Source organism: Haliotis cracherodii, unplaced genomic scaffold (genome assembly GCF_022045235.1).
Source record: "Haliotis cracherodii isolate W230 unplaced genomic scaffold, xgHalCrac1.p SCAF_19, whole genome shotgun sequence".
Lineage (NCBI taxonomy): Eukaryota > Metazoa > Mollusca > Gastropoda > Lepetellida > Haliotidae > Haliotis > Haliotis cracherodii.
In genome coordinates this window covers 10,293,381-10,365,469 of record NW_027266274.1, presented here as the reverse complement: position 1 = coordinate 10,365,469, position 72,089 = coordinate 10,293,381, and the positions used below count along the sequence as shown (strand labels likewise).

The following is a 72,089-nucleotide window of genomic DNA, read 5'->3' as shown; positions in this document are numbered from 1 at the left end:
GAATAGCTTGGCATAATTACTGTACATTCTATGACCCTGCTTGACGCTGACGTAAACGTCTGTCTAGCTCACACCACAGATGCTCTATTGGCTTGAGATTCGGTGACCCTGACGGCCACGGCAGTACGTCTGAGCTCTCGGGAAATCAGTACAGACGTGGGCACGAACAATGCCATGTTGGAAATGGAGCCTGGTGCTTGCATTCTTCTGGTGTAGAGTTCTCTACCACTGCGGCGCTGGACACCTTGAAGTCTTGCCAGGGTGATCAACGTAGATGCAAGTTATTTATGCATAAACATACTATCCACTACAGATTGCCCTGCTGTGTACTTCCTTCCTCCGATGGTGTATACCTGTTTATGCCACGTTGACACCACAGTACATCCGGTCCTAGCCTCAAATAAACCCGTCGCCTAAAGGTTGCGGTAGACGCCACCCAATGAAGTATTGTGTTGTTGATAAATGTTTTATGACGATTTAGAACATAAACATTGTTTCGAGGTGTACATGTATGACCAATCAGTCTACAGCTGTGAGGTAAACAAAAACATAGATATGAAGCATCAACGTCAGAGAATAACCTGTTTCAATGGGCGATCTTTTTGTTCCAAAGGGCAATAACTCGCCTTTTGAAATGATATCAGCAGCTGTCCAACCTGTCTCTTCCGGGCTGGTTCTCGGATCAATGCGCGCTGCGACAACCAGTTACAAGTAGAGACGGAGCCAAGCTAAAGCGTCACTATACACCAGCGTGACCGTTGCCGATAGAGGTGATGGCTATACTGGTTAACTGTCTATAGGTGTCATAGTAACATGTACCGATCGTATCACGCACACCACATGCGCCGTCAGTTTAAGGTTGGACCGTCCGGGTCAATGCACCTAGCGGGTTAGTAAAGGGAAGATAAAGTGAAAAAGATCCCCCATTATCCATCGACACAGATTGCAGGGTGAGGGGCGGGGATGCATCGGTCCCTACTAACTCCATCACCATTTCTCAACACTCTTAACATATGCCAATATATCTACCGGGAGGGACAACCATATTCAAATTCAAACACTACGAAGCGAGTAATATTTGGACATGTACATATACTATTGACGTGAGACGAATGTAAACAACAGAACCCTTGTGATGCCTCTTGTTAGAAGAATAGCAAACATAAGCTGTATACATTCGCGTCCTTGCTTGACTACCAGTTAGCAAGGAATAGGCATATCGCCAAACACAGTTACAGTTTAAATATAATATATACAGGAAGATGGTATACCTATTACCTATGCATTTGCGTTAACTGAACGCCAGTCTGACCTGTTAAACGGTTATGACCTGCACCGGCTTTGACTTTCTTTCCAGACTAAACTCTGTGTGTGGTGGCGTGAATATAACGGAAATATTTTTTAAATTTTAGCAAAACACTCATTCATGCAGTCGTTCACGCAAGGGGGGCGGTCGGGTAGTCTAGTGGTGAAACGTTCGTTCGTGACGCCGAAGACCCGAGTTCGATTCCCGACATGGGTACAATGTGTGAAGCCCATTTCTGGTGTCCCCCGCCGTGATATTGCTGGAATATTGCTAAAAGCGGCGTAAAACCACACTCACTCACTAACTCACTCTAGCAAGGGAGAGGGACCACAGGTTCGGGAGTTAAAGTTCTTAAACTCCTCATGACAACATGCTGATTGATGTGGTCATGTAAACAAGGGATGATTCAAACGTCCGATTGTGTACAAAACCAAAGGCGAGGTTTACATAATGATAAGATAATATTCATCGTATACAGTCTACAGATAGTCAGAATCAGGTAGAACATTAGAAGCAGGGTAAGCGTACGATTCAAATCAACAGTTACCTTGACAATATTGACGCAAAGACACTGATAACAGTGTAGATATATTGATTGCGCACTTTGTAATATAGACCCAGTTCACGATAACTCGTTTCACTGAAAATAAGGTCTGATATTTTAAAAACATTTTCCATTCCTTTTGTATTGCTAAAATTGTCATCAAGAAGATATGGCTAGCCTAGAGTCGAAAATTTCAAATATATTTTGTATGCCTTTTGAACTGCTAAAATTGTCATCAAGAAGATATCGCTAGCCTAGAGTCGAAAATTTTACATATATTTTGTATGCCTTTTGAACTGCTAAAACTCTCACCAAGAAGATATAGCTGTCCTAACAATTTTATTAATCATAGCCTCGCCGGGAGATGTTAAGTGTAGATTCGTTCACCCCATTGCGTCAAATGAGAAGCGATTACATTGGACTGGGTATTCAAGTTCTGTAATTTGCCTGTATGGGTGTCACATTGTGTAGTGCTGTCCTTGCAAGACCTGTCGTCACTGGTTCTACTGAACCAGAGTCAATAACTTACAATGAGAATGTGATCTGGGTTTAACGCCGCTTTTGTAGCCTAGTTTATAAGCCTAAACCTTGGTAAATGTGTGGAAAATATGTACATATACTGAAACACTTTGAAAAGTCCTACTAGTATTCGATTTTTTGTATCTTTGGACAGAATGACGACAAAAATTAAATAATGGGTATTTAGGCGTGAGATAATCAAACACAACAATGTTTTTGTATGGGTTCAAAATTTATGTGTTTGGAGATCGACTTGCGCACAAAAACATATCCTTTCTGATTTCGAGATAAATGGATTGTGCATTGTCATTGTGTTTAAGTATACTTGTGTCTTTTGCCGTGATGTGGCTTGACTATTGCTACAAGAGTATCACTCGCTGTATTTCCCACAGTATTTAGCGTATTCGTTCCATCGTACGTGCCAGGGTGGGCAATGTAAAGTCGTCCCAGATAGGAGGTGTTACAGTTACTTATCTCACGTCATGTGACGGTTACAAGGTAGACAACGTATGATGCCTGTCACAGATCAGTCGGCAGACATAGACAGCCAAGACATGTCGACTAAAACCCTTGGAAACTTTGTACAATGCCCTGTGTGCAGAACGAGGTATGACCGGTGATTAATTTAGTCGAATTAATTGTATTTCGGTTCAAACATGTTTAATGATATGTGGCAGATTTCAATTGTTCCCATGGTATCAGTACTATCTGGTCTGATGTATATATGATTGGTAGTCTTTCTACCTGCCAACCATTTGTTTGTAACGGTATTTGTTTATAAAATAAAAAGTACAAAGGTCAATAGGAAAACGTACAACTTTATGGATATCAACTTTTGTTTATTGCATAAGCAATGATTATTAACCGGACGTTCCAGCTCCACAGGAGCGGTCGGGTAGCCATATATGCCATTAACCAGAATTTGTTATTCTTAAAGTTGTGCAGGTTTTATTTTACTCTCCAGCTTCTAGAATGTCAATCAAACAGTTGGCAATGTAAGGTAATCCAGCGTCGGGGATACAGACGCTCTCTTCTTGTTGGATTAATATCAATGATCAAATTCCCTTAATTATACAGACCACCTCCGTGGTCTAGTGGATAGAGCGTCTGCCCTGAAAGCTGAAGTCCGGGGTACGATCACCGGCCGCGTCATACCAAAATACGTTAAAAGATGGTACTTGTTTTTACCCTGCCTGACGCTCGACATTAACGGGATAAAACAAGCACTGCTCGACTCGGAGTCGGTATACAGTGTCTTAGTGGAGTATCCATGTTAAACTGCGTCATGGTATCTCAGTGGACTGCATGCACGTTGCTATAAACCCCATTTCACCTCACCTTGTCTTTATACTTGCGAAAGTTGATTCTTAACGCGCAAAATTCGTACTCGTTCCCCTCCACAGCCACGTCCCCACCAACGGAGCACTGAAGGATGGCGTCTATGCTTCTACCTGTGAAAACTGTGGCCACTTCTTCAAGTTCAAGGCCACAGGTCCTCTCAAGTCCTCGGTCAACTTCACCATTAATGGAACTTCCTACTCAGGTACACACACAGCTGTGACAGGAGGTAGATTTCTGTATCCTGAAAGGAAGCTTCGGTATCTCGGACGATTCGGTCACTGGTATTCCCTTATATTAATGAAGAAAATAGATAAAAAGTGTTGTGAGTGTTATGTCAACCCGTTGATGAATACAGTGACATCTCAACTTCTTCTGTATTCTTGGGGCACCGGGTCATTACGACGCTGGTACTTCTCGTAAAAACACGTCAGGATTACGTGACATTAGCTGATGTGAATAAATACCACAACCACATGGTCTGTAATCACTTTACGTGGGTTCACAATATGATCTGGCTGCACCCTGAAACCATGGATCGTTGCTCGTCCTTTCAATTACAAACTAGCTGATTATGAGATTTGATTGTGGAATAGGGGGCACGGGTGGCCCAGTCATCTAAGGCGCCGCGATTCGCTGTGCAGAGTTGCGTCCCTTGGGCAAACCAGAAACCTATGATTGTGGGTTCGAATCCTGGTTCGCCCCGGTTATGCTTTTAGGTTTGTCAGCACCATGCCCGTTCTCGTGGGTTTCTTCGAAGTGGTAAACGTCTGAGACCTGCATCCCTTCGGGCTTTCCTCCCACATTAGGCTGACACGCCGTGATATAACTGGAATACTGTTAAAAGCGGCGTCAAACCAAACTCACTCACTCACTCATTGATTGTGGAATATTGTGTTATACAGCCAGGATAAAGCCAGCATTGAGAGGCCTTACATAGCGAAAAATACTAACGTATGTTCAGAAACGTGGAAACTTGTCGACTCGTGCTCAATACTTTAGTGTGCAAAATATACAAATAGCAAAGTTTCTATGTTTTAACACACGTAAGTGTTTTTCTTTGGTAAACAAAATATGGATGGCTTTCTGTAACACGTCGGTCACGGATCGGGAAGTCACCTGTCTGTGATTGTGTCACGTACGCTGACGGCGGGACCCTTATTCCTGCAATCAAAGATATTTCTGCATGCTTGACAGTTATTCATATTATCCAGTACTATTTTAAAGAAAGAAAATTTCAATAACACATCGTCAAGTTTCCCATTCTCTCTTTATTAGGTCTTAACTTTCGAGAATGTTTTTCTTATTCCAGTTGGCAACCAGTATGCCGCAGCTCTTTCCCTGAATGAGTTCATGAGGTCCCAGGGTGTGTCCTATGGCACCAAGGTGATGTGTATGGAGGGAGGGTGTGGCGTGTGTCTCGTCACTACCACACTGTATGATCCCATCACAAAGGCCGTGCAGACCTACACAGTCAACTCGGTAGGAACACAATACATATATATTGTCAGTACATTTGTGAAAAAATAAAAGATAACGAGATAAGGTCTGAAATGAAACATGTACTTGCCAGTATGATTGATTGTGTTGTTGTTGTTGTTGTTGTTGTTGTTGTTGTTAGTAATGCCAGTAAAAAAATATACAATAATAATTCGACATCAGTAGTCCTCTAACTGTCACGCCAATAATTGTACCTTTCAATTTGATAAGAGCGGCCCGTTAGGATTAATGGGTAGAATAGTGTAAGGGCTGACATATGACATATGTCCCAATGTAATGTATTTATAATGTAGCATTTAACTTTTCACGGTTCACACATCATCGTATTATTTAATGTTTCAAGCATCGTTCACTCACTCACAAGCTAAATATATGTGTGGCAATATAAAAATAACGAAATAACCATACAAAAACTCAATAACAAATTATCCACGTTTTGTCAGTGCCTGGTACCGCTCTACACGTGTGACGGTATGCAAGTGACAACCATAGAGGGTCTGGGCAACCCCAGGGACGGCCTACATCCGATACAAGACCGCCTGGCACAGTACAATGGCTCCCAATGTGGCTTCTGTAGCCCCGCCCAGGTCATGAATATGTATGGGTAAGGTCTTAAATATGCATTAACGACCCCGCCCATTGCTGTAAGTTTGTTCATTGTCTCATCCAGGTTTTTAGTTTCAGATCACACTTGACAAGTAGAAACAGATAAGTATGTGAATACTTGAATACATGACACTTTTTTATGGAAAGCAGCTTCTTTTTAAAAATAAATTAAAAGAAGTTGCAATTCATAAAAAGTGTCGTGTAATCATATTCTCCCAATCTCTAAATGCCTTTTCAAAGACATTGATCTATTTGGTCATATTGTTCTGTGATGTTGAGAGTAAGTGACGTTGTTCTGTGTTCCAGACTGCTGAAGAGAACTCCCAAACCAACTATGCAACAAGTAGAAAATGCCTATGATGCCTCCATCTGCAGGTGTACTGGTCAGTGTGTCTTCTCTACTGCAATTACTAGTATACCTTACCCGTGCTCGTGGGTTTCACCAAATTAGTAAACGTCACTTCCGCATTCCTCTCATATTAAGCTGACACGCTGTGATATAACTGAAATAATGTTCAAAGCGACGTCAAACCAAACTCACCCACTCAATATTGTAATCGAATTATACAGAAAAAATCATTTTAGGGATCATGAATATTTTGGGTGACATTTATTTTGCGCAGTGAAGATTGCGTTTCTTTGAATGTCTACGGTATATACAAATTCCTTGATCCCTAACCGTTTTTTGTTCAGTATGGAATAAATGTACCATACAATGTACCATTGCTATGTAATTGGATGGTATTGTACCTGCTGAGACCATACTCTGCTTTTCCTCGCACAGTGAAACCCAAAGGCTAACAACCATGACATATTTCTCCTTTTATCACGATTTAAAAAATCGTTGTTTAACGCCGCACTCGGCAATATTCCAGCCATATAACGGCCTGTTAATAATCGAGACTGGCCCAGACAATCCAGTGATTAACATCATGAGCATCGATCTACGCAGCTTTTGATACGATGACATGCAACCAAGTCAGCGAGCTTGACCACTCGATCCCGTTAATCGCCTCTCACGACAAGTATAGGTTGCTGAAAATCAATTTGGATTGATTAACCTGGATCTTCAAGGGTCTTTTTGTATTAAGTAGGTTAGGTAGATGAATGAAATATACAGACTGCGTACAGACCAATAACGAAATCATGGGAGAAAACCTTACTAATTGCTACAGTTCAAGCTGAAATTAATTAGAAGTCATAGATAAAGAAATTGCTATTTTATTTCGTCATATCCTTTCTCACCTTTCTTCTATCTTCCAAAGGAAATGTTTGAGAAATATCAGAAATCTATTCTCCCTAAAGGTACACGTACATTCACCTGAACAGACTGTCGATATGGTATATGTTGATTCCAAAATAAACAGATAACAGAAACAAGCAAATCATTGTTACCAGTCTACTGTTATCATTGTTATCACCAAATACGAGAAATTGTGATACGTTTGCACGCAATATCTTGTAGACAACGATATTCATGTAAGATTCGTTCGTACATATAGATAATACTTGATTGATATTGGTATACCAGTTGGCTGTCAGTTAGTCCTCTATATGAAGTCCCAATAAGATCTTTATTTTAAATATTTTAGTTTTAGATACATACGCTTAAGCGACGCGGTAGTTTTGAGACTGCCCCCTTCGGAAATCGAATTTCAACTGGCTCAAGATTGTGCGAGGCGTCAAAATGGGCCGGTTCGGCGGTCTGGTTGTTTGCGTGCCGTCGCGCCCGACAGTGGGACAATGCTCATCATATCAGTCACTGGTTTGTCTGACAGAGATTAGAGTATTTGCAGACAACCGTTTTATAGCTGAACATTGCTGATTGCGGCCGCAAACAACATACAAACAAACCGATACTGTACATCAAGTTTCACTTGTTATAGTAAAAGATGGCGCCACGACACCGTTATAGGTTCAAGTCCCTCGTCGTATTCATAAAATCACAAACATTGAACTGAAGATATAAATACAATTTATTGCTTTTCGAACAAATTAAATTATTTATTTCTTCCACAGACTAAATAATGAAACGTTAATGTGAACGTAATGCTTGTCCTTGTGCGTCTTAACACTAGCACCTATCGATAAAACAAAAACGCTCTGACCCATTCCTCTATCATCGTGGTGACGTTTTCGTATACAGTCACATGTTCCCTTGTACGACGCTCGATTCACAGCTGTGATATAACATAAACTCTCCACATTTATGGCCTAGCCGTCTAAGGCGCCGCGATTCGCTGTGCAGAGTTGCGTCCCTTGGGCACGCCAGAAACCTATGATTGTGGGTTCGAATCTCAGTTCGTCCCGATTATGTTTCTAGGTTTGTCAGCACCATACCCGTGCTCGTGGGTTTCACCGAAGTGTAAACTAACATCTAGTCTCTGAAATGAACATATCGTACAGAAAAAAACAGTTGTTCAGTTATCTTAATAAAATTATAATAAAAGGGAGCCCAGTGACTCTCTTCATTTTCAGATACTGCAGTAATCTAGACTTGCCAAACATTATAGACTTGCATGGGCTGTATTTGATATATATTTGTATCAGGGCCTGTAAGACAGACTAAACGTCTGAGACCTGCATCACTTCGGGCTTTCCTCCCACAATAAGCTGACACGCCGTGATATAACTGGAATACTGTTAAAGCGGCGTTAAACCCAACCCACTCACTCACTCACTTCTTGTTGCAGCATCCTCATATTCTTTCTGAAATTTTGAAATCAGTCTCTCCATCTTCTTCAATGATGAAATGCGTTTAAATATGAATTTATAGGGTACCGTCCAATCCTGGACGCCATGAAGTCGTTTGCTTCTGATTCTGCACCAAATCTCCCTGGAGGTACCATTGACATAGAGGTAAATATAGTTGTTTAAATGCATATACATATAGGAAAACAACCTTGTTCTTTGTGTAGATGAATGCACTACCAAAGGGCCCGGTTTATCCAGAAGAGCAACAATACCAATGCTAAACCGTTATCTGTGTTTCCCATTCAGGATTCGGGGGCACGGGTGGCCCAGTCGTCTAAGGCGCCGCGTTTCGCTTTTCAGAGTTGCGTCCCTTGGGCACACCAGAAACCTATGATTGTGGGTTCGAATCCCGGTTCGCCCCGATTATGTTTCTAGGTTTGTCAGCACCATACTCGTGCTCGTGGGTTTCACCGAAGTGGTAAACGTCTGAGACCTGCATCACTTCGGGCTTTCCTCCCACATTAAGCTTACACACCGCGATATAACTGTAATATTGTTAAAAGCGGCGTTAAACCCAACACACTCACTCACTCACATTCGGGATTCAAATAAAAACGACAAAACTCTTTCCATTTTCAATAGAAATCAAACCATTTCATCCTTTCAAGGAACTGGACAAGAAGATATGCAGCAATACCGGGAAGACCTGCACAGGACGCTGTTCATCTGAGAGACAGACTGACCCGGAGCACGTCCCCCTCCACATTGTGCTGCAGGGGTCACAGTGGTACAAACCCACCACCAGACAGCAGCTGTACGCCCTCCTCGGCCAACACAAGGGAGACAACTACAGACTCGTGTTCGGAAATTCAGGATATGGTATACTATGATTTCTCATTGTTCATTCGACCCCTTCCGTGATGTAGTTGATAGAACGTTTGTCCGGAGAGCGAAGGTCGTTGGTTCGATCCACGGCCGCTTCATGTCAAAAGACGTTAAAGGATAGTACATGTTGTTACCTATCTTGCGATAGGTATGTGAAGGGTAAAACAAGGACTGGTCAGCCCGGGGTCAAAATAATGTGTCTTAGTAGGGTATTCATGTTAAACTGGTGTTTCAGTGGGTTAGCATCATAAAACCGACATATGTCCGGCCAAGTACAAACAACCACATCGTCATATAAATGAAATAACCTTGAAAGTGAAATTAAACTTAACTTAATCTCCCCACATGATTTATAGCCATGCAACGACATATGTCTGTAATAATTGAAAGGTGGGGCAAAACATCACTCACATTGTCTTTATTCCGACGGGTGCACGGGTGGCCCAGTCGTCTAAGGCGCCACGATTCGCTGTGCAGAGTCGCGTCCCTTGGGCACGACAGAAACCTATGATTATGGGTTCGAATCTGTGACAGGAGGTAGATTTCTGTATCCTGAAAGGAAGCTTCGGTATCCAGGACGATTCGGTCACTGGTATTCCCTTATATTAATAAAGAAAATAGATAAATAGTGTTGTGTGTGGTTTGTCAACCCGTTGATGAATACGGTGACATCTCAACTTCTCCAAGGTCTCCAGTGTCTCTGGTGTATTCGTTGGGCACCGGGTCATTACGACGCTGGTGCTTTTCGTATAAACTCGTCAAGATTACGTGACATTAGCTGATGTGAATAAATACCACAACCACATGGTCTGTAATCACTTTACGTGGGTTCACAATATGATCTGGCTGCACCCTGAAACCATGGATCGTTGCTCGTCCTTTCAATTACAAACTAGCTGATTATGAGATTTGATTGTGGAATAGGGGGCACGAGTGGCCCAGTCATCTAAGGCGCCGCGATTCGCTGTGCAGAGTTGCGTCCCTTGTGCACACCAGAAACCTATGATTGTGGGTTCGAATCCTGGTTCGCCCCAATTATGTTTCTAGGTTTGTCAGCACCATACCCGTGCTCGTTGGTTTCACCGAAGTGGTAAACGTCTGAGACCTTCATCACTTTGGGCTTTCCTCCCACATTAAGCTTACACGCCGCAATTTAACTGGAATACTGTTAAAAGCAGCGTTAAACCCAAATCACCCACTTTATTCTGACATTTGTTGTTGCGTAGGGTACATAATACTTGATGGGTATTTCCTGTGAGTTGTCCTTCTGTCTCTCGGATAGTGTGTGACGATATTTGCCATGAACCATCTGAACTGTTTGGCGAATAGTATGAGTTATTGATGTGCTCACTTACTGTAACATAGTACTGATGATGTCTTCCAGGTGTCTACAAAGAGATCGGTCCTTGGATGTATGACGTACTGATAGATCTGCGTGGCATCCAGGAGTTCTATGACATTTCAGTAAGTTTCTCATAGACGTTATTACTACTCTGTGAACATGCATATCAACATCTTTAATACATTATTCGCATTGTTGGACGCATTGATCCTATGAGGGACCGACCTTCTATTGTTAAGAGGCAGAAATGAACAAGGGTTTTAAAACCTAAGTAAGGCAATGAATATCAAATGGTCTATAATGTATTATCCCTACTTTTCGACATTTACTAGAATTTCAGGATCATGGTTTCGTTTTGACAGATTGACTCCTCCAAAGTGCTTTTTGGTCCCAGCATCACTCTGACCAACATGATGGAGGTGTTCGAGACTAACAGCACCAACCCTGGTTTGTCCTACTTCCGGGATTTCGCCAGCCACGTGGCCGTCATTGCTAACACTGGAGTCAGGAATGTGAGTAGATCCTGATCTCTACATCTCTCTCGGACACAAACATGTAGAGAGGACCCATGATCAGAATCTTATAAGCTGCTCAACTGTTTGAAGAGTGAGTCAGTGAGGAGAGGCTTTAACGCCGCTTTGAGCAGTATTCCAGTTATACGTGTCGGCTTCATGTTGAAGGAAAGCTCAAAGCAGGAGCAAGGGTATGGTGCTGACAAACCTGGACATATAATCTGGGCGAACCGGTATTCGAACCCACAACCACAGGTTTCTTGTGAGCTCAAGGGACGTAACTCGGCCCAGCGAATTGCAGACTGGGCCACCCGTGTCCCTTAATCACGAAATATAAACGTAAGCCTCGAGGTGATTTGGGTTTGAATTGGTTCCCGGGAACCTATGCTTGTCGTAGGTGGCGATTTAATGGATGGATGGTCAGGCTCTCTGACTTGATTGATTGCGTGTCATCTACCCCGACGACGTGGGTCGCTGCTCATAAGATCAATCACTGGTTTGCCTCGTCCATATTCGATTATTTACAGGTCTCCGTCATAAAGCTAGAATATTGCTGGTCGATTCGTTAAATAACAAACATATAAACAAATAAAAAACATGACCAAGAACGATTGAGGGTGTTGTCCTGTTCCCCAAGAGATACCTGAACAGATCCTTTCTGTTTCATCTGGAAAAAAACATTCATGGAAGCTTGGTTGTTGTGTATGTTTAGTTGGGCAGCTGGGCAGGTAACCTGATGCTGAAGAACCTGCACACTGAGTTCCCGTCTGATGTCTTCACCATGTTCGAGACGGTCGGAGCAACTCTGTTTATAGGTGAGAAATGAGTATGTTTGTGAAAGAAGTAGAGCTTATCTATAAGTAAGAAGAAAAAAGGGACCTAGTTTGACCATGACATCTCTATGTCCCAGCAAGATCTTTCTCTGTATGTATTTTATGTTTCTCTTTGATGCCAACACATTCACATGGGGGGAAAAAAAGTGAGACAATATAATCAAATTGACCAGCTTGTGTGCACTGACAACATAAATGATTAGCTGATTTATTTCACCTGACTAGCTGTAGTCATGGCAACTGAAACATGTTCCGGATGTTACGTCATTACTACCATTCGGGTAGTTTTGTCTTTGTGTAACCTTCACCTTAGTAGATACCTCATTCCCACACTAGCACATTTATGCTTGGGCCTCTTTGGCCATTATCTGTTGTAACAAGGACAAGGCATTATCTAAAATACAAATTTACCATGTGAATAACTTTGTTGTGAGGTAAGTTCCGTAGAAACAGTACCCAATGAGGTTCAAGCTCAGGTATTAAAACTCCCACAGACATGGAATCAGCGTAGAAATCATTTTATAACCGAGTGAATTAGTCCTATATCAACTTATGTTACAGGTTCGAGTGATGGCTCAGAGACATCATACAGTCTCATGGACTTTCTGAACTTAGACATGAAGGGCAAGGTCATCCTGTCTGTGATGCTTCCAACATTCCCATCTGGAGACGTGTATGTCAAGACCTTCAAGATTACCCCCAGACATCAGGTAATCTATGACAAACTGTGATGATGGTGAAACGGTTCTAAGGATCTATTGACATTATATACACAATAGTATCGAGAAGGCACGGGATTACAAGTATCTTTTAAAACAAGTAAAATACTCGTATTCCTAGAGAACGTTGAATGTACATTGCATTGCCGACTTTCATAACTTCATGATCCGAAGCCAGAGTACTTTTCACATCTCATACAACCACCTAGTTCAGATGATTTTTATGTCGTTTTACCACTCACCTAGTACCACTAGAACCTACAACCACATTCTCCTACCATCATAATTAAACTGATAAGCAAAACACTGATAAGCAAAATATTCAACACTTCTCAGTTGATTTTATTTTATGTTTGATTTTCAATTGATTTATCTTAAGATTGCGATATTATATCCAAAACTGACCTGTACTGGCACTTAGCACTCAAAGAATACTTAATGGTTTTCAAAATATACTTAGATTTAAAACTACTCGCAATCAGAACAATTTTGCATTATACACAACTGCCGGTGGGTGTCTCATAACATGTTATCTTTGGAAATCAATAAATTTGCTTTTGGGGGCACAATGAACAACATTTCAAACGTGGTAGAAGTCATGTGGTTGCACATTTCTTACCCCAGTTTTCATTGAACCAACTTATTTTTACACAAAACTACCCAGCCACGGTTTTATAAACTGTTCCAGGAATGAGTGATGGTCAATTCCATAAAACAAAACTCGGTATCCTTTCTTTTGCCCCTCAGTTTAGTAACTGGGGATCGCAGAATATTTTGCACCGATGAGGTGAAGAGTCCTTTGTGACGCACAAGGAGACAGTCCTCAGCTTTAAATGGGCAGTTGTGGTTTGTCTGTATTACTCGAGCTCTTAATTCACCGCACACAAAATCCACTCATTTACTTACTCACTTCAGAATGCCCACGCCTATGTGACAGCAGGCTTCAGGTTGCAACTGGACAGGAACAACAACTTCACTGTCAAGACAAAACCATCCCTGGTGTACGGTGGCATCAACAAGACACTAGTAAGTCAAGAATATGCTAAAGTCAGATGGTGGAGTGAGTGGGTGAGTGAGTGAGTGAGTGTGTTGGGTTTAACGCCGCTTTTAACGGTATTCCAGTTATATCGCGGCGTGTCAGCTTAATGTGGGGGAAAGCCCGAAGTGATGCAGGTCTAAGGCGTTTACCACTTCGGTGATACCCACGAGCACGGGTATGGTGTTGACGAACCTAGAAACATAATCGGGGCGAACCGGGATTCGAGCCCACAATCATAGGTTTCTGGCGTGCTCAAGGGACGCAACTCTGCACAGCAGATCGCTGCGCCTTAGACGTCTGGGCCACCCGTTCCCCCTCAAATGGTGGAAATCAATACGATTATAATACCAAGGCAAATACAGGTTATACATATGCAATTATTTACACATTCAGTAATACAGACGTTTTTACAGCATTTTTTGGTTCCATAACTTTGTGAACAAAGGTTGCATATTTCCCTAGGTCCACGCCAGCAACACAGAGGCGTTTCTACAGGGTAAACAGTTGGGAGATTCTGCAGTCCTCCAACGTAAGTGACATGAATTGGTCCATTACATCTAAGCGAAGCACTTTGTGAGTTTTAAAACACAGCCCATTGTAGGTACATAATACCTTCATGAATTGTTTGATCAAGGTGAGCAATTGACTTGCCTTTGCATGTGTTCGTGATGGGTGCCACCGGCGGGGCATAATACGCTCATCTTTTCGCAAATACGTGGTATCATCACAATTTCATAGTGATTCATGAGCACGTGCTAATGATATTGTCCGAATCATACCATCGACTCTGCTTTTTGCAGAGATTTCTATGAACATGGAAAGGGTTTTGTCGCTTTTGTTTAGCATTTATGGAGAACATCCAATACTTCAGGATTCATTCGCTATTGCTGTATCACAGTAAGAGATGAACGGTATCCTTGTTTTGTCCCTCAAAAGATCTGCATGTGTAGTTGTGCTTCATATTATATACCTTTACATGTATCCATGCCTATGGAAAACTGAAGTATTATTGCTTTGAACATTTCCAAGATACATATTTATATCATCGGAAACATTGTCCAATATCCGATTTAAAATAATCACAAACGCAAGTAGTTATGTAACGTCTCGTACCTTGTCTGCAAGATTACAATAATTTCAATGTTTTAAACGCCGTGATTTTGCTGAGGCGTGGATTATTTTCACTATAGCTGGAATATTGCCAATGGACGATAATTGTCAAGTGCACCTTTCTTTTAGAATTTGTTCTTATATTATTATAACACAGTTACCCTGTTATGTCCTTTGTGGTCACAAGTTTCGCTTTAATTGTAATGTATGGTTGGGTAAGTACCACAAATATATTCTTCCTACATTCCAATATATGCATGTTGCATAGCGGGGATACATTGATCCATGTATTATGTACAGGTGCTATAGCGACTCTGTCGGCCGAGCTGGTCCCCGACACCACCCCTGGCTTGTCCAGTACAACCTACAGAAAGAACCTGGCCGTCTCTCTGTTCTACAAGGTCAGTACCCGTCATTGTTGTCTGACTGACGCTCGGGCAAGTCTGTATTACATTGCAACACAATGTCACCATGTCGACTGGCCATCTCTCTGTTCTCAAGGACAGTACCCGTAATTGATGTCTGATTGAACCAGAGCCACTCTTATCTGTTTCTGTTGAGATTCATTAGTTCATTGCATTGTATTTGGACAATGATTAGTTGTCAGGAATGTAGTACTTTTGAATGTAAGCAGTAATGAGGAAGGTATTATATTTAGATGCACGAATTATCTGTAAACTTCCGGAATAGCATGGATGGATGTCAAGCGTTGTATAAACATGTGGAATATTCCGTGATGTTTTTGTGACACTGGACTGGTCAAACTCTGTGTAGAAAGTACAAAACGCTAGTTAGACTACAGAAGTGGAGCGGGTGCGTGCCAGTCTCATATCACATAGCATCTCACATTTCATCTTACATTACATCAAGACCAGGTTTGGTGTGAAGACCCCTTATCACCCCGGATTCCAAGCCTTGGCTTAACCACTCATGCCTATAGGTAAATATTATTCTCACTGAACTGAAGCGTTGTTAAATCCAACTCAATCACCTTTAACTACATTTTAGTGTGTGCTCGGCATGTGTGGTGAGAAGGCAGCAGCAAGATTCCAGAGTGGAGGCACCAACTTGATGCGGCCCGTGTCATCCGGCACTCAGACATATGACAGTCGTAAAGATGAATACCCCCTGACTCAACCTATGACAAAAGTGGACGCGCCCCTACAGGTAATTCCAACACGTCTTAGAATTGTCGAGCACCTGCAAGGATTCCTTTATGGAGGGTTCCAATCGCGAATTCTCCATGTTTATGTTTGTCAGCACCGTGCTTGTAAGTAGCGTTTTCACAAGAATACTATGAAAATACGCTTTCAAGTATTAATGTCTATGCATAAGGAGATATTTGAAAAAAGATACTAGTATATTTTAATGTATGTCTATCACTGCATATTTATATATATATTTAAATCCTGAAAATTACAAATGTTTTCTTTTAGGCCACTTTTGGCCAGGTGTATGGAGTAAGAAAAATATTTGAAACAATGGATCTCTGATCAAACGTACATAAGATACAAACATAAAACTATATCATTAGTATTATTACTTGTATTAGTAGTCGCCGTCGTCGTCGTAGTAGTAGTAGTAGTCGTAGTCGTGGTAGTAGTAGTAATAGTAGTAGTCGTCATCGTAGTAGTCGTAGTAATAGTAGTAGTCGTCGTCGTAGTAGTAGTAGTCGTAGTCGTAGTAGTAGTAGTAGTAGTAGTAGTCGTAGTCGTAGTCGTAGTCGTTGTCGTCGTCGTAGGAGTAGTCATCGTCGTTGTAGTAGTTGTAGTATGATTTTCGAATGTAATCAAAGTACCCCCAAGAACACAGTGCGATGCTAGGATAGAATCATGACAGTATTTACTGTCAACAACATAGTACCGATTCCAGTACTGGCAACTAGAGCAAATATAACTCAGAAACTAACACCACGAGATATGTGAGCTGAGTCCAGAACAATTATTCTCCTTAGAGAAGTTATGCATGAGCCTAGCCTACATTCAGTCACTGACATGTTTCCTTCAGACTTCAGGCACTGCCCAGTACATCAACGACGTCCCTCCCGTACAGCGTGAAGTGTGTGCATCATTCGTCATCAGCAACGTCGGCAACGCTGACATCGACACCGTCGACACTTCTGCAGCTCTGGTAACTTGAACAACTTGATAGATGCCAAATGAGGAATCAGTATGCATACGGGCCTCGTAATACTGCGAAATAAAAAGAAATGTCATGAATATAACGTGGTTTCAGTGCCCGTACGTTTGATTTACAATCGCGACAAAAACGCAAGGATGTCGACTCTCTGCTAACACTCGTAGGAGTCCATATCAGAACGTGTACAGTAGTGACAGATGTCAGAAGAAGTATAACCTCATATAACTGTTAAAATTGTTTCTATGGGATCGGGTGGACCAGTCGTCGAAGGCGCCGCAACTGACAATACAGAGTTGCATCACTTCGTAACCTATGATCGTGGGTTCGGATCCCGGTTCGTCCCAATTTTGTTACTTGGTTTGCCCGCACCATACCGAGCTCGTGGTTTCGCCAAAGTGGTAAACGTCTGAGACCTGCATCACTTCGGGCTATCCTCCCACAATAAGCTGACACGCCGTGATATAACTAGAATACTGTTCAAAGCGGCTTTAAAACTCACTTGCTCAAACTGTTTTTTATCTTCAAATAAAAGTGACATAATTTTGGTAAAAACATGAAAAAAATGGGTTTCCCTATGGTCTGCATATTATAGGAACTGCGAAGTGTCCTGATCGCACTTAAATCCTATAATATCACTGCTTCATGGCTGTCCGATACATCAATACCGAGTACCCGATTGACATTCACGCTTGCCGTAGTAGTTTATACGTTATGTGACTAAGCTCCATCAGGACATACAGATACGAATCTTGAATAGATAGCCAGCAAAGTTATACAAGATCTCAAAGGTCAACTCAACTTGTACACATTCGTACATCAGGACTGATCAAGTTTGATGTGGACCGCCTCCGTGGTTTAGTGGTAGAGCGTCCGCCCGGAGAGCGGAAGGTCCGGGGTTCGATCCCCGACCAAGTCATATCAAAAGACGTTAAAAGATGGTACTTGTTGTTACCCTGTCTGGCGCTCGGCATTAAGGGGCTAAAACAAGGACTGGTCGGCTCGGAATCCGTATACTGTGTCTGAGCGGGATATTCATGTTAACCTGCGGCATGGTATCTCAGTGAGCTAGCACTATAAATCGGCATCAGTCCGGACTAGTACAAGTAGCCACACAAACAAACACACGTACATGCACGTCGCTATATTAGTGCAATAATCTTGGACGCGACATTTCACCTCACCTCACCTCAGGTTGATGTCTATTTAATGTGAGATAATAGGTCACAGGTTAGTTATCTTCCCGGGGCGGGGATTTGACTGACTATAAAATCCAAGTTTCCACCCTTGCTGAAATAGACTGGAATTATGGAGTTTTGACTGGACTGACGTGTCAAAATCGCGTGACGAAATCGAGAATACCTTTAAGTTTCTAAATATGCACTTAGCTCAAGTATTTCACAAATATAAACAATACTGTTCCTGTCAAATCTGTAGCGCTTTATCAGTTCATAATCATCTAATGAATGTAGAACATCTCTTCTCTCATTAAATATTTTTGGATTACGTCTGGCAGCCATTTTGTTTTACATGACTTCAGTCAAAAAATATTATTAAAGTCCAGCAAGGTTAGTCTTAACAGTAAAGTCACAAATTGACAAAACTGAAGTCTTAGTCTTTTGATAAATATGATTTAAGTTTTTCCAATACATCTAAAGCAACACAACAATAAAACAAGTTCTTAACTGACTTTACTTTCATTTATGACTTAAGTTGTTTGATAAATACGGCCCCAGATCTTGATTATTGATCAGATCGTCTTCACTGGGCGACGCCATTTTATTTGATATGAGAGTTGGAATCTCATTGGTCAGTAGGAGGGACACAGAAGGGAGAGAACTCGTAATAGCCACTTCGGCCTCGAGTAGATGATTAGGGGTGGGCATTTTGATATTCCGGATGGTGGAGAACTGCGATCTATTTAGCCTGGGGTTTTACAAGAATATGTCGCTGAACATAATAGTTGTCAAGAAAGAAATGTGTGGAAAAACAATAAAAATGACCGGCCCCTCTTTTCACAAAAAATAATTCGTCTTGAAGCACGGAACGAAATAAAAGTCTTTAACGTGCACCTAAGGCAACCTGTTAGAAAATTAAATGGTCAAACATGCTCCGACCTGACACTAATGGATGTTGGCTTCCATCACATAAAGAAGATTGAATTAAATTCAATATGGACATGTTATACATGAGCTTAAAAACATCAGTATAGACACACACGCGATGTAATATTCTGCATCTACAATTGCTAAAATATGTAGGTTTCGAGAAATAGCAGCATCTTGAATTGAGTGAAGCCAAAGGCGTGCACACGACGTCGTCAATGACGTCACTAAATATTATTATTATTATTACTATTTTCACTATTATAATTATTGAGGTTTCGGAACACGCTTTGTTTGGACCATATGGGTATTAGAGAAATATGAGTTCACTTTGATATTAACGTTATTCTCATGTATGTTTTCTATGCTCAGAGTTACCCTGGAGTTCTGAAGTACATCTCTGCTGCGGACATACCACAAGGAGGCAGGAACAGCTTCAGTGCGACATTCTTCCTTCCCGAGGAGGTACTGACTAAATATCATTCGATTTGCTTGAGCATGTTTACTGTTTGTTTCCTGTTAACCCCGCACTTGGCAATATTCCAGCTACATGACGGCGGTCTGTAAGTAATAGAGTCTAGACCAGACAATCCAGTTATTGATATCATGAGCAACGATCCAGACAATTGAGATACGATGACATGCATGAACTAAGTCAGCGAGCCTGACAACCCGTTAGTCGCCTCTTACGACAAGCAGAGTCGCCTTTTATGTCAAGCCTAATTGTTGAAGACCTATTCGAACCAAGGGTCCTGTTGATACCATTACGCTATGAGTAAGTATCGATGATATTGCTTTGGTTTTTACTCATCAGTGGATATATAAATATGAGTGTATAGTCATTATTTCGCAACATTTCCTCGGTGCTTTTGAGATGCAAAGATTTCGATCATGTTTTGACCCTCCGGTGATACAAAACACAATTTCCAATTTTCCCAGCCAATGTGTGAAACAGTTTCAGACCGACGACCCCTATGTATCTATTTCAATGTGAATACATACGATGATATTACTCAGTGCTTATCTTTGTCCAGATATTCTGCAGTGGTCAAGTCCTCTACAGCGGGCAGCCAATCGGTCTCATCGTTGCAGGTAGGACTACATGGCCACAGTGTGATAATATTTTCTTTCATGGTGGAAGAAAATCAGACTTCAGTTGCATCCCGTAGTAAAGGTTCTAGATTCACCCCGATAATGATACTTGGTCAGCACAAAGTCAAACTGATGGGTTTCATCGACGTGGAAGACATCTGATCTACTGATGATATGAATGTGCTGGCTTCACCAATATTGTTGACGCACCATAATGTCAGAACTACCTATCTGAGCGGCGTTAAACCTAAGCTACAGTTAAAATATGGTGTTTGGGTAAGATAGGTGTTACTGTTTGTCTTAAAGTACTACATGTGCCTATATTGAAAATGGTTGACACCTGTGAAGAGGTTTTCAGCAACCCATGCTTGCCGTAAAAGGCGACTATGCTTGTACGAGGCGAATATCAGGATCGGATGGACAGGCTTGCTTACTTGATTCATGCATGTCATCGTATTCCAATTGCGTAGATCGACGCTCATGATGTCAATCACTGGATATTACAGACTGCCGTCATATAGCTGGAATATTGCTGAGTGAGGCGTCAGACAACAAACAAACAAAACAAACGAAAATGGTTATCTTGTTCCAGTGGACAAACTATCAGCGGACACAGCAGCCAGCATGGTGAAAGTTACCTACAAGAACGTCCAGCCTCCCATCATTACAATGGAAGATGCCATTCAGAAGAAGTCAGTATTTCCAAATGTTGTCAAAGGAATCAAAGTTGGAGATGCTGCAGGTAACCGTTTATTCTGACATAAACAGTACGTCATGTACAAAATGTTATCAAAGAACATCTTATATGTAACTAAACAAACCGATAACACTTGCTATATAAATGTGGCAACGGGGGCTGGACGACAGGGTTCATTCTCAACGAATGCAGAATCCTTAAAGCCAATTCTTGTCCACGCCATGGTGCCAAATCGACATGATATTATCATTCATGAACGTTAATTTGCATATCAGCATTGTTTTAACTTCATTTGAACTCAGCATCAACACATATTGTGTTATAAGCTGTATCTGTTATGTGGACTATGATTTTGCAGCTGCAATAGCTGGCTCGGACCATCAGATCACCGGCCGGATCCAAATGGGGCATCAGTATCATTTCCATATGGAGACACAGGTGAGAAGCTGTTTGCATATAATCCATACGGATGATACAGTGCCTGCACCTTTTGTTCTGGACTACTGGTGCAGCCAGGTATGCTTAATACTTAGACAATAGTAGACGGCAGGGGTTGTCTCAAGACATCAACTTAGTGGAGAAAGTCCTTGACATGTCTGGTAGAGTGTATTTACATACAATATAACCAAAAATTCGCCTCTCTGCCATCAAAACACAATACCAACAACAAAATGTATATTATCCAATACAAATGTACATTTGTGATTTAGAGTCCTATTATCGAAGGTACGGTCGCGGAAGTAGTTGTCACTGGCTGCAAGGTGTCTCAGATTGTCCATGGTGGCAAATATGATCATTTAGTTGTCAGCGTGGAGAATGAAGTTGACACCTTCAGATGTATGTGATTTAGTTTACTGAGAGAACACACTTCAAGTTATTAATGTCAGATTCGTCACCTTTCCCGAGTGGACAAACCGCTTGTATTGTGGTCCTCTGTCATTTGTGGTAGTTCATATGGGCTCCCTGAAACCATAAGGCCTTCTTTCAGAATCTGTAGTATTCAGGGGTAATTATAGAGTGAACCATGATACCATTCGGCTGATAGATTTATAATGATACCACTAGCTTCCTTTTGGGGGAAACATTTAGAGACAAGTAATCAGTGAAAATAGTCCATCGTTGTTTCAAATAGAAAATCATTTTGGTCAGTTTACAGACATTTTACCACCAGATGGTATATTTCATATATGTTTCAAGTCAATCCATGCTCTTACCCCAGTTTATCATGTCAGATGAATACAATGATATATCAATTTTCAGCGCTATTTCCAGTGTGCTAAACCTTATGTTTTGATTAACAGAATGTTTTTGCCGAAAACATCCAAAATAATTATATCAAAAACGTATGGTCATAGGTTTAACAAAGGTACGAAAAATGTGCTGTTTGGCGTTATCTTTTGTGTGTCAAAGAGTTCTCTGTCCATGTTTGGTTAATACGGATATTTAACTCTTTTTTTTCATAAATTGCATTTTTCTTTAAACTCTTAAGTATTCAACAGCTTGAATAGATGATAGTTATCTTTATTTCACAGGTGAGCATCTGCTACCCAGCAGAGGACGGGGTGGGCGTGAGTCTTCTCTCGTCAACACAGTGGTCGGATATGGAACAAATTGTCGTAGCCAAGCTCCTCAACATCCCTGAGAGCCGGTAAATGTTTGTTAAAGGACAACATTCATGAATACACATGTGTTGTAAACAGTGCATAATGAATTTCGAATAAGGGTAAAACATCACAACAAATGTAACAAAATGTTTTATCAAATCAAATGTACATTGTATGAAAATGACACATAACATCTATTAACTGTTTTATAACGTCAGTTATATGATTACGGCTGATTACTATCGAAAACAACAATTAACTGTTTCATGCTGAAACGATATGTCTGTTGTGTGAAATAAAACGAGTTTGAAACTGGATCAAGGCGTTCAAAACACATTAGTAAAAGTAGTGATATTCCAGGCCCTCTATCTCCTTGAATAAAAAAGCGTTGCATGCTTCTAAAATGAAGGTGTATAGGTACCATTGTTTTCTCACTGGAACCGAATGCGAACGTATATAAACACTTTAGGATTTGTACGGAAGCCTTTTAAGGCCAGGTGCTTTTTTGGTTTTTTTCGATACTATCTTGAAATTTCAAGATACTTAGTCGAAATTTCAAGAAACTAAGTTGAAATGTCAAGAAACTAAGTTGAAATTTCAAGATACTATACTTCTATTTCAAGAAGTTGAAATTTTAAGATACAGAAGTTGAAATTTCAAGATACTAAGTTGAAATTTCAAGATACTTTCTTGGAATACAAGATACTATCTTGGAATACAAGATACTATTTTGAAATTTCAACTTAGTATCTTGACATTTTAACTTAGTATCTTGAAATTTCAAGATAGTATCTTGACATATCAACTTAGTATCTTGAAATTTCAACTTAGGATCGAATTATTTTTTTTTAAATGGCCCTAAAATGCTTCCGTAGATTTGACAGCCGTCGGTTGGGGAATACGTACACTGCCGTCATGGGAAAGTCGGTCAACTGCAGCGGAATAACTTCGGCTGTTTCCACCAAAAGCCGTTCGTAGGCAAAAGACAACACCTTATCCGGAAAGAACATCTTGTGAGAAATAGCGACGATAAAGAAATAAGCGACAAGCGAAGAGATTTCTTTTGGTTAGTCTGACTTGAAGTCTTGACAATAAAGCATACAATCCACTGTGTAACCAGTGTTCATATGCATCACAATGTGTTATCTTAAGTGGAATAAGTGCTTTCTGGTATCAGTTATCGCAAATAAATGGGCAGCAGTCATGTATGGTCTCCAAATACTCTGAAGATGTCTGACATATTTTTTTGGACAAATACTAGATCTAGCTCTAAGACGTAAACAGTGAGTGAAATTATGGTAATTTATCTAGCTCTATTACCGATTAGCTCACCCAACTCCCATCAAAATACACCTATAATGCATACAAAATACATTCTGGCTGAAAATGAATAATCTGTATCGAAGGGGAATCATAATTGTCATTGAAAGCGCATTAACTTCTTAGTTATAATTACATTCCCTGGAAACAAGCGTTGGTTAAAACACTTCCACGTTTCTCTTCTCCGCCATGTCAGTCATGTTTCGGGCCCTGGCGACAGTAAGTGTTGTTGTAGTTCGGCGAAATGCGGAATTTACCGGATATGACCGAATGTGTTCGTTTGCCGATGCTTTCGGTTCCAATAGCGGCTGTGTAGTGGTCCCATGCGAAGCGCTATTACGATAGTTACTGCATTTATATCGCATTTAAAACAGTTATTTCGCACAAGGTAGCCATACACACGTTATTGCTTACATTCATTCTGATGATGCTTCTCTTTATTCAAATAGATAGGAGGGCTTGTATTCTAAAAACGCTCGACAATTTGTGGGTTGTAATAGTTTTAAAACACCACACGATCGTTGTCCGAATCGTGGCCATACTTGCTTGAGTAATGCTAACAGGGAGTTAACACCTGTCGCAATTTATGCATCCCTTATTAACTAACTGTCGTCAAATAAACTTTCAACTATATTATACCTTCTTCGTGGGTTCTCGCAAATGAGACATATGTGCCATGGATTCTTCAATAGTAAATTAAATTTGTATCAAAGCCATCACATTATATTGAATAATCCAAGGAGGACGCACCTCCTTATTTTGGTACATGTTTCCACTTTCTTTTGTCGTGTTTCAGTGTCAACGTGACAGTCCCTCGTCTCGGGGGATCTTACGGAGCTAAAATTACCCGCGCCGCCTTACCCGCCTGTGCTGCAGCTCTCGCCACACACATCCTGAGAAGGTAGGTGACATCTGAGTCTACCTAAAATTACAATAGTTCAAAACAAAATTCTTTCTTCCAGACGATTTTCCTAAAAACAATGTCAAATATTTGCCCGATTACACATTCGAAAGATATCAAAGGAAAAGCCCAAGCAATCCAAATAAATCAACTTAAGGTAATATTATCGGCACTAATATAAGTGGAATCATGGTTTCTGTTCACTCCTTTCATGATATGAAAGGAGAGTTTTGTTGTGTAAACACTCACCCAACTGCAACTGGAACTTTGTGTGGAGTTCATTCGTGGGGTATTACTGGTATCCCTCTTGGCGGCATCCTTGCGTAGATGTGTCTCGTTTTATTCTTGACGTCGGTGTCCCAGTGACGGTGGCCTAGTGGTGGTGTCCTAGTGATGGTGTCCCAGTGTTGGTGTCCCAGATGTCCCAGTGACGGTGTCCTAATGGTGGTGCTCTAGTGATGGTGCCCTAGTTGTGGTGCCCCAGATTTCCCAGTGTTGGTGTCCCAGTGATGGTGTCCCAGTGACGGTGTCCGACTGGTGGTGCTCTAGTGATGGTGCCCTAGTTGTGGTGTCCCAGATTTCCCATTGTTGGTGTCCCAGTGACGGTGTCCGACTGGTGGTGCTCTAGTGATGGTGCCCTAGTTGTGGTGTCCCAGATTTCCAATTGTTGGTGTCCCAGTGACGATGTCCTAGTGGTGGTGCTCTTGTGATGGTGTCCTAGTGGTGGTGTGCCAGATGTCCTAGTGACGGTGTCCTGATGGTGGTGCCCAAGTGATGGTGTCCGAGTGGTGGTGTCCCAGATGTCCCAGGTGTCACAGCGCTGGTGTCTCAATGCTGGAGACCCCATTGACGTAGTGATCTGACACCAAATACAAATGTCTTCCTTCCAAACGCTGTTATGAGGTTTACATAAATACATAAATTCTTATCTCAGACCCGTCCGCCTGGCGATGAACTTCCATACCAACATGAAGACCATAGGGAAACGTTTTCCCTATTTGGCGGATTACACAGTAAGACTCCTTCTCAACTTATTTCTTGGACAGAATAATGTAAATATGCCTCTCCCATCTCCCAAATAATATGCATTATCCCAAGTTGGTATAACATATCACGATTATTACATTAGTTGGTGTAGTCAGTCTGAAGCAAGCGAATGCATTGCTCTATTATAGTCAACTTGTAATGATTTAATGTAGTAAATAATTTTGAAAAATGTCTCCTGTATCCTCATCTACTTGATGCTCATTGTGAATATATACTACTCAAAACAAGTTAAGGACTCCAGATTCTTTCATGTTACAATAGTTAATCTGTCATGCCATGTTCTTTCGAGTAGACCATATCATGGTCTCCAGTTTCCAATCTTAAAATGCGCCTGAAGCTGTTCCCAGAAATGATGTGTGCCCAAGTAGAGATTACAGCTGTATACCATCTGTCAATCAGCTGTAAATCTGTCATGTCTTCATGACACTTTGAGATTTTGAGAGATGCACACACAGAATATCATCAGATGTTTTATATATGCTACTGGAATAGTAGTATTAATATTGCCACAATGTGAGAGAGACCAATCAGAGAGCAGAACTACTGCCCCTTCATGGGCTACATGAGCCCGTATACTGTCAGTAATAATCCAAGATGGTTGCTAGTGACCTAATATGAGAGCGTATACCGTCAGTAACAGCCATCTTCGATTTTCCAAACCCCACCTCACATTTTTCACATGAACATTCTGATACAGACATTCGTTATTCGACACTGTTTCGTATGTTTCTATCATTAATTGATGGGCAATTAAGGACACTGATATGAAACAAATTACTTTTGTGACTTGATAAAAATACGCCTCGTCCAATATTTTTCGGCTAACCTAATATGACACCTTGTACGACAACTAAAGACACAATAGCTACAGTAACCACAACATGACATATATATCTGTAGCACATTCATGACTCACCTGTTTCAGGTGGGCGTCAACAATGACGGGAAACTGAATGGAATCAGGCTGACTGCGAACGCCGACTGTGGAGTGTCCCCCAATGATAATGCTTTCACAGCATTCGGCCCATGCATGGACAATGGTAATAATACAATGTGGCTTCTTACATTAATTCTTTGCATTTCAATAACTTGAATCAGAATAAATGACATATTTGAAAAAAATATTAATTCATCAAACTTCTTGAAATAACATATGGCCTGAAAACGACTGTATTCGTTGGACACATGGGCCAGTTCGGCATTCTCCCTCGTTCTATGCAAATAGAAAAAATATATATATGACATCAATATTCAATGATGTCCAGACGTTAGTGTGTGTGTGTGTGTGTGGGGGGGGGGGGGGGGGCGGGGGAGGAATTCATTATGGCTGTATGGTGTGAAAGAAAGTGACATTTAAGAGTGAGAGAAGAAGAAAGAAGGGTAACACTGGACTGACTAAGCGTTTTGATACAGCTGAAATACTGTTCAAAGTCGCGTTATAATTACACACACACATTCTAACAAAACTAACCTGCTACTATTTTACGTGTGTTGATAGGTTGGTCACCGTCTGATAATATGGCTACTGACTCTTACACAACAATACATAATCAGTGTTGGTTGTAATATTAATTGCTTGTTTTTCCAGCCTACTACTGCCCCACGTGGGATTTCAAAGGTGTTCTCTTGAAGACAAATACAGCAGTTAATACCGCTTGCCGATCACCAGGTACGATATAAAACTAGCACCAAACAAAACATTCTAAAACGGTTAAACTTTTAACTGAATAATATTAATAATTTCCTACCAGGGTCGTGCCCCGCGAACTTCATCATGGAGTCGATGATGGAACACGTCGCCAAAGTCCTGAACAAAGACCCACTGGAGTTCCGGAAACTCAACCTGTTCAACAAAGGCCAAGTGAGTAGTGGCAGACAAGCACTCTTGTGATTTATTGTGTTTGTGTTTGGAACATTGTCCCCAGGAAGCACCATACCGTAGTCGTAGATCTCACCAAAGTGGTAAACGTCTGATGCCAGAGTCATTTTTGGTCGTTTCTTCCGTAAACCCTCAAAATTTTGCGAAAAGATCATGGAAACATTTAACTCCTCCGAAGTCGCTGTCTAGATACAGTAAACTACGGTTATAACGAACTCAAATGGACCACTCATTTCAGTTCGTTAGAACCGTAGTTCGTTATAAGCATATATACACATATATACTGCAAATGGCCGGGACCAAAAATAAAGTTCGTAATATCCGTCAGTTCCTTATAAGCGTGTTCGTTATAAACGTATTGTACTGTATATATATTGTATAAAATTGCCCATCATACTATGATTGCCATTACATCTACTGATTATTGTGTGTATATTTTGAAAGTATTCAGATGCCGTGTGATACAGCCGCATTGCAACTGCAGGTTCTGTTTTCTTAAGCTGAAAGAGGAGTTAATCTTGCTCTTGTAGTTTGCAAAACGTACAAACCGTCTCCATACATTTGCACCCCATAATATCCCATGATATCCCATGACGTAGTAACTCGGTCTATTACCGGAAAACTTGCAGGATGAATGGCCATATTTTTCTGCATATTTACCTAAACAATTAATTCATTTCTGTAATCAAATGATTCCCTAGGATATCCAATAAATCGTGTGTTTTTTTGTTACCTTGTAAATTTTCAATATGAATACATCGTAAGGTCAATAATACATGCATTGACCTGTTGAAATCATATGGTTAATCATGAGCTATTTCTGCAAAAAAATATCAAACCAATATGAGTAATTATAATGGTCAGGCGTTTGTTGTCCAACCGTCTTTCTCTCTGTGTTTGGTAACTTTTAACGTTTTGACATCTCATAGCCGTAAGTCAATTGAAATTGTAACATTACATGGATGACTGCCTGCGGTCCCTTGAAAGTGCTTAAAGTGTTCTGACTGAAGCTGCAACATAAATGCAATTTCAATTTGATCAGTTATGCCTGTACCTTTGTGCAGTTTAATACTTGGTTGGATTGAACGTTTCATGAACGTTTGTCCAGGTCTTCACATTACCCCAGTACATCTAGTGCTTACGCGTAATAACCATATGAATCTGACTTCAGACAACAGCCGCTGGAATGGTTCTGAAGTACTGCAACATCAAGGATATGGTTGCTCAACTGGAGACGTCAGCCGATGTCCAGACTAGGAAACAACAGGTGGCAGCATTCAACCAGGTACAGTAATTGCTGTCTTGGAAATTCTTCAGTTGCAATCTTAGACCAGTTTACAGTAGAACAAACTATGCCTACCTGTCAGCTGATAATATGTGACCAGAAAGGTGAGGGGCTTATTTTAATTTTGCAAGTATAATGCCGGGTAATAGAAAGTACACACCTGAAAACTGGATTTGATGGAAACAGTACTTGTCTGAAACAAGTCACCAAAACATTGCAAATTTAAGGGAATACCCAAATATCAAGTACATCCCAATCGAATATTCATTTCTTGATGGTTTCATTTTTGCCGCCATCAAACATGGGTGTGTACTCTCTTTTGCTCTTCAGTTTATTTGCAAATGGAAGTACATTTGTAGTCTTTATAGGTATTCATTCAACTTCAGATAAAATAACATAGAAAGGTCGTCACCAGTACTTCATTCAACAGTGAAAGAGAAAACAAATTATGCCATGCGTGGTTTAAATTAACTTCTCTGAGTGAGTGAGTGTGGTTTTACGCCGCTTTGAGCAATAGTCCAGAAATATCACGGCGGGGGACACCAAAAATGGGTTTCACACATTGTACCCATGTCGGGAATCGAACCCAGGTATTTGCAACGCTTTAATCTAATTTAAAGTCTACCCGACCACCCCTTACTTCTCTGAATACATTTATTGGGTATGGATTCCGGGCCTTGGACGTGACTCCATAATACTTTATATTTGTACTCAGGCCAACAGATGGAAAAAGAAGGGCATTTCAGTTGTTCCACTCCGCTTTGACATCCCCTACGCCCACATCAACTACAGCGTCTACCTGACCGTCTACCACGGCGATGGCTCTGTGGCCATATCAATCGGTAGTGTGGAGAATGGACAGGGAATCAACACAAAGGTTGGTATATATACTCTCCAAAAAAAGAAACGCATAATACATTGCATTTACAATGAGTATTGTTACTTTCACCAAAAATGGTCTCAAAATTGCTGAAATACGTAATAAGATCATCTACAAATACGGATGCGAGTATTTGTTATAGGAATTTGAGCCATTCGGTTTTGAAATGTTTTTGGCTGCGTTGTTCACAAACTTTTTAAACATGTCGCCCAAATTATGGCAAACGTACAGACCCTACTTGGCTATAAAAAAGAACACATCTGTCTACAAATTTGTTGAATGGATTTGCAATTTTCAAAGAGCGTAACTATGCAACAACTGACAAAGAAAAATCACCATAGGACGAGTTCAAGCTGGAAAGTCTCAGTCATCAGAGTACAATTTCACGTCTCGTTGTACGATTTCAACATTCTGGGTCAACCAATGACCGTTCACGTTCCGGCTTACCACGAGACACTACACCCGCCCAAAATATGTACATCCGGTGCTGCATTTACGTGATAGGACTGTCACGGCCGAACACAGAGCTGCCAACGTGCCAGGACTACGAAGATATCCGCCGAGACTCTACGGAGTCTTCGCGAGGTTTGATTGAGAGCCAGTAGATCTTATTTTGGCTACGTCTTTCAACGTCATCACCGCCTTCAACGCGGTCATTGGTGTACTGATGTTCAGATCTGGAATCTGCGACATTGGAGACGATTATGTTTACTTACGAACCATTCCTGAATCATCAACCTCACATTCTTTATACATTGTTACACACATATACATCAATACGACAAATGATAATTATATCTTTCCTGTATTGTTTTTAATCTAAACAATTTAACAACTGTTGAGGACGCCATTAGATCATGATGGTAATGATTTTAATGAACGAAATAAAACAACAATTACCAACAGAGAAAACTGAGCAATAAAATTAAATCATTGTTTTTTGTTTACCTGTCATGTTTCTTAAGTGAAATCAGATCAGTATAAGATGGGTGTAGAGCGCGTGAGCTAGCCAAGATGTCAAAATCTTGGCTCACCGAGAGATCCGAGTTCGATTCGACACATGGGTGTGAATACCGACAATTTTCAAAATTCCGTCCTATTGTTCGGTATTGTTCGTCTTATGAAATAGGTACGCTTATCGTGGTGTTTGTAAGCGAATAAATATGTACGACAAGCATGTTCACCCCCTAATAGTTATTCATTACCTACCCTGACCAATTGTGCAAGGCACCAGTATTAGGGACATGTAGTGGTGTTCAAACGAACATATGTAATTTCACAAATCTTTCCAGATAGCGTTTTTTTTTTGTTTTTTTTTTGGGGGGGGGGGATAATTAATCATGTTGGTAAACTTGCCAAGACATCGGAGGACAAAGACATCATTACTCAATAGCTTTTAAGTGTATTATGAGGGTATTCCCAAGAAGAAGGGACTTTGCTCAGGTTTAGATTTTACACGTGGCTCATCCCCAGACGAAAATGACAAGAATTCTTATTGTGTGCTAGATGATGCAAGTCTGTGCCTTTGAGCTTGGTATCCCCCTGGACATCATCACCGTTAAGCCAATGACCACTTTTGTCGACACAAACTCATTTGCAACTGGAGGCAGTGTCTCCAGCGATGTGAACGCACTGGTAAGTTGTGCATGTCTTGCATTTTATTTTGACACTTCCTTTAAAATGTTCCCCATTGGAATTCCGGGTCAGAACAGGTAAAGAGACTGATAACCGGTACTGACTGGTCGACAATCAGGAATATAGGGCCAAATGAACTCATTGTGCCAGGAAGCAGAGGGCCATTGATTTGTTAAAGGTGTCAATTACCAGGGATCCCCTGGTTAACTTGATCACTACTAATGTATCTTTTAAATGATATGAAGCGTTTGGACCCGATCCTGGTTTCGAGTATTGGCGGATCCAAGGCTGTGTGCGCCTGGGATACGAACCCTCACCCCTTTTTTTCAGGCACTTAAATGTTAAATGCGCCCTCGACCAAGTATAATGTGTGCATCCTCAGCTTAGCACTTTTTTTCCAAATCCCGGATCTGCATTTGCTAATTTAAATACTAATATTGTGGACTTGACCGCAACAAATACTCATTGGTTTCGAGGATAGCAGTCAGCTTTGATCGACAATGTGTTCATCGGTGGAGCAGGATACGCTCACCCTTTCGCGATCACCTGGTATCATCACTATTTGATAGTGATTCATAAACACATGCTTATGATATATTTGAGATCGTTCATTGGTCTTGCAGAGGGTTCTTATTATTACGGAAAAGGTTTTGTCGCTTTTATTTACACCCTACTTGTTAACGTCGTATCAATGTCTTGTTAAAGGGAGTCATCCAGTGCTGTCAACAATTGAAGACCCGGATGGCTCCGGTGAAAGCCAAGATGGTCAACCCTACCTGGCAGCAGCTGGTTGCTAAGTGTTACAGCGAAAGAATGGACCTGTCAGCCAGGAGCTAGTAATGTTCATACTTGACTTGCTGTGCCATAAGGGTTGGGGGAGTAGCCCGTATTATAATTAGTAAAGCGCATTCGCCACGGGACGGAGAGGCTCAGAGCGAGTGAGTGATTTTAGCAATAGTCTAGCAATATCACGGCAAGGAACACCAGAAATGGGCTTGACACATTGTACCCATGTGGGAAATCGAACCCGGAACAGGCGTGACGAGCATAAGCTTTAACCATGAGGCTACCCCACCGCCCATGAGGGCCTGGGAGGGGTTGAGAAGCGAAGTGTGTGATACAATAGACTCCAAATCTTTGGCATCATCTGTCTATGATGGAAGCCATATTTCCTCTTTGTAAGGGGTGAGTGAGTGAGTGAGTATGGTTTTACGCCGCCTTTAGCAATATTCCAGCAATATCACGGCGGGGGACACCAGAAATGGGCTTCACACATTGTACCGATGTCGGAAATCGAACCCGGAACAGGCGTGACGAGCAAAAGCTTTAACCACGAGGCTACCCCACCGTCCCTGAGGGGCTGAGAGGGTTTGAGAAGTGAAGTGTGTGATAAAATAGACCTCAAATCTTTGGCATCATCTATCAGTGTGTTGGAAGCCATTTTTCCTTTTGTAAGGATACGTCAGGATATAATGACTTAGACTCAACGATAGAAAAATCCATATCTGGTCACTTTATTAGACCACCTTGTGTGAAGTGGGTGCGAACACCTTGCAGCCTGGATTCTCCTTGGGAAATGTATGAAAGAAGCAATTTTTTAGTTTTGTGATTAACCTGTTGGGACAGGTACTTCCAACTCTGTTGCATTAAGCATAACGACATAATCGCATGTAATGTTTTTTGAATGGTCGTGGAATGGCCGTTTGTTAATTTAATACAATACAGGATGACTGTGCTTTGTATAGAAAAATGCCCCATGCCTAAGTTGGAAAGGTTTTGTGGGTCCATGGGCAAGTAAATCATGCATGTCAATAGATTGATCGATTGGGCACGCTCATTACCTGGCTAAAAGGGAGATCTCCACAGTTTGGAGTTGATGAGGAAAATATAACACATCGTTATGAAAAAAACTTATGTATCTTAATATTCATATCTCCAGCACTGATCCAACGGGCGATAGTACTAAATACAACATCTACGGTGCAACTTGCACGGAGGTCGAGGTGGACGTTCTGACCGGGGAGAACCAGATTAACAGAGTGGACATTCTGTATGACTGTGGAGAGAGGTGAGATCAACAGAGTGGGCCTCCTGTATGACTGTGGACAGAGGTGAGATCAACAGAGTTGACCTCCTGTATGACTGTGGAGAGAGGTGAGATCAACAGAGTCGACATCCTGTATGATTGTGGTGAGAGGTGAGATCAACAGAGTGGGCTTCCTGTATGACTGTGGAGAGAGGTGAGATCAACAGAGTGGACATTCTGTATGACTGTGGAGAGAGGTGAGATCAACAGAGTGGGCCTCCTGTATGACTGTGGAAAGAGGTGAGATCAACTGAGGGAACACCTTGTATGACTGTGGAGAGAGGTGAGATCACATAGTAGACATCCTGTATGATTGAGGTGAGAGGTGAGATCAACAGGGTGGACATCCTGTATGACTGTGGAGAGAGGTGAGATCAACAGAGTTGACCTCCTGTATGGCTGTGGAGAGGGGTGAGATCATCAGAGTGGACATCCTGTATTTCTGTGGAGAGAGGTGAGATCAACAGAGTGGACATCCTGTGTGACTGTGGTAAGAGGTGCGATCAACAATGGTCATATTGTGTGAGTGTGGAGTGGGATAACATTAACACTGAGTGTACACTGTATGACTGCGGGGAGAGGTAAGAGGAAAGACAGTCCCGCTGTTATCGTATTTTGGAAATATGGCGATGGTCACAATGCACGCAACTAAATTCTATCGAACATATTTCATTTTGACAATTTAGTCAGCAGGAACACTTAGATCAATGTACATGGTATACAGGCTACTATTGTATGCAGTTTCCCTGTGAGAGTCACTTTTGAAACGTTTAAATGTATTCAGCATGAACCCTGAGATTGACATTGGACAAGCTGAGGGTGCGTTTGTGATGGGCTTGGGCTACTGGATGACCGAACAGATGATCTTTGACCGCACGACTGGCACCGCCCTGACGGATGGCACATGGGTACGTAACTTCAAGAATTAACATAACTTTTATCATATGGCATTTGTCTTTGTATAATTCGCCAGTCGTTGTACATGAGTATTTCTGCCTGTTCTGGTAATATGTTCGACTCACAGTGACTGATCGGTATATGACAGTAAGTGAATGAGTTGGGTTTACAGTATTACAGTTATAATTCGGCGTGTCAGCTTAATGTGGGAGGAAAGCCCGAAGTGATGCAGGTCTCAGATGTTTACCACTTCGGTTAAACCCACGAGCCCGGGTACGGTGCTGACAAACCTAGAAACATAATTAAGGCAAACCGGGATTCGAATCCACAGTCATAGGTTTTTGGCGTGCCCAAGGGACGCAACTCTGAACGGATATTCGCGGCGCCTAAGACGGCGGGGCCAGACTTGTCAATAATACATTGTAATCGTGTTTTAAAAACATCTAAAATGAGTTGTTTTACCACCGACTTTCTAGGACGACGGACTGTATGGACAATGAATATAAATAGTATATGTTGATGTTTTTATTATCATGCAAGTTACTGAGGCATTCTAATGAGTATTAAAATGCTTGCTTGCCGAATTCCAATACAAAAACTAGCCATGACAAGTTTGTGTCCAGTCATACATACAATTAGAATGTCTATGTTACAATAGTGTTCAAACAGTGACTAACACACTATGTTCTGCGTGCACAGGAATATAAGCCCCCACTAGGAAAGGATATCCCTATCGACTTCCGCATTCAGTTTCTGAAGAATGCTCCAAACCCACGCGGAGTCCTGAGAGCTAAAGGTAATAACAGCCACTATTTTTGAGTGATGTATATATATATGACAACCGGCTCTTCATTGTGAACTCGAGAATAGTTTGCACTTTTAATGTTTTCTGAATGTATGGTATATGTTATCTTCCAGCTGTTGGTGAGCCGCCCCTGTGTATGGCTGCATCAGCGTTGTTTGCTGTGAAACACGCCATCGAGGCTGCCAGAAAGGATATTTCACAGGACACCTTCTTTCCTCTCGGTATGACTGTTTATGTGATTTCTTATTACAGATGCATAAATCCTTAAGTTATTTAGAAAATGTACTCATTAAGAGTGGCATCAATTTCCTTGACATTTGGGACCTTATGAAGAGTTATTTTCTGCTGTATTCCTGTTCAAATGTAAAGAATTGCATAATATCATACAGTAAAGAGGACCAAGATTCAGCTTTTGAAAGTGATATATGATTGTCAGCGTGATTTTAAAGACCCCGAGTAACCAATTAAAATATATTATTCTTAAAAACGGAAGTTTTAAACTATCGATAGCAAATGTATTTCTTAATGGCGAAATTATAGATTGATGTGTCACAGATATGCAGTCGAGTTTCTACTATTAGACACAGAAGGCATAATAGTCAAATGACATGTATACATCAAACAGGAACACTGTGAAATCGGGACGAAAGAAAACCTTATCTTTGCTTTAAAGCTATTGATTGTTTGCAACAGTATTAAAAGCAGAATCAATCAGATATTCGTTTATTTCAGACGGCCCTGCAACAGTAGAGAGGATACAGACAGGATGTCAAGTTAACAACAGTCATCTGGCGTATGGGAATTAATTGCGTCTACCATGGGGCATAGATCAGACAGCCATAGGACAGATCACTGACGCTTTCAATCAACCGATGCTTCACACTTGCAAGTTCTGGCATAGGAAATGGTTTTACAACGAACCTCGATGCTAAACAGAATGAGACAATGCTTTTTTGCGATTTGTGAGATTTATGATTGGGAATATATGTTTCAAATAATGTTTCAAATGTCTTTTCAGTTCGTGATTAAAATTCATATTAAACTCTGAAATGAAGAGCCAAATAATTTTAGGTGGAAACCAAAACGCATAATTTTTTAGAACATCCAACATGTTGGTTGTTTGTATTACCTGACGTCAACTTATCTTTTTCAAATTTTGGGTGGAGCAGATTATGTTTTATTTCATAAAGTGGAAAATGGGCTTATGGACTTTTTGTGCACTGATTGATCGGAAGTTCATTTATACATCTATGAATGATACCCTGTTTTCAAATTAGTTATTGAAAAACATATTTGCACATTTTAAAATGTTTGTAATCGAACTTTTGAAATTTGTTTAATATGTAATAATACAACATTCAGAAATACGCTGTGATTTTTGTTCTGTTTTTAAAAAATAAACTAATTTGTGTCACACACGAGTACTTTGGGTTGGAAGAAGTCCACCTCACCCCGTGCTCATCGGACACACGAGTCGTATTAATAGTCAGATCCAGTGAAGCCGAATCTTGATAGCATTTGGACCTAGTTACATGTACACTCGCCACAGGATATGTGATGTATTCAGACACTATTGACACAATTTCTGTAATGCCGAGGTATGGTGTTTATTCTTAATACATTATATTTACAATCCCATTCCTAACGCCTACAAAGTCAGTAGCCAATCAACGGAGCGTAGGATCAAAACCTGTAAATTAAGGTAAAGAGGCAAGAAGAACTGCAACAGTCAGTTTGTAACGAACCGGAAGAAATATGTCCGGATGAAGGCGGCTGTTTCAAATGACGTGGTCAGTTACCGCCAGATTCAAACAATAGTTCTCTGAGAACGGGAAGAAACAGTTGGAAAAATGCAAGTTAGAAATGAAACCCAAAGACATGAAATTTGGGGAACCGAAGCGAGTGGGGAAAAAACAGATGAGCGATCCTGCACGTTTGCATGGTCTCAAAGGGTTGTTTGGACAATGAATATGTGGGAATTTCGGTAAATGTCCCTTACATGACGATACACGTGAGCAGAAAGGGAATTCCCTCGACTGTAATATTGGGATTCCCCGACGACATTCCGTAGTAATAAAAGTAGTCCGCCTCAGTGGGCCTGGCTTATTTTTTTACATTCATTGGGAAATGAATGCAATAACACGTGACCAATTCAGTTAATCAGAAGGCAGGAATTTCAATGAACACAAAGAAAATTTAATTATATATAAATTGCTGTATATATATTGCTGTATTGCTACATGTATATATGTTTATGGTAGTTTGTGCATTTTCAAAACAGTTCAAGGCCCCTGCATGTTTCCTGACTTGTGACAGTGAAACTATTTGCTTCCATGACTCACATTTTTTTCATTTTCTTATTTATTTTTATTTTATTTTTATTTTTATTTTTTTTTTTTTTTGGGGGGGGGGGGAGGGGGACGGGGACATGCCTTTATGACACCATGCAAGGTCTACAACAACAACATCTATTATTACTGTAACGCAAGTTCTTCTTTGAACGTGTGTGTGCATGTCCACTGAGGTATAATGTCACAGTTTAACAGGTTCTTTCTCTTTAATACCGAGCCTCAGGCAGGGTACAAAGAGGACAATCTTTTAACGTATTTTGCTATGATGCGACCAGGTACTGAGAAACTTCATAGTATGACAAACATGGAAACGTTATCCGGGCGGATCGAATATTCGAACGCACGATCATAGGTTGCTGGCACGCCTAAGGGAAGCAACACTGCACAGCGAATTGCCGATCCTTAGATGACTGCCCCATCCCCCCATCCTCAAAACAAGGATATGGATGTTGAATAGTATTTTGAATTGTGAATCAAGTGCACAAAAGGCCACACACACACACACACACACACACACACACACACACACACACACACACACACACACACACACAGAAGAACCACATTTAAACCATGTACACATTTCATTTCATTGGATTCATTAGATTTGTTTTGTCTGTTATGACCTTAAGTAAAAATATGAAGCAGTAGAAGACAAGAAGAAATAAACAAGGCTGAAGTCATTTCATTACACAAAATGCTTTATTTTGGTACGTATGAATATATGCAACATGCCATTTGCAGTCACCAAAGATGGAACTAAATAACTGGATAGTTCTCATCCACATGAATCATTATCATGAAGTGGTATATGATACTAGAGTAAAAGTAACACATCCGCCACCAATTATCATAGAACGAACAAATGGCAACTTCTCAGCACACTGAAACCTCTTTTCCCTGAACATTGTCTTTGCAAGTGATATAATCCATATTAATGAAGTCTGGGCACGAAGTCATGTCCTTTGAACCCGTGAAGATCCGGGGTAGAACGGATCTTCAGGATCCCATGCTTGTCGTTAAAGGCGACTAATAGCAGATCAGGTGGTCAGACTCACTGACTTGGTTGAAGCATGTCATCGTATCCCAATTGCTTGGAATGACATCAATCACTGGATTGTCTGGTCAAGACATGATTATTTACAGACAGCAGTCATATCGGCGTTGAAACAACAAACAAGCAAACCAACTCCTAAAGTCAACCGTAAGGAAGGCTAAAGTACTTCAGAGCATCAAATGTCATCATTCCAAGAATTGGAAAGTGTACTACTAGGAATGTACTACATAATTATGTACACGTCGCTGCTCAACATGATGCTCGATGATCTTCAATGCAATGACCTCTACTTGGTATTAATGTACCTCCTTTGTCACATGCTGTTACTTTTCTACTGAAGATTGTGTGAGGGACAGGTACTACCGGTAGGGCGGGACATACGTACCGTCTTCGCGAACACGTGGTATCATCACTGATTTTCAGTGGTCTATTCACATAATTTTCTTCACTACTGTGCATTTTGCCCTGAATCTGTTTCAGCAGATTTTCAAGACTTTGTTTTGCACTGATGGTGACGTTTACTTATGATGTCACTGTACATGTACATTACATTTATGGAGAGGGAGTCCTAAGTTGAATAACTTGTTCCCAATCTGAATAAAATATGTTGAAATCACATTACATTTAAAACACACTTGTGTTAAAAGGTAACATGGGCCTATCAAGTGATTATTAAGGGTTTATTTTTATTATAAAATATGTTTTGATTACTGTCTGGGAATCTTTCGTCCATTATAAGAAAGCAGATGGAGACAAAATATAGTTCGTTTTTACTAAAGGAATTATTTTCATTATCTTGAGTAAACGACATTCGATTACGTATGGAAATAATCTGTAGTGAAACGTTATCTACACAGTTTATAATATCAGCTTGTAGGACACACATGGTTTAGTAACATTAACAATGACCTTATTGATACATGTTATCAATAATATTATACTCTGTGAAGGTTACACATTAGTGAAATGTGCGAAATATTTTCAAGTTCACGTTCCATGTCATTGAATCAAAATATACAAACAATTATATTGAACTTCTTTACCCCAGGTTGCACCTGCATATATTTGTTGACGGTCAGATAATAACATATCCCTTGTTGATTAGACCGCCGTCATCTAGCTGGAATATTACTGAGTGCGGCGTAAAACAATAAATCAACCAACCAACCTTGTTGATTAATCATTGATCCATAGCATGGTGTTTTTAATCAGTTACTTCAATGCAGATATTGGCAACAGTCAGAAAGTGGTAGATATGAGTTATAGTGAGGACTGAATTGTAAAAATTACATTAGGTCGACCCAAAACTTTCTTGACCTAAACCAATGTAGAAGAAGATGGGGCTGTATCAGTGTTACAGTGAGGACTGAGAATTTGTAAATTTTTTACCAGGTCTTCGTTTGATACCGCGAGCTATTGATATATAGTTTTCCAATTTGTTACTGTAACAGCAGATTCATTTGGTTTGATCGTTATCAATGCATAACTCGTCCGTTGTCATACATAAACACATGCTTATTGTGTGATTCACTGACTGAAAAACAGTAGATAATACAAATTGATTGCGACAAGTGTATGTTTGAATCGCGTTTGAATATGTTTGAATTACAACGCTGCATATTTCTTTAATGTCCAACGCTGATCTATGCCCCACATCACTAATGGGCTGAGTCTGGTTGACCTAGGTCCCATAGACAAACTGGGAATTGTCAAGTTGACAGGCTGTGTGAATCATCTCTACCGTTGCGGGTCCGTCTGAAATACACATATGTATTAATTTAGCATGAAATTCATGTAAAGTAATCGCGATTCTAAGGTGATGAAAACAGGTAGTGCATCGCTATATTTTCAATGTTAACATTGGATTTGATGTTCAGGACAAAGTAAGCCTTGTTGGGAGATAGATTGGGGTGCATGGTGGACCTAAGCAGTCTATGGCCTCAGTCATACCGAGAGGGAAGTACGTGTCCTGTGTCATTTCCTTTCTGGCAGCCTCGATGGCGTGTTTCACAGCAAACAACGCTGATGCAGCCATACACAGGGGCGGCTCACCAACAGCTGAAACACATTGTAATTGTTATCTATGACATACTCAGTGATATATATTGGCATGAAAATACAAGGGGTGTGCTAGAAGAATATGCTCGACTTCTTTTTAAACAACTGTATTTGTGAAATTCTAAGGGTAATATGATATATTATTATGCATATTCATACATTAGCAACACAGGATGTACTTTCACATATTCATATTGTAAGGTATTCCACAGTGGCTGTCATTACCTTTCGATCTCAGGACTCCGCGTGGGTTGGGTGCATTCTTCAAGAACTGGATACGGAAGTCGACAGGAATATCTTTGCCCATAGGAGGTTTGTATTCCTGTATAGGCAAAACAACGTGGTGCAGTGGTTTTGACTGCCCTTGACAAAGTGAAGATAAACCGTAGATGCATATATATATTGATTGGAATGTGATGAACTTGATTACTCGAGATTGAAACTCAAACAGCAGATATCAATAGCATTGTAACAGCATTGCAAATGCTTTTTCTTTGATCTGTGATGATGTTAAGAACGTTCTAGTAAAAAAGTATGTTTTTTGGTCATAGGTGATCGAAACGAAAATAATAGTGTAAATACGAAATGACAAGATAGACACAATTTTTATGGATAACAACTTCTTTAATACTGTAAAAAGGCGACGTTTCGGTATAGATCCTTATACCGTTGTCAAGCAAGACTGAATGAGGGACATAGTGCAGGATATATATAGCAAGTGGATGATTAACAATAGAGGATTAACAGTAACAACAAGGGCATACAAGAGTGGGATAACATAGGTAGGTGTGACAACAAAGGGATTATGCTGTCACAATACGATGGACAGAAAACACATAGCAATCATCCACTTGCTATATATATTCTGCACTATGTCCCTCATTCAGTCTTGCTTGACAACGGTATAAGGATCTATACCGAAACGTCGCCTTTTTACAGTATTAAAGAAGTTGTTATCCATAAAAATTGTGTCTATCTTGTCATCCGTCAACTTCTAAGTAATGCCTATCAAACAAGTTAAATACGAAATAGCAATTATGGACTCGGGTGTGAGGTAACACCTTGATTCCAACACGATATATTAACATGATTCATTTTTATGAGGGAAATGAACAAGGGCACCTATCACAAACATCGACCTTTTGAAAAACAGGCATAAAAACTGAATATGACAACACCTCCGAATACTTGGTGTGCTACGTTACTAAAATTCTGGGAAATTTAGCTCTTTGGCTTTCTATATATGGACTGAGAGAAAGGTCAATGTTGATCTTAAGACACCGGAAGTGATTCACGACTAAGTAAAATATAGTTTCTGTTTTCTGTTTTCACATAACCATAAGCCTTTAAGAAAATCGGAAGTCCATATCAATGTTTTAACAATGTATTAACGCTTCTTAAAATATTAACGCTGTTTAAAATATTAACGACATCATGATGTCAAACATACTGGTTGTCCAACGTTTGACTTCTCTAGTATTTGTTCTTGTTGTAACAATGCAGCTTTTAATCTAAAAGTCTTCTGTAGATATCTACAGCAGATATTGTTGGTTGTTTATTGACAAGTTACCGATATATGGTGAACCACCTTTAAGATCCCTTTGATGACAGGTAAGCATCCCCCAGGATAAAACGACCTCTCTTCTGTTGTAATCTTACATTACACATTGGTTCCAATTGTGTAAGTCAAAACTAATTTCCCTTGGCGTAATCTTTATTACGTCTTGTGTTATTTCACTTACCCATGTGCCATCGGTGAGGGCTGTGCCACTCTCGGGGTCAAAGATCATCTGTTCGGTCATCCAGTAGCCCAATCCCATCACAAACGCACCTTCAACTTGGCCGATGTCAATGTCCGGATTCAGACTGAAGACATCATGGAAACAAAATACATTCAGACATTGGGTAAAAACAATACTCATGGATCTGGTCACAACTGTCATCTATATAGATGCTCTTTCACAGCATATCTCAACCACGCCGCTCTCCTTACACTATCTCCTACCACTATTACTACCATCTTAAGTATGTCCTCCGTTGGTCTTACCCCTCTCAACAGTCATACAGGATGTCTATTCATTTGATTTGATCACTCTCCACAGTCATACAGTATGTCCACTCTGTTGATCTCACCTCTCTCCACAATCATACAGGATGTCCACTCTGTTGATCTGGTTCTCCCCGGTCAGGATGTCAACCTCAACCTCTGTGCATATTGCACCGTAGATGTTGTAGTCACTAAAGTCTCCCGATGGAAATGTTCTGAAAATGACGATCTCAATGTTAATTTCTTGGAATTATAAAGATTTATTCCTGCAGATTTTGTGGCCCTGATTGACATTGGAGTAAACGTATGTTTAGTTCCCCCCACAGATGCTCATTATTCGTTTGAGATCCGGCCACTTTCACTGCTACAGTAGTATGTTTATGAACTGAGCTCTCAGTAAATCAGTACTGACTCAGTGATGTGTGTTATGTGGGGACGAGCATGCTGACAAATGGCAACGTAGGGAGGTAACATCTCGTCACGATAAGACACACCTCTCATGTTGCCCTTGATATGAACATCTGTTCTCTACCCATATGAGTGGACTCCCCACATCATGACACCTCCTATATCGGAGTATGCAACATCCACAACATGCAGTGTAACGCTCATTACTCCGAAACATATAATCTCGCCTTGACGACGGAAGTCGGAATCTTTGGAAAACAAATACAACGCCAGATTTGGCGAAGCAACCGTTGCAATCGACACCATTGCAGCCACACCACTTATGGAGATAAAATAACGCCAACTTAAGGCCTTCTTACATGATTTGTTTCAGAGCATGTTGCATTGAGTGTCCTGATTCGAAAGTGAAGGATCCACCCAGATGATGAAATATTGGACTGCTGTAAATAACCAACTTCAAATTTACCAACAGCCTGTTCCTCGCAGTATTATTGAGTAATGGCATGAGGGCTTTCAAAATTCACTTACTAACTGACTGATTTATGAAAACGATATGTGTCAAAAACTCGTCCAAGAAACCAATGACAAATTCCATGACTTGCACGTGAAACAAATACTTTTCTGTTTCCCAAGAAACGATACCATGTTAACGTCAAAGGTCATCAATATATTGATATTGATATCAATATCAAAGACAATAAGACCGTTTTGTGACATTTTACCAGTAAAGATGAACATGTACGTTCTCCTCTTGTGATGAAGCGGTGCAACGTGGAAAACTTTCAATCCCCGAAATTTACTATTCTAAATAGTGTTACCACCCATGCCATTTAACATATTCACTATAAAGATACTGAGTAAAGGTTGAAGGCCAACGATCACAACCACTAAAAGTCATCTCATTCTTCGCGTCTCTATTACCTCAGCATTCTCACAACCACTTTCTAACCTTCTGGTTCGGATTTCTCTGTCTGATTGGAATCGTCACAACGACCATGGAGCTGTCTAATCGACGCTTACCTATCTCATCGGCACCATTACCATGAAGCCATATGTTATGCGCGTCTCCATCATATCGCGACTATCACAAAGCCATCTCATTATGCGAGTCAATGACATCAGCAACAGACTATATAGCCATCTTGTTCTGGTTCTATCATATTGACATCAAGACGACGACCATGAAGCCATCTATCACAACGGCACCATCTTCCCCGTGCAGTTAGGTTTCAAACCACGTTGTATCAGGCATTGTTTGACATTCTTACGAGCTTCTAGCTGTCAGGTCCACCCCATCGCCATAGCACTTAGAAGCAAGCTGTTGCCAGGTAGGGTTGACCATCTTGGCTTTGACAGGGGCCATCCGAGCCTTCAACAGTTGACAACACTGCACGACTCCCTTTAACAAAACGTTTGCGCCTTTTTTTTTAAATAATGAGAAATTTCTGCTTAAAGCAGAGTCAATGTTCCATACCGACTATATTATAAACATGTGTTAAAGACTTTCTATCAAATAGTGATGAAAAAGGTGAACGTATCTTTCCGACCGGTGGCAAACATGTGAACAGTCAAGTCAACATCACCATCACGGGAACACACAAGCACTATTTGGGGTTTTGTTACTTTTATTTATAGTTTTTAATAAATATAGAAAGTGGCAATAAGCACCATACATGAAACGAAAACCAACATACTACTGAATTGCGCATCCAATTATAAAGAGACAAATCTATTCTGGTACAGCTTACCAATGCATTAACATCGGTCGTGTGGCTGCCCCCAGTAGCGCCCGAGTTCGAGTTGGCCAGGGTGGTCGTTGCTTTAACCTTGATCGTGTCCATGGGGATACCCAACTCAAAGGCACATATTTGCATCATCTGTAATCAAAAGTAAATGTAAATATAAAATGTAGATTATGCAATGAATGAGTGAGTTTGATTTTACGCCCCTTTTAGCAATATTCCAGCAATATCAAGGCGGGGGACACTAGAAATGGGCTTCACACATTGTACCCATGTCGGGATTCGAACCCGGGTCTTTGGCGTGACGAGCGAACGCTTTAACCACTAGGCTACCCGACCGCCCTATTATGCAATGAATGTAATGAGACTGTCCAACACATTGCCAGTGGATGCCCAGATTGGCACAAAAACGGTATCCTTAGCGATATGATGGAGTAGCTAGATCATTTTATCCCCGTTTTCGCCATGCTTGTGGTTTTGACACAAAGGTCCATCCAGGGTACGACCCAGAATATTAAGAGGGCGTCATGGAAAATGATCAATAAAAAGTCATTTGGAATTGGCCCATGTACAGTCTCAGACCTATCCAGGCCAATAAATCTGATCTTGTGCTTGATAAATCCAATGAAATTATATATCAGTGAATTCTCTGTCCCTTTTGACACTAGTGTGATTGACAGGATTCAGAAGAAAACACGGCAAATATGCGGACCTCGCTTACGAAATGTCCCAAGTACTAAGTTGTCCGACTCCCTATTGTTCACGGTGCCTGAGTTTTCGTACCTCCAAATACGTTGGCCAACATGTGTAGAGTTCCCATTCTGCTCACCTGTATCATTGGGAAATTCATGGATATTAATCGTCTAAACCATTCTTCGAAGCCGAAGGCCCAGAAGAAACTAAACAGCAAACGTGTAGGCTCGATCGCCTGGGTTCCACAAATTTTATGTCTTCGGGTTTCATTACTAACTCGCATTGTCCTAACTGTATCTTTCCGTTCTCAGAGAACTATTGTTTGAATCTGGCGGTTACTGACCATGTCATTTGAAACAGCCGCCTTCTCCCGGACACTTCGTTCCAGTTCGTTACAGTCTGACTGTTGCAGTTCGTCTTGCCTGTTTGCCTTGATTGACATTTCCTATGAACTTTGTTTGATCCTACCCGCCGTTGATTGGCTACTGACTTTGTAGGCTTTTCAAGTTAAGTGCATAAATGAAACAGTCACCTGGCATGTTTATCAATGTCGTCAGTTTTCTATTTTTTTATTCAAATATAACACATGTTTTTTGTTTCCGAATTTAATTATAAGCATTGACTGTATATTTTATATCATCGTATGTGTCTATGTGTCTACTATATGAAATTGAAATGTGAGATGTTATCTGTCTTTATTGAATAACCTTTATGTTTATGCCCTGTCCGATTTCTACGCCACCGATAGAGAGGCCCACGGACCCATCCCCATGGTAGACAGTCAGGTAGACGTTGTAGATGGCGTATCCGTAGGGCAGGTTCCAGCGGAGAGGCATCACCTCAATACCCTTCTTCTTCCATCTGTTGGCCTACAAGTCAAATGGAACATTGAACAAACAAAACTTAGTCCAAGGCAGTTTGATTGAGACAGAATATGTTCTTGGTGTCTGCTTCAAGTTATACTAGTGTATTCTCTGATATTTAAAACCAAACCGTTTTTTTTAAAAAAAACGGCACTCTTTTCAGGACATCCAGAGAACAAATGTTCTTTCTTGACCTTGGATAAACGGTTTCGGAATAAAAAATCCCCATTGTTATTCGATTGACAGTCGAGAGATACTAGGGATAATATGTGCCCTTGAACTCAACATCAGATGGATGTTAAACGAAATATATATCATGTAAATATTTGGACAATCATTTGAATAGTTGGAAAGTTTAACAGACAATTTGCTGGTGTTTCACAAGTATGTAACACTGTAAAGAGTAAATTATGTAAGTCTGTTCAGTAGTAGCCTCACACAAAAACTTATGGCGTCTGGCGAATATGCTAACAAATGACAATATAGTAATAGCAATAAAGTGGAATCAAAGTTATGCTTGAGGGGTAAAGTTATGGACTAGGGTACAGCTAAGTTATGAATAAAAGTGTGTTTACCTGGTTGAATTCTGCAACCTGCTGTTTTCTAGCCTGAACATCGGCTGACGTCTCCAGCTGAGCAACAATATCCTTGATGTTGCAGTACTTCAGAACCATTCCTTTGACAGTTGTCTGAGGAGGAATAAAAAAAATTCAGCTACTTTGCATAGTCTGAATTAAAAACAACTTTCCAAATATTTCATGACTTGATATCGTTTGAGTCGGTTTAGTACAGCAAATACAGTGTAGTTGAGAGAAATAGTTCTCTGACATTCATTCACCTGGCCTTTGTTGAACAGGTTTAGCTTCCTGATCGCCAACGGATCCATGTTCAAGACTTTGGCGGCGTGATCCATTATCGTTTCCATGATGAAGATAGATGGACAGGATCCTGTAAGAAAACGAAACGAAACGAAAGTTAGCATAAAAGAGATTTTTGAAGTTGTATGTTACAGTTCTTCTAAAAGAGGACTCATAATACTTGCAAATTATCAAAGATTATGTTGTGATTATTACACCCAGAATCTCACAACTGCCGTCTTTACGATAGAAACATTGCTCGAGATGAATGAATGATGATAGTGATGGAAGATCATCACACTAGTATTAGGCACAAATATTTGTCATTTCACTTCCTGCTGAAGGTCCTTAACTGGTACAGATTTAATTTTTCTGTTTCGCGTATATGTTTCATGTATAGACATGTGTGTCCCGTGATGGAGGGTATTACCTGGCGACCGGCAAGGAGTGTTGGTAGGGAGATTTGTTTTTAGGGCTACAGGTTTGAAATCCCATGCTGGACAGTAGTATGCTGAAAAGAATGGATACATGTGTGCACAATACGCAGTACTCAGTCGGGTAGTCACCTCGAACAGCTTGAGGACAATAACTTATTGGTTACTGATATTAAAACACTGAGACTATTCTGCACAGTAGCGAGTATCATGCCATCATGTCGGAATGCGCCGATCATTCAACCATTGTGTCAGAAATGAGCTACAGGTATACATTGATGAAAAATATACAACACACAGGGGAAACAAAATCAAAACAAATATCATTTTTAAAAATAATGATAAAGGTGCTCATGTATCACCATTGTCCATAAATCGAGGGAATACACCAAGGGCACAGTCATTGGGCGATATTCCACAGTCAGCATGGGCTGTAAGTTGGATTCCTTTAAGTATCCCATCATTGTTGACCCCGATCTGATTACAGAGGAATGATACTGAGTTAGAGATAAGACATGGTGCTCCCAATTATTCTTATCATAACAACATGGTATTCATCTGCTCACTGATACCAAATACATCCATGAATTCATATTCACGAGTTCTGACGTATACAAAAGCAATTATGTTTGCATATTTTCTCGTGATCAGAAACTTTGGGCTTTGAATGTATGTCACGGAGTGATCCATACTCTGGTTGATGTGTTATCAGAACCCGTGTTTCAAAGCAAAACACTGATCGCATTGTTGCCAAGATGTCCAGATGTTCTTACGGTGTAATTCGCCAGATAGGGAAAACGTTTCCCAATTGTCTTCATGTTGGTGTGGAAGTTCATCGCCAGGCGGACAGGTCTGAAAGTTCGAATCGTACATTGTTTAGTATAGATGTTACTGGCGATCGATATTGAGTTCGTTTATACAATCATAATATATATATATATATACAGATAGATAGATAGATAGATATAACGTCAACACAAGAGATCTCCATTATTCTACGAAACAGATTCCATTGGGCGTGAAAGGCAAAATAGCGGTGAAGGTTTCAAGGATGGATCACCGAAGATCAGCGATTACACAAGATGTTAACCTGGCCACGGAGAGAGACATTCCCCTGAAATTGTTCGACCCTTAGCCACTAAGTGCTAAATCTGTAGTTGTATGATTCACATAGGAGATCAAATATCTACGAACGTATTCATCTATCAAGTTCTCATCTTGGATTGAGATTGAACGTGTAGATACCAGGAAAGCAGCACTCATCCATTATTCGTTTTGTCATACATTCAACCCACCTCCTCATGATGCGCGTGGCGAGAGCAGCAGCACACGCTGGTAAGCTCGCACGTGATATCCTCCCTCCAAAAGATCCTCCAATACGCTTGACCTTCACGCTTACACTTCGAAATAACATAAGATAAAATTTGAACATATGTCCTGTTTAAGCATACATTCAATGAAACAGTTTGGTAAAAGTACATGCTGAAGGGATGTGTCCTATCTGCTACTGTACGTCGTTTGTACAAAGTGTATCATTGTTTAACAACTTACCAGTACAACACATTCGAAAACAACTTCAACAAGCGGATTCAAAAAATGAAAGATATATCTATTTATAAAATACTGACAAGACCAACTTTGTTGGAATATGTTTTAATTTTGTCTTAAGGATTTAATATGCACATAAAATATAACTGACAGCCACTATAATAATTATGTCAAAAGACAATAATGACAAATTTGACAAATGTTGAATAAATGAGATTTTATTATCCTTTGCATTTTGAGCAGTTCAACGGACTACATTACAAAGGAACCCGAGCTTTTTGTCTTGTACACGGGGCTCTGTTTAGATTATGAAACCGAGCCAGTAGATGTTTATTTTTTTTTATTTACGGATCTAAATCTTTATGAATTACCTCCAAGCCTCACAAATTATTGTTTGCTTTTGATAAAAAGATGCTTAGATATGTTGTTGTTTAAACATGTATGTACTTACAGGATATATGAAACTATTATGTAAGGTTATTTAAAAGGTACTTCCGGGTTATGAAAGGTCAACATCAATCTAGGCTTAAGATAAGACGCAACTCCGTGTATCGGGTGGACATGTTCGGTGACTTGGTTGATTTCGTGTTCCTAAAATTGATGACTGGTTTGTCTGGTCTGGACACGATTGCTGCTTCTAGCTGGAATCTTTATTAGTGCGACGTTAAACAACAAACAAACTGGGTACCTGCTTTCCTTGATGTTAAGTACTGTGGCAACGGCCTGTTGTACAGCACTTGCCCACTGTGTTGCGCAGTGGAGATGTACTCCCCTCCCATCCTCTGCTGGGTAGCACAGGCAGACCTGGGAAGTATTGATATAGTTATGCAGCCTGTACCTGCCATGCAAGGACATGTTACAGTGTATAATGCATAAACGTTTGAAAAAACTGGAAATAAAAAAAACCAAAACTTTTTCCATAATCATAAGAAATATCCTCTATACGATTCCGACTGTGTCATAAGCAAGGCATAACAGACGTCTTGAACACTGTATATATAGTATATAGAATTACATAGCAGCAGATACCTTTAATAGGTGTGGTGTAAAAACAAAACATAAAAATACATGTTAGGCCTTATATTAAAACTGGAAACGTAACTACGTCATTGATAAATTAGGAAACGTAACTACGTCATTGATTAAGTAGGAAGCGTAACTACGTCATTGATTAAGTGGGAAATGTAACTACGTCATTGATTAAGCAGGAAGCGTAACAACGTCATTGATTAAGTGGGAAACGTAACTACGTCATTGATTAAGTAGGAAACGAAACTACGTCATTGATTAAGTAGGAAGCGTAACTACCACATTGGTAAAGTAGGAAGCGTAACAACGTCATTAATTACGTAGGAAGCGTAACTACGTTATTGAGGACGCGCTAATACGTCATTGATAAGTAGGAATCGTAACTATATCCTTAATTAAGTAGGAATCGTAACAACGTCGTTATGTAGGCAGCATAACTATACAAGCAAAAAGACCCTTTCCAACGTCACTGATGAAGAAGTGAGTGAGTGAGTATGGTTTTACGCCACTTTTAGCAATATTCCAGCAATATCACAGCGTAGGACACCTTCACACATTGTACCCATGTCGTGAATCGAAACCGGGTCTTCGGCGTGACTAGCGAACGCTTTAACCACTAGGCTACCCGACCGCCCCCACTGATGAAGTAGGAAGCGCAAATACATCATTGATTAAGTAGGAAAGGTAACTATGTATTTGATGAACTAGGAAACATATCAACGGCAATCAACAAATTCTTCACCTCTATACAAAATGTGAAGCTCTTTTCTGGCCCCCCTCTTAACATGACTGGAATGTTGCTGAACATGGTTGCATTCTCCCATACATATGAATATACATCTCCCCATGACATTAGTACTTATGGTATATTTAGGTATATGACGGACCTGTGTTTCAAGGTAGAAATGGTACTGATGTTTCATCTTGATGGTGCCAGTAATCTGTTTGTCAGATCCCGCTATTGCAGCTGAAGAAAAAAAGAACTATTTCAATATGTTCTGTTGTCTTATCAGTATCTTGTTAATCTATTTCTATTAACCTAAATAAATAAGTGGCTCACACTGTTGCACCAGAAAACAATATCAGTGGACACTGTCAATCAAATGTATGTTCTCATGCAAATTCAGCTTGATGTACTGAAACCGATATCTACAGAAGAATTGGGCACCTGCTGCATCGCCAACTTTTAGCTCTTGGGCAACATTTGGAAATATGGATTTCTTTTGAATGGCATCTTCCATTGTAATGATGGGAGGCTGGACGTTCTTGTAGGTAACTTTCACCATGCTGGCTGCGGTGTCTGCCGACCATTTGTCCACTGGAAGAAAACATCATACATTTTCACATCAATTACTTGTGTCTCGAAAGTTATAACGTTTGTGGCAGATTTTGGGTAAAACCACATGCATCTTCTGAAACATTTAAAACGTATCTGTTTCAGCATTTACTCTAATGTGAATTAATTATTTTTGTGGCCTGTTAACCGCCTTAGCTGTTCGATAACTAGAATGTTGGTGAAAGGTAATATTGATAACTGTACGTTGTTACTTGGCTGGTGTAAGTATTATTTTGTTTCAATAAATAAGGACATGAAACAAAACAATTTGGAAATGCTTGAAGTATATGGTCAAAATGGTCACTATGAAGATTAACTAACATTAACCTGACCGGAAAAGTAGGACTAGTTTACTGAAACCATGTGACAGCTAATGAATGAGTTAAAGTCATTCCAAAGGTATGTATCTTCGTGAACATGTATGTATGTTGGTTGGTTGGTTTGTTGGTTTACGCCGCACGCATCAATATTCCAGCTATATGACGGCGGACCAGACAATCCATTAATTGATATCATGAGCATCGACCCACGCATTTGGGATTGATGACCTGCATCAACCAAGTCAACGAGTCTGGCCACCCGATCCCGTTAGTCGCATCTTACCACGCCTATTCTACCTCGGATCGTCACAGGTCAAACATGTATGTACAATGTAAGCAGGCATTAGTTATATTATTCAGACCAAGGCAAGTCGAAGCTTATGAAACTATAGCAATTACATATACACTATGCTTTGTTGTTTTGTTTTGTCTGTTTAACATCGCACTTTTCACCAGTCCAGACACAGACAGCTGGATGATCATACAGTCCATAAACGAAGGTTCTGTCAAGGAACTCTACCTGCCACAATGAGACCAATTGTCTGTCCACTGTACAGAACTCGTCCACTGCAGAAGAGCTGGAAAAATGGTATGATTGAGACATAATCTAATAAGTTTTTCAAATATATGCATAACCTTTCAGCTACACTATTGGCAACTCTGTTTAGTTCACATCATATATGAAAACAATTCCTTGGTGTAATCAAAGACAATTCTATCCCCCATGAGTAGAAATAAATGTAATTGTTAATGTGACAACTTTGAAATCATGGACATGATTTAGGAATCTGTTTTGGTTTTGTTAAAAAGTTGCCTGTAACATATGGTGATATAATCACATATCTACTACCATCTACCCCTTCCAAAAGTTATAAGAACATGTAGGCTCTCCAGCTTTTTGGTTTGGGGCAGTAACAAAGGATAGAATCCACTTAAGAAACAATGACAAAGAAAAGAGAAGAAGGTGGGGGAAACAGCTGACACTATATATATTCTTGTTGTCAGTACCTCCTCAACACCCGGATTTGGTGTACTGAAAGTGTTCCTTCCTCCGGTCGGTATATCAGCTGCAGATATATACTTGAGCACTCCCGGATAGGACTGTGGAAAGATTTTCAAAACTCAAGCCAGAAACAATAAAATAATGTCTTCATTTCCCTCCCCTCATATGTTGAATCCATGCCTGAATACTTGTTTAAAATAATTGGTTTAAAACATTGCAGGATAACATTACATGCCAAGCCTACTTCGATTCGGGAGTTCGAATTTCAAATTTGGCCCGATTGAGATCTGTCGTTCATGATTTGTAAGCACCTTACCCATAGGTTTCACCAAAAATATTAACGTTTTCATCTATTTGAGTTTCCTGCACTTTAAGCATACACTGCTGGTAGAAAAGAAATAATGGTCAAGACGGAGTTAAAATTCATTCACTCTCGCTCAATTCTATACATGGTAAAGATAATGCACTCGTATGCGTTCTTTCAGTCAACCTAATTGCCTCCTTTGATATTGTAAAATACTACTTTCCAAACGTCTGAGGTTGCCTGAGTTATATGTAGCTAACCGCCTTTAACAGAAAATTATTGGATGAAAAGTCCAACCAGTACAGGTCGTAGTTGGTTGAAACAACTGAAGGCATCTTCAGTGTTGTTACTGAGGTGGCACAGGTTATAGACACGGTATTCAAATGGATGAGCAGACAGAAAAAGACACAAATTATCACACAACCTGTGGCAGAAGCAGGCAGACTTGGCATCAGCCCGATCAGCGTAAACGCGTCAAACACCGGGAACCCGTTTTAACCCCCAGTAAGGAGATTCCCCGCAGTAGAGGAATTTTAAGGGACTATTTCGCCAGCCGTTGTTTTATCGTCTGTTTCACACCATTTCCGTTTTTCATATTTAATTTTGCTCAAGCATTTGTAATTAATTATGTCCTAAAGTATTAAAATCTGCAACGTTTCTAAGATGACTTTACTTGCCCTACAACACCCATGTTGGTAAGACAGTTAGTACTCCCATAACGTTGCTTTTCATACACTTACGTTACTCGTATCGTCAGGATCGCTTTGTGGAACGGAGCCCAGGAGATACAGATCTAAGTGGTTCATATTGCAGCAAAACTGACCACTTAGCTGCCAATGTAACCTGAATTAGCAACCAGTAATAAGCGTGCCCCACATATTCTACTGCACTTTGTCCCTCATTCAGTCCTGCTTGACAAAGGTATTAGGATCTATACCGTCGCTTTTTGCAGTTTTAAAGAAGTTGTTATCCATAAAATTGTGTCTACCATATTCTACCAATTGCATTTTTAAGGCAGTTATTCCCTCAAGAAGACGATAATACATTGGTTTTCAGGAAACCCAAAATTTATCTGCACTTTCGTACTTTAATACAAATAAGATCTAAGTACAAAAGTTATGTGTACCGTTTCTACAGATTTACAGCTTATTGTCTTTTAAAAGATAATTGTTTTTTACGAACATGTATGATTTCAGTATTTTAATCAATTTAGGTTACCATGGCTGCAGAGGTGTCGACAGTGTCGATCTCGGCGTTGCCAACACTGCTGATGACGAATGACGCAGCCACTTCATTTGGAACCGGAGGTAAGTCACCAACGAACTGGACCTGACCTGAAGTCTGAAACATTACATATACATGTGTATGGATCGCATACATGTAGTGGCAGAGTTGAGGAGACGACCTATAGTCTGAAACATTCCATATATAGATCTTATACAATTACTGGATGAGTTAATGAGACGACCTATAGTTTGAAACATTCCATATATAGATCTCATACAATCACTGGGTGAGTTGAGGAGACGACCTATAGTCTGAAACATTCTAAATATAGATCTCATACAATTACTGGATGAGTTGAGGAGACATTACATATACATGTATATCTATAACATGAACAATCCAGTGACACTATAGCGCATATACTGATTTTGTTGAAACTAAAAACGATATGTTTGAATTAAGTCTGCTGTGTACAGGTTCATCGATTCTGTTAGATAGCTTTCACTGTTAGTTAGCAACCATTGTCTTCTTGCTTCAGTAAGTTTAACTATTGAATTATACATAGGCATGTTATTATTGCATAGTAACCTTGTGATAGGTATTTCTTTCAAGTGAGACCTGCTCAGAGGTTTAACTTTTAAATTGTAAGAAAAGCCGTCAGGCTTTTCCTCGCTCGCCGTTTTACATTTTGAACCGAAACCTCAGAGTCGTGTTTTATCCTTAACAGAGAGTGCAGAGTTAAGTAACCTCCAGGTGTTTGTTTGTCCCAGTCGGTTTAATCAGCAGTCTATGTGTCTTGCTGATTTTCTTATCAGTGTTGGTTTAGCCATCTTATGTAATAGCTGGTATACGGTTGCATAGTTAACGTTTGAATATTTGCTACTACCACCAAATGATCTGCATCCGAGGCGGCTCCACTCAGACTCACGCCCTAAGATTGTTTTTGTATTTATCGGTGGTCTTAGCCTGTCACAATTGGGGCCTAGCCACTTTAGATTTTCTCTCGTTGAGTATATGCAGCTGATGATAAAAAACCTGTGAACATTTACCAGGTTGTCTATCTTTTCTTTATTTACATTTATAAACACAATAGTAGCAGGAGATCCGCTCCGTGACGGTAACGCTTTCAAAAAGGTTAAAGGTAGACAAGGGGAATTCATTTCCAAATTGGATACATCAGTGTTTATTCAGATGAACATCTGACTCGCTTTTGTAATTATGACTGGCGTTTAAGCTGGAACAGGTTATGACCACCTTTCCGAAAACACCTAGTGCCATTACTGGTGCATTGTCGGGATGGTCCAATGGACATCTTATTTGGCTTGCTAATATGTACCCTATGTTCCCATGTTTGTTCAGGTGAATACTCGACTTGCCTTGCTGTCACCATATCCATTATAATGCGGTTGACAGGATGACAAAGATAATCATGTTCTGAATACAAATTAATGTTGACAACAAACAGAAGCAAATCATAAGTCACACATTCGTAGTCTTAATATGTTGGTGAAAATACATACCTGTAAGGTTGCATCCGCCTTCGTCATAGGTTGAGTCAGGGGGTATTCATCTTTACGACTGTCATATGTCTGAGTGCCGGATGACACGGGCCGTATCAAGTTGGTGCCTCCACTCTGGAATCTTGATGCTGCTTTCTCACTACACATGCCGAGCACACACTAAATAAAGATTTAGAAACGAGCTTGTACCGGTCACAAATGGGATATACCCATACCCGTTCTCATGGTTTTCCCTTACATGGTAAACGTCTCAGACCTGCATCACTTCGCCTTTTCCTCACACATCAAGTGACACAACTGAAATGTTCACTCGCTTAAACGCAGTAAGATGACTGAAAGAATGTTAAACCCAACTCTCAGACTACTTCCGCCAAGTCCTCGGTCCTTCCCCACTTAAAATAACGAGAACAAGAAATTTCGAAAAATTAATCAAAATCAAGATGAAATAATCGAAATGACTTGTTTTTATAAAATTCAAATAACGAGGAAAAAATCGAAATGACGAAAATATGATGGAAGAAATGAGAAAAAACTCCAATCGATAAAATAAACAAATAATTAAAAACAATTGATGTAAAACAAATAAAATTATACTCCCAAAATAACTTTGAAAGTATTCACAAGGCAATGTCTTGGTTCCAAATTTGCAAACTTTAACCGAGCAAGCAATTGAAATCCAGCAGGGTGAGACGGCAACATGAATGCACGTGTTTTGCATCGCGGAGGTATGTGTTGGAGACCCTGAATAATTTCGTCAGGCCCTCATTTAAAAAAATGTAGCTAATTGTAACAAATACATATCACATTTACAGTAGGTTGATGAAGGGCATAGGCACTTGAGCCCACACTCTGAGGAACGCCTTGGTCGGACGTCATCTATCTGGATGGATTTTTATAGGGCAAGAAATGGGGTAACGCATGTGCATTTCAATTTGCATTGAACTCACGTGCATTGGGTTACCATGACCGTTGCCATTATGCGTTTTGGCGATCGGTTTTATTGTCATCTGCTTTGTTTTTTAATCATCAAAATTTCATTGTTCCGGACAAGTTAACGTTAAATTTTAGAAACTTTGACAAAAATTAGCCAGATATTTAAATGACAATTTTTCATGCAATGTTACTTGGGGTTACGTTTCTTTTGCGGTTCAGTATACTTTTCAGGGAGATGCGAAATTAGTTTTACTGCACAATACTAATATCGTAATGTATCTGCGCGGCCACTAATAAATATCATAAAAATGTAATTCAATGGTGAAAAATGTGTTGGAATAGATGTTATGATTACATGTGACCAGATAAATTGAAACTGAAAACATTATTCTGAAATGTGTTAGATCGAATGTAGATTAAAGAAGTAGTTAGCAGTACACGACAACCTGTATCAGGCAACTATAGTAACTGAAAACAATCAACAATGCAAGCTGTGCATGCTATTTGGGACACGGTGACCTGCATCACGCCAGGTCACGAAGCCTGATCATCCGATCCCAGTTTAGCCAGGTCTGACGAAGCATGAGGTACTTGATCTTACCCGAAATTCTCAACTGACAACTTCAGTGATGACACTTACAGCACCACGCGATTGGATCGTGTTTGTTAACACTGTTATCAATATCACATAGATAGATGACACAAACAGATATCCCTATAATGATACACAGATCACGTCTAGAGTCTAGATATGTCTAACATAGAGACAGTGGAAACTGATGTATAATGATAATGTATAATGACCTTGTAAAACAAAGCGATGGCCAAGTTCTTTCTGTAGGCTGGACTCGATAAACCCGCTGTAGCGTCTGGGATCAGTTCGGCGGTCAGACTGGCTATTGTAGCTGAATAATGAATTAGGTTGCATGAAACACGTGTGTACATACCTCACTGTTCAGTACATACCTCACTATTCAAAACAATAAAAGTAGGATTCACTACTATGATTAGTGTGTTTGAGTAATTCCATTCTGCCATAAAGATGACAATACCCATACATTCAACCATGGAACAGCATCACATATACAACATGATGATCATCCATCAGAGTGTGTGTGTGTGTGTGTGTGTGTGTGTGTGTGTGTGAGAGAGAGAGAGAGAGAGAGAGAGAGAGAGAGAGAGAGAGAGAGAGAGAGAGAGAGAGAGAGAGTAATTCCATTCTGACCTTACAGTCTGAACTGCATCTGAAATATCCACCATGAGGACAGTTGTTTTCAATTCGATTCCTATATTGCAACATGACAACCAACCATTTATCTACTCGGGAGCTTAACTCGTCGAAACATGACACCAAACGTCTACATCGCATTCTACATAACATCAACTTCGAAGGTACATGACAACCAACCAATACAGGATCTTCACATGAATGTAAATCAAGACCTGCATCTTACCCTTCAGAACTGAAGCATCCCCCAACTGTTTGCCCTGCAGAAACACCTCTGTACTACTTGCATGTACCTGTATATATCAACGAAAGTTCATGTTGAATAACAACAGAAACGCAGGACGACACTGCGGTATGTTATACATCTGGATATCGAACCTTTATTACGCATTATCTGTCTACAGCTGTAATGTGGGACACCTTGAATGATATTTTACATGTGAGCCAGAAAAAGGCTAGCCTTTAATTCCCCAAAAATAAAAATAAAAGTTACAAATTCATGTCATCCTTAACTCCTATTTCACTAAAAATGAGTTTTATTAATAATGAACTAATGTAGTATGTACTACGTTTTCTTGCTCAGTTCTTTCTTTCTTCAGTCGCATGACGCGGTTCTAAACTTTGTGGATGAGACGTTGCAAATTAGTAGTTGTTAACCAGGGTATTTTCAGATACAAAACCAAATCGTCCATATTCCACGTATCCAAATGCAATATTAATGTGTTAAACTCTGAAGACCTGGTTTATATTTTCTGAATCTCAGTGATAGTATGATCAATAAGGCATATGTTCTGGTCTGTATATTTTATTAACAAAAACAAGGACTTGGATGAAATATCAACAGCACATTTCTTTGCAATGACTTGAGACATTATGCATAATCATTATTATTACCAGCAGGGTGAACATACAGGTATTGAGATGCTAAATTCGCACGTCACACTATGTGTCGTATAAGTTTGTTGGCCTCTTTTTATTCGTTTTGAAGGATAACGATGACCTTGCTAAGGTCACACATATAAGGAAGTGTTAGAGCTTTGTCTTCATTCTGAACAAATTCCTGAGACTTCTTCCACATCAACTCTTTATAAAACCACAAAAGCATACAACGCTAAATGCTTCAAACTCTCCCTTCATTCTATATCATTTATAAATTGATCTACAACAGACATTTTCAGTGGATGTATATCTACTGGACATGTCCCTATTGAATACAGATAGATCAAGGCCTCATGGTCAATGCCTACATAAGCGTGAAATCCAACCACTTTCGTCTTTCAATATTGATTTTATGCGTGGCGAATGAAGCATATCCAATATCTTAAATTACGTTGGATGCTGTGGTTGTTCCACCAGTGTCTTCTTACAAGCATATTTGTTGTACTCTCTCCAAAATTTGTTTATGAATGAAGGTACATGACTGTACGGTCCGACCACTCAAACTGAACATTCCGGATACAAATAACAATAACTGTGTATGCTTCTGTGACTTCAGATTCTGTGGCCTAAAACATCCGGAATGTGATAAATAACATTTCGTTGTGATATCTAGAGTACAATGCTGTGTGTGATCAAATTTGTCTTCTATTATTTCTTATACCTGTCCCTTTTCAAACTGACACTGACACAAAATCAGATTAGCGTTTGTTGATTTTCATGTCTTTATTAACGAGTCAGAAATGATATGAAGAAAGAGTGTAGTCCCCTCTATTTACACCATATTCATCCCACAATACAGCTTTTGGCCTGACTGGGGTATAAAGGGGGATGGTCCTTTAAATAACAGAATATTAATACTGTTATGAAATACACATGACATGCAATTAAGATAAGAACTTGATCTGAAAATTTGAAACTGTCATACGATATTTACAAGAGCACTTTTTTGTTTTTTGAAGAGACATTGTTGTGCATTCATAATTGGTAATTTCATATAATGTCAGCAGAATTTCACTCATACTCAGACACCGAAACCAATATTGCTAATGTCATGCTGTTCGCGGCATAGAGGAGCAAGTCATCGGGCTTTCTTTCATTGCTATTTTGAACACCCGAACTACACTGGTGAGTTCTTCCTACTAGCTTCCAACTTTGCTTCCGTTTTGGAGCAGAGTTTCACGAACTCCACATTACAGAGAAATAATGTTTCCCCACCTGACTTGCTTAGCATATTCCTGACTTACCAGTGTCTTATTGATGCCACCAAACACCAAGGATGGTTTTGTCTTGACAGTGAAGTTGTTGTTCCTGTCCAGCTGCAACCTGAAGCCTGCCGTCACATAGGCGTGGGCATTCTGAAACACATACGTGAGTGAATTGGTTGTTCTCTCTAATCTACAATGTGTGGTCGTGTCAGGAACTGTGCATATCTACCTGGTGTCGGGGGGTAATATTGAATGTCTTGACATACACGTCTCCAGAAGGGAATGTTGGAAGTGTCACAGACAGGATGACCTTGCCCTCCATGTCGAGGTTCAGGAAGTCCATCAGACTGTATGATTCCTCTGTGCCATCACTTGATCCTGCAATACATAATCAGTACATATTCATGACCAGGAATATTCTTACGTTTACCCAAAAAACTGTTTTGGTGAAAAATTGATAGTCACAGAAAATGTTTGATACAACAAGTGTCACAAAAAAATGGAAAGGAAATTTGACGTTCTCTGTTTATTATGGGTATTTGCACCCTGGTCAGTGTTTGTTTCTTTGATGTAGCACAGTGCAATCTAGAAAATGTAATAGATTTTCATAGTGCTCTTTCATGTTAATAATGACATTTACTCAAAGATTTCAGTTTGTTCAACAAGTGATACTTGTTGTTATGTACACACAAGTGGTTGAACACACGTTACAAGGAAACATAATACGCTCACCAAACAAACGTTCAATTCATAATAGTAATATGACTATATTCAAATCATTAAAACTACACATGAGTAGAGGTAGATATATTTAATATAATTGTTAAAACACAACACACAAGAGTCACCAAGACGGATTCCATGAATTGTTTCTTCTAATTGTAGTGGTTTTTTTCTAATTATACCACCAACGTGATACTTTCGTATTTTCCAGTTTTAAATATTGTATACCTTACCAATGAACAGAGTTGCCCCGACTGTCTCGAACATGGTGAAGATATCAGACGGGAACTCAGTGTGCAGGTTCTTCAGCATCAGGTTACCTGCCCAGCTGGCCATCTCAAACAGATAAAGTGGTCATCTCGTAACTTCCTGACAACACCCACCCAAACATAAACCTTCAGCTAAGTGTACAAAACGTATGATTATGTTTCTTCAAATCAAAGTGATGAAGCGAAAAAATGCAATTCCTATTTGTATTTCTTTTAAATATTCGCTAAGCAGATATGCACATGCCATACATTTAAACTGGAATGGCAGGATAATATATTTCTTCATTTCTGGGTTTTACTAGATATTCTGAAGAAGGTAATTATTGTATATGATAATTAATACGACTAAGGCGGAGCTGTGAGTCGATTAAATAAAACTCAGCACCTTTCCCAAAATACCGTGAGATATTCTAATGGAGAATCAAGGTCATCTTGGTAACTGCAAAGGGCACAAAATAGGCATGAATACAAAACACACTAAATGATAAATACATGGTCAGTCAGTGATGACTTAAACTGGTGTCTTCTTACATTTCTCATTCCGACGTTTCCAATTAAGGCCACGTGGTTTGCGAAATCCCGGAAGTAGGACAAAGCAGGATTGGTTCTGTTTTTCTCAAACACCTCATTCATGTTGGTCAGAGTGATGCTGGAACCAAATGTCACTTTGGAGGAGTCCACCTGTGACATAAAAAGCTCTTGCATATGTGGTTCTGGACAAGTGCACATTTCGTGATGTGTTTGTAAATTACTGGGAGGGATTCGCAGTCTTAGTTATTTTGATTACTCAAAAACAATTCTTTATGTTTTGCATTTAATATTGTAGGCCCAATATTTCATTAAACCTGTGTCCACTCAACTTACAGAAATGTTGTAAAACTCTTGGATTCCACGCAGGTCAATGAGCACACCATACATCCATGAGCTGATTTCTTTGTACACACCTGGAAACAAATCAGTTGTCAATATTCTTATTGGATATGATTGATGAGATATATTTGTGTCAGAAACTAGCATCACCTGGCAACAAATTGTACAGCAGAATCAAATCAAAACATAAGCCAGTGAGAGTCTTTGTGACAATGCATGTCAGTCCTTATCCAGTAATGAACACTTCAACATAAAATACCCATCACAGCCTAAAGTTTAAAGAAGATTCTTTAGTGCTCGTAATGCGTCTTCTATGTGTACTCGCATTCGTTTACCGAATCCTGAATTTCCGAACACGAGTCTGTAGTTGTCCCCCTTGTGTTGGCCGAGGAGGGCGTACAGCTGCTGTCTGGTGGTGGGTTTGTACCACTGTGACCCCTGCAGCACAATGTGGAGGGGGACGTGCTCAGGGTCAGTCTGTCTCTCAGATGAACAGCGTCCAGTGCAGGTCTTCCCGGTTTTTCTGCATAACTTCTTGTCCAGTTCCTGGAATTAATAATTGAGTGAGACAATCAGTTAAATTTTGATTTTAAAAGATAACATGACTGATAATAATAGTTCATGTATCAGTTTTCACATAATATATATAGAATCAATTATCTATCGTTAAATGGATATTGAAGAACTCATTACATGACATGAGCCATCCCCTCAATCAGCCATATTTACACCTATATGGGGAAAGAACTAATAAGGTAACTATATGTCGAAGCAGTAAAACTTATGACCTCCAGTGTGTAGGCGAAGGCCCTTTTGTTAGTATCATCTTTCAGACGACCTGCTAGTCTTAAATGATAAACATGTTTGCCACTATGAAACTGGATATGTAAGTGCATCCAGATCAGCATGCAGAAATATACAGATTGGTAACATCAACCTTAGTGGCACTGTCGTCATCCCAGTGGTTAACGGTATATATATTGACAGTTCTAGTTTGTAAACTATTCCATTGCTATCACACCCAGATCATAGATAACGTTTCGGAGTATATGCTTACTCCTTTATCTTCATAATAAAGAAGGTGATATCCATAAACTCTCTTCCTTATGTGTATCACTTCTAAATGTCTTTCAAAGATCAGATAATTATTGTAGTGAACATATCTATCGTCTTTGAAGCAGTATCACACCAAGGGCCACGCTATAAATTGGGTGCAATAACGTGAAAGTTTAACATGAAGATTTCCCAGTTTACCTCAATGTCAATAGTTCCGCCAGGTAGGCTCGGCGGGGCGTCAGAGGCAAAGGACTTCATAGCATCCAGAATCGGGCGATACCCTGCGATAAGAAGAATTATTGACATTTAAAACACTCTAAATATGTCCAGTACACGATAGAAAGAAAACCAAGGAACAGAATAAAAAGGTCTACCCCTTTTCCAAGTTCTCAAACACAAACCGACGTTCCAAATATATTTCTGCCAAAAGCTTATAAATGAAAAAAAAAGCATTTCCTCTTAAACAGGTGGGTGTCATCGAGCTCTGATGTTGTAGAGTGTTATGCTATCACTAAACTCCCTGACTATTAAGGCAATCGCTTTATGGTTTGAAGTCTTTTGACTGTGTCAATGTGAATATGTACTTTTTAACATTTATCTAACAAATAGTTATGTAGACAAATGTGTGTAATATTTCTATTCGCTAACGTAAAGTGTTCAACTTTAGAACATTTGTTGCATTTTTGTGGTAAACATCATTACAAGAACACTCTTATCATATCTTGTATATCTATAGCATTATTAGCCTAGAGACTCTGTGTTGTAACCAGGCACATATATTTACTTGACATACAGACCCAAGCTTAACAGATATCGCAACAGATAACAACGAGATATAACTACGATAAAAGGAATGACTCTGACGAGGTGGGTTTATGTAACTGTAAACACACTGTGTCAGGGGATATCATACACCACTTCAAATATCATACCATATCCTGAACCAGTTGAGCTACTCCAACATGAACGTGCTCTACTGTACATGCTTACCCTTGTCACTAAAACGGGTGTCATCACTTATTTTCAGTGATCCAGACATATAATTTTCACCACTATTAATTTTGTAAAAGACAACATTTGGCCAGCAAATGGCAAAGGTTCGTAGGGTAAATATTTATTTTGACAGTTTGAGCGTTAGCTACAACTAACACGTGTGGCTTTCTATTTGGCCCGACATGGGTACAATGTGTGAAACCCATCTCTGGTATCCCCCGCCGTGACATTGCTGGAATATTCCATATTCACTCACTCACTTTCTTCTTGGTTGACGATGAAATGGTATCACTACAAACATCTTGTGTCAAATGAATATGCTACACCCCTTGAAATACTGAACCATATCTTGAACCAGTTGATAAAATGTTACATGTGAATGAATATCATATTTTATGAATAGTCGTTCTTCAACAACGAGGGCGGTCGGGTAGCCTAGTGGTTAAAGCGTTCGCTCGTCACGCCGAAGACCCGGGTTCGATTCCCGACATGGGTACATTGTGTGAAGCCCATTTCTGGTGTCCGCCGCCGTGATATTGCTGGAATATTGCTAAAAGCGGCGTAAAACCATACTCACTCACTCACTCACTCACTCTTCAACAACGAAAATTGTCTCCATAATCACTTTATTGTTTAGTTCGTGAATGACAGTTTGATTTAGACATATTACAAGCATACCTCGGGAAGGCTGAAGAAGATGTGTCCAGCGCTGGAAGTGGACTCTGAAGGTGTATAATAATTTTGACTGGCTTAGAGTAAAACACCACTGACCTGTACATCGGCAGACGGTTGCATCAAATGCATTTTCTACTTGCTGCATGGTTGGGTTGGGGGTCCTCTTTAGTAGACTGAAACACATATCGAGTTTTATAGATATTCGTAGAGTTTGTTTGAAGAACATTTCGACATTAGTCTTCATATCGTTTTTCAGTATTTGTCAGGGTTTGTGTTCTAAACTTTCCCGAATTTTCAGGTTTGAAACATGAGCCATTTTCGGATAATTGTAAGGCCCAGATTTACAATCCCACATACGTTTTGTGTACAGTTTTTGAGATCGCTAATGTACTTGTATCAATGTTTCAGTGAACAACAAATTTATAGTCTTACCCATACATATTCATGACCTGGGCGGGGCTACAGAAGCCACACTGAGAGCCATTATACTGTGCCAGGCGGTCTTGTAACGGGTGTAGGCCATCCATAGTGTTGCCCAGACCTTCAATGGTTGTCACTTGCATGCCGTCACACGTGTAGAGAGGAACCAGACACTAAAGGAATTAGATCGTCTTAAAGTTACTAGTGTATTTTAAACGCAATATGTAAATATAGTAAAGTACATTAATACCTATCATACTATGATTGACATCAATGAAATAGTGATAACTAAGTGCATTGGCGATACTTGGGGCAGAGAGGTCTTCACGGTGTCCACAGTAACGTCAGGGACAGCAAACAGTTCGACCTTAAACACTTTACTGAACACCAGAGAAGCTCTCCAATGGTTCATCGTCCTACTTTGTCAAAGAAGGGACTATTGCATCTGGAGTACAAAGTATTATTAGACATCTCCTTACCGAGTGGACTGTGTAGGTCTGCACGGCCTTTGTGATGGGATCATATAGTGTGGTAGTGACGAGGCACACGCCACACCCTCCTTCCAAACACATCGCTTTGGTGCCATAGGACACACCCTGGGACCTCATGAACTCATTCAGGGACAGAGCTGCGGCATACTGGTTGCTAACTGGAAATATTTATACATAAAGAGTACGCAACATGTTTTGTTTTTACCTTGAAATGTAATATCATCACCATGTGACATATACTACGTCTTGTAGAAAGGAAGGTGTGGTCACTTTTATTTTATTACATGCAAAACAAGACTTAGTAACATCCCCATCTCCACCATTTCTGAATGCTGCAATACTTTCCTGATTAACAAATTAGGTGACATCTAACCCAGCAAATGACTGTCTTTTCACATCTTTGAGACCTTATGTTGTCTATTACAGTACAACTAAGCCCAGTGCTCCTGGTGTCCCTAATAACAAATAATAAGCACTTGTTCCGTTCCCCTTCCTGCTTTAATATCAACGTTATATGAACTTTAAAACACGGGAGTTCAATACATAACGAAAATGAACTACAGGCTATCACCTTTATGATGACCTTGTGGATGACCATAGACATGACTGGCCCATGTGGCATGACAGAAGAGGAGATGTACAGGATATCCCTGAATATCCAAACACCTTGGGGCGAACAGATTCAGACAAAACCCCAAGCATCCCATAATTTATATCAGTGGACAAAGGAAAAGAGAGACATTTTGTTTCCATGGCAAATAGAGACTCATGTATTTAAGAATAGTTTTCCCTGAACTATTATAGGGGATAGAGCGAACGTTATAAATTCTCTAAGATGCCGAATTTAAGACTAACATTGTGTTTTATTGGAGTTAAGTTTAAAATTAAATATGTAAATACCTGTGACATAAATTGAAAATCCTGAAACAGGGCTAACTAACGGGCACTTCAACCTAAACGCCTGTACCCTTACGTTAAGAGACATATTTACATCTTAAACAAAGTAGTTCACATTTCATTAGCCATTCATTGTGTGGTTAGCCATGATGCCATGTACCTTTAAGAAAATTTAACTTTAAGTTTATTTATCAGTTTGCTTCATTTAAATCACGTGACTCGAAACATTCCACAACTGCATTTAGGGGCCGAGATATCGCCTCTCTCGTTGAGGTGTTTTCTGTCGCACAAGTTACAACTTTGTTTCCATCACTGATGTTAGCAGACTGCAGCAACTGCAAGCCATGAAATAGTGGGCTTACCGATTTAGTTGCGCGCCATGATACCGTTACCCACCTGGCTTGACGATATGGGCCATGATATGACGTCGCCGTGGAACATGGTGGGGGAAGGGTAACAGCGACCGTTTTGTTTGATTGCAGTATACATTTCTAAATACCGTATGCTGAGCAACAGGTGTACATGTAGCCATGAACCACTTCAAGGAAGCTTATTTCTGTGTCCAGATACAGACATAATTCAGAGGAGCCAGCGCCCCATCGGACAATTTTGTTACTGCTGTCACTGTACTGCAGATTGTGTAATACAATAAACAGACGCCAACCTTCATGAATCCAGTGACAATAATTGTCATACAAATAAATGACACAGAAATGTTAAGCTGTGACAGAACAATTCCCTTATTTTTACCTGTGTAGGAATTTCTATTTATGGTGAAGGTAACAGAGGACTTGAGAGGACCTGTGGCCTTGAACTTGAAGAAGTGGCCACAGTTTTCACAGGTAGAAGCATAGACGCCATCCGTCAGTGCTCCGTTGGTGGGGACGTGGCTGTGGAGGAAATCTATCCAAGTAACAACTGGATGAAAATATAAAATTATTATTTTTTATTTCGCCATGCTTAATAATGTGAATACAATATTTAGAAGGTGTAGTAATTTTGTATAAAAAATATTATTTAGCATCGGAAATCATTTTTGTTACTGATGCGTCAAGTATGGAAATATCCTCCACGTATCTACCCAAAAACGTTTTGAAAGCTATACTGATGCTTTGATTGTAACCTTGATCAAACAGCTTCTGAACAAGAAAGTTTTGAAATGTGAACATCAATGGCTGGAGCTACATGAATATCGATCAACATAAAGGAAAGCAGTCTTTTGAAAAGTTAAAGTCAACCCTCTTGTCATACAGTCTTGTGGAGAGTGTTTTGTCAAAGAGTAATTGATTCCGGGTCTCAAAATTAAAGGCATCTGTACAGCTGTTCAAACATTTTTATGGTGGACATGTGACGGACATTTCCAAACGTGTCGCATAGTGACCAAAATGAATTCCCTATTTTGACAGGTGAAGTATGATTCTATGTTTAGGTAAATGTTTATCTTGCTGTGCATATAGTTGTGACGGGTGCCACCAGTGTGGCAGGATACGCTCACCTTTTCACCAACATATGTTGTCTTCAGTTTTTTATTCATACACACATGCTCAAGATATGGTCGGAATCATGCAGTGGATTACTATTGATACCAAAAAAAATAAAGAAAGTATCTTGAAGTGAATAATGTATCTGTCACGAGGAAGGCATTCAGTTTTTGCCTACAGGATATGTTCCAGTCTGTTACCTTGTCCTGCACACCGGGCAGTGCACAAAGTTCCCCAGCGACGTTGTCGACATATCTGCTGCTCCTGCTGTCGCTGCTCCGCTGGTTGTATTATTTATCCCCGGGTTGTCTGCACTAGCAGCGTGATTGTCACATGACATGCATGTGATGATATTTTTTTTTATTTTGATAAGTCTTTATCTGTGTACATTCCATCGAAACAAGTACATGCACTTTGACCTATGTGTAAGTGGTGCAGATACAGTATGTATGTTTAGTATGTGTGTGCCTCATAAAGGTCCGGGTTAGAATAGGTGTTCTCCGTTTTTAGCAGTATTCCAGCAATATCACGGCGGGGGACACCAGAGATGGGCTTCACACATTGTTCCCATGTCGGGAATCGACCTCGGGTCTTCGGCGTGACGAGCGAACGCTTTAACCACTAGGCTACCCTACCGTCCCTACATTCAATTTGGAACAATAATGCATATCATTAGGAACTTTATATTTTATAAAGAGGGCACTAACTAAACTACCGGGCAAAAGAACGAAAACATTTTCTATTAATGATGCCTAAAAATGAAACAAACAAGAAATGTTAATTCGATGGTGATGTATTAAATTTTGATACTTGTGTCATAGTTGTGTTTTGGACTTTATGTTTGCAGTGTTTCTGGTGCTGTTTACAGCCTTGTAACGGTTTGATAACGTACGTAATTTTGGGGTCAAATCCAATTTTCAAGTTTATACTTTGCCCGGCAGTTTATGTCATGTCAACTTCAGCTGACATGTTACATTTAAAGAAAATACAAAGCTGGTGCACATGGGAACATATGCACATGTGAGTGAGTGAGTGAGTGAGTGAGTGAGTGAGTGAGTGAGTGAGTGAGTGAGTGAGTGAGTGAGTGAGTGAGTATGGTTTAACGCCGCTTCTAGCAATATTCCAGCACGGCGGGGGACACCAGAAATGGGCTTCACACATTGTACCATTGTACCCATGTCGGGATTCGAACCCGGGTCTTTGGTCTGACGAGCGAACGCGTTAACCACTAGGCTACCCGATCGCCCCTCATATACATATGTATTCTCCGTCAACTGTAAACGTGCTGGGTAGCTTCATAACATGTATCGAATAGATGTGATACAAACTTGTTTGCTGCTCGATACAAACGATACTGACTTTGACTAGTGGCTAGACAGAGCTATGGGCTGTTTTCCTTATAGATCCGTTACATCATCCACTGATTGCCATACGTTGATAAATAGAAAGCTGTTATATTTACTGAAACACCAAACTGCAAACAGTTTTTTTTCTATTAGGCATTAACAATCAAATAAAGACTTACAAAGATTTATGTTTTCATTTGCTACTACAGTTGGCCCGTTTGTTTTTTCCTAAACATTGTAAAATAGATGGTCATAGAGTGAGTGAGTGAGTTGGGTTTAACGCCGCTTTTAACAGTATTCCAGTTATATCACGGCGTGTCAGCTTAATGTGGGAGGAAAGACCGAAGTGATGCAGGTCTCAGACGTTTACCACTTCGGTGAAACCCACGAGCACGGGTATGGTGCTGTCAAACCTAGAAACATAATCGGGGCGAACCGGGATTCGAACCCACAATCATAGGGCGTGTCTGAGGGACGCAACTCTGCACAGCGAATCGCGGCGCCTTAGACGACTTGGCCACCCGTGCCCCCGATGGTCATAGAAGAAAGGAACCTTTTTAATTTTGTTGATTTGTAATTGGGTATATTGTTTGTTAAAAAAATAAAACTTACCACATTGTATTTGCTGAATGGTTTCATATACTGTCAGCGCCCCTTTAAGGAAACTAATAAGATTGAGAGAATTTAACCAGCTTTGAACATGTCACGTTATGTCACGGCGTGTCAGTTTGATGTTGGAAGAAAGCTCGAAGTGACGCAGGTCTCAGACGTTGACGACATTGGTCAAACCCACGAGCATGGCTTCTGTAACGACAAACCCAGAAGCAAAGCATGTCTAAGAGAAGGATCTGGACGGCGCCCTAGCCTATAGGGCTACGCGTGCCCCCGAGTCCAGTAAAGAAAGAATAACCAATAACCGTAATGGTATCATATACAGTGTGTCCGTTACTATTGTCTCTTCTCCAGCAGAACCATTAAGGTCTATGCTCCAAGTTTAAACCGACATTTGGTGCCATAGATACCTATGGGCCATTGATCAACTGTATGTGCTGTATATATATGTTTATGGTGTAACCGGAAGAAACACCTTCTCTCAACTTCCTAAAACAAAATTCATCACCATGATCTTGGACGTCAAAAGGAGAAGCATCAACAGTAATAGTAACTGAGAGAGCTTTATTGAGCTTTCATTCTACACATAGAACAAGACCAAGGCGATCACACAAAGAGTGCAATAAAACATAGTAATAACAATGCAATTTCAACACGATGGCGACGATTGGTACGCTGGGCTAAGCAGGTTTTAGACTTATAATTGTTATGATGTAGTTCCTATCTCCTTGGTGAAATCTACAGCTGCGCAACACAGGAAGCATGATTTGAAGCAGGCGGTATGATGATGCCTTCCAGAGGGCACGACGCTGTTGCCGGATACGGGTAAACGCATGCATATTCATGCAAATCGTAACGCAGATCTCGTCATAACTGAGTGATTGGCATTCTAGAAGTTGGTGAGTAAGTAACAACGTACACCTTTATGTATTGCATATAGCGATGTTTCGATGTAGATTCTGACACCGTTAACAAGCTGGGGTGACAACAACCAAGTGATGAGAGGTATATATGCATGATATGTTGTGATAAGCAGTAGAGTAACATTTGCAGCAACAGGTAATATTTAAGAAGTACTGTAAGAAGAACAAACAGCACACAGGTAAAGAAGCAGACGGGTAATGAAGCCAGATGTACAGTAAGGATAAGAATAAAAAGGATTAAACAGTTGTGACAAGCTTATAGGATCACCTTGTCATGTCTTGTATGTGTACAGTTAGTGATAGTAAAATTTGAACAATTGCAAAATGATTATTTAAGATTAAACTTGAAATGTCACCTATTTTGGCCAAAAGACAGGGAGGCAATGTTGTGAATATTTCCTTAACGACTATTTTAGATTAATTAATCACTTTTTCGGAATATTTCCGCCATATAACCTCAGGAGCAGCCTACACATGTTTTGTAAAAACGTCCACGAAGCACGATAGAATAAACTTGCAAAGTATCACATAATGACTTTAGAAGGTTTAAATATAAAACAACTAACTGATCACTCACAATACACTAAAAACTAAAAGCTTTGATACAGATGAAAAAGCAAACCGATTGAAACTAACTAACCTAACTAACATGCATTATGAACATTTATAGTGAAGTAGACAACTATGGATAACATCTTCTTTGTCATACTGTAATAAAGGTGTTTTGGTTTAGATCCTGATAAGATTGTCAAGGAAGACTGAATAATAAGCTTGGTACAGATTTATATACACTAGTGTATGGAAGTTGTTATCCTTGAACCTATATCTACTTTGGCATCTGTCAACTTGTGAGAAATGCCTATGAAACATATCCATCCATAGTAACTGCTTATCAATTCCATTATCACTTTTCAT

The 72,089-nt window shown here is 40.1% G+C and overlaps 2 protein-coding genes across 2 annotated transcripts; one reads left to right on the top strand and one right to left on the bottom strand.

Moving 5' to 3' along the window:
* The first annotated feature begins 2,881 nt into the window (after window positions 1–2,881).
* LOC139466938 (uncharacterized) lies at window positions 2,882–36,363 on the top strand. The gene is made up of 35 exons (XM_071248661.1): window positions 2,882–2,976; window positions 3,773–3,912; window positions 5,020–5,189; window positions 5,651–5,811; window positions 6,120–6,196; window positions 8,590–8,672; window positions 9,176–9,386; window positions 10,777–10,856; window positions 11,097–11,246; window positions 11,959–12,061; window positions 12,641–12,789; window positions 13,714–13,824; window positions 14,300–14,366; window positions 15,248–15,348; window positions 15,956–16,114; window positions 16,955–17,077; window positions 19,561–19,653; window positions 20,223–20,280; window positions 20,873–21,022; window positions 21,336–21,415; window positions 22,510–22,625; window positions 24,698–24,802; window positions 25,737–25,815; window positions 26,775–26,889; window positions 27,438–27,518; window positions 27,601–27,710; window positions 28,900–29,013; window positions 29,729–29,890; window positions 31,400–31,528; window positions 32,234–32,364; window positions 33,468–33,596; window positions 34,399–34,522; window positions 35,211–35,307; window positions 35,430–35,537; window positions 36,049–36,363. The coding sequence occupies exons 1-35, from the start codon at window positions 2,882–2,884 to the stop codon at window positions 36,120–36,122; spliced, it is 4,035 nt and encodes a 1,344-aa protein (XP_071104762.1). The 3' UTR covers window positions 36,123–36,363.
* A 4,031-nt stretch (window positions 36,364–40,394) lies between these two features.
* On the bottom strand, window positions 40,395–68,633 carry LOC139466750 (uncharacterized). Its single transcript, XM_071248414.1, has 35 exons — window positions 68,494–68,633; window positions 67,563–67,702; window positions 65,904–66,073; window positions 65,437–65,597; window positions 65,101–65,177; window positions 63,535–63,617; window positions 62,616–62,826; window positions 62,275–62,354; window positions 61,942–62,091; window positions 61,375–61,477; window positions 60,648–60,796; window positions 60,458–60,568; window positions 58,501–58,567; window positions 57,851–57,951; window positions 56,114–56,272; window positions 54,585–54,707; window positions 53,068–53,160; window positions 52,580–52,637; window positions 51,572–51,721; window positions 51,291–51,370; window positions 50,063–50,178; window positions 49,122–49,226; window positions 48,600–48,678; window positions 48,189–48,303; window positions 47,823–47,903; window positions 47,374–47,483; window positions 47,111–47,224; window positions 46,380–46,541; window positions 44,986–45,114; window positions 44,506–44,636; window positions 42,916–43,044; window positions 42,525–42,648; window positions 41,008–41,104; window positions 40,675–40,782; window positions 40,395–40,479 (listed from the first exon to the last, which is right to left on the bottom strand). The coding sequence occupies exons 1-35, from the start codon at window positions 68,631–68,633 to the stop codon at window positions 40,406–40,408; spliced, it is 4,080 nt and encodes a 1,359-aa protein (XP_071104515.1). The 3' UTR covers window positions 40,395–40,405.
* Between the last annotated feature and the right edge of the window lie 3,456 nt (window positions 68,634–72,089).

Coding starts and splice junctions, on each gene's coding strand:
- LOC139466938 (XM_071248661.1), top strand. CDS start 2,882: ATGCCTGTCACAGATCAGTCGGCAGACATAGACAGCCAAGACATGTCG. Junction 10,857..11,096: donor AGGAGTTCTATGACATTTCA/GTAAGTTTCTCA, acceptor TCGTTTTGACAG/ATTGACTCCTCCAAAGTGCT. Junction 15,349..15,955: donor CCGTCTCTCTGTTCTACAAG/GTCAGTACCCGT, acceptor ACTACATTTTAG/TGTGTGCTCGGCATGTGTGG.
- LOC139466750 (XM_071248414.1), bottom strand. CDS start 68,633: ATGTCATGTGACAATCACGCTGCTAGTGCAGACAACCCGGGGATAAAT. Junction 47,484..47,822: donor CACTCCTTGCCGGTCGCCAG/GTAATACCCTCC, acceptor GTTTTCTTACAG/GATCCTGTCCATCTATCTTC. Junction 43,045..44,505: donor GACCTGACAGCTAGAAGCTC/GTAAGAATGTCA, acceptor CGTCATTTTCAG/AACATTTCCATCGGGAGACT.